The following is a 72089-nucleotide window of genomic DNA, read 5'->3' on the forward strand; positions in this document are numbered from 1 at the left end:
TATTGGTTATTTACTCAAAACTAATTTCATATAACTGACAGTTGCCGATAGTGTTTGTTACATTACTGGTGGTAAATATAATAAAGATGTATAGTGTAATTTCCATGATGGAGATGCGTACTGTAGGTGATCACAGACAGCTGGGAAATGAGACACTAGCCCATACATTCTTAGCGGTGACAATCAGTGTTGCTGATCCTCATCATCCTCATTGTACAGTATCTTGTAGCACACACCCTCCTGCATTGGAGATTTGCCTCCTGACAGGTGCACATGTGTTTGTGTACAGGTTTATGTGAATGCCCTATTTGTCATCTGCCCTTCCTATCCCTCCCCATATACGAGTTATGTACATATATGTGATGTGTGGACATGTGCTGCAATGGCTTATCTATAATGAGTGCAGGGGGGCCCACCACGCACACTCTGCACCCATATCTTCAGTACTTACCTCTCTGAAGTTCCGTGTCGGTGGCAGGAGCGCTGCGCAAATCACTGGGAAAATGGCGCGGGTCCCATATTCCCAGGGTTTTGCACATGCGCAGCAAGAAAGTAGCTGGGAAAATGGCTGCTTCACCATTTCCCCGGAGACCTGGCAAAGCACTAAAGTCTACTAATGCTCAGAGTCTAGTGTCTACTGCTCTGCCAGGTAGAGAGGAGGGGGCCCTGGACGGAGACTGCACAAAGGCTCCCCCCCCCTTAATATGCCTCTGATGTGCAGACAGACATCCAACAAAAATGTCCCTATAAAATACAACCTCCTGTAACTTAGATAATCCCATTCCTTCTTTTTACTTTTTTATTTTTCTCCTAAAATGAATTTGTCTTATATGAGTCATGTTAGTGAGGGAGCATTAGCACTGTCTTTATTTTGTGCTATTTATGTGTGTTTGAAGATTTTTATTGCATTGCTGAAATTGTGCCTAGAAGTGCACTTTTCTTCCCACAGGCAGCCAAAGGTGCAATATGTGTGTCATGAAGAATACAGGATGTGTCCCGGAGTACAACCCTCTGACAAAATCAAGGGGTTTTATTTTTTTTTGCAAAGAAATGAATCCAGAAATGAATCCACCATTAAAACTGGGAACACTCCTAAAAAAATGGGCCTTCCTCACACCACCTGCTCATTTATATTATCCAATCATGCAAAATAAAATATTATTTTTATACTCAAAACTACCTTAATCTCCACAGACATTTTTGGGCTAAATATCTATGCAAAGAATCTCTGTAAACTCAGGCACATTTGGACAAAAGAAAGTGTATGGTAATACAGAAGAACATTTATATTGTATAATTTTAACAGTTTGGGTGGTGGTAAATTAACTTTGAATTTTTTGCTGGCTATTACTTTTTGAACGGAGCTTGCATTCTGCAGATGAGCCAGCAGGGGGCAATCATTCACAATTTATATTCTAATGTAAGCATTTACCATCCTGGACTAAGCGCTTAATTATTATCTTTCAGATATTTAATACTTTTGAAAGTCTTACTTACTTCTTACTCCCCATTAGGGCACCTAACACTTGGTTGCTTATGCTCTGTTGTTTATCTAGGTGTTATGGTCGCTAATGTAGCAATGTATATTATCCGGTATGCAATCGGGACACCGACTGCCTAAATACCGGCAGCCGGCTTCCCGACTGTCATATCCCGGCAAGGGTGAAATGCCGGGCGTCTAGATGTAGACGCCCGGCATTTCCCCAACACCGGGAGACCGGCGCCCGGCATCCCGATCGTGCCGGGCGCCGCGAGCGGACAGCCGCGGGGGGGAGGGTTAGGTTTAGGGCTCCCGGGGGGGACTTAGGGTTAGGCACCCACCCGGGAGGGTTAGGGTTAGGCTAGGGGGAGGGAGGGTTAGGGTTAGGTACCCCGGGGGGGACTTAGGGTTAGGCACCCCCCCGGGGGACTAAGGTTTAGGCAGCGGGGAAGGGGGTGGTTAGGGTTAGGCACTTAGAGGGGGGATTAGGGTTAGGCACTTGGGGGGGAGGTTAGGGTTAGGCACCCCTAAGGAGGGTTAGGGTGGTTAGGTTAGACAATACTTACCTATCCACGATCAGGATTTCCAGCGCTGTCGGGCTTCCGCTGCCGGGATCTCAGCTGATGTCGGGCTGCCGCTGCCGGGAATCAAACTGCCGGCCATGCAGCCGCCGGTATTTCATACCAATTCCTATTATCCATGTCCTGTATTGTATTGTACTGTAAGTCACTGTTCAACTTATTTGTTTATGTACTTTGTAAGGCGCTGCGTAACACTTGTGGCACCATATAAATAAATGATAATAATAATAATAATAATAATAATAATAATAAAAATCTTTCTAGTCTTGACTGTGTAAATACAAGTGGATGTATTTAAATTGTGCCCATACATATTTTTGTGGGTGTGAGTTTGAAAAAATAAATTAAACTTAAAGGTGATGAGATGTATTAATGACTGCATTTATAATACGATCATTAATGTACATAGCTGCTCCAAAATACTTTGTCCAAAACTTGTTGTCCCAGTGTTGTCATCACTTCTGGATTTATGACTCAGGAGACATAATGCACATGCATGGCCATAGGGCTGAGCATGTGTTAGTGGCCACTATCAGAGACTAATCCTTTAGTTCCCTCTGTGGAGTACCTTCCTCTAAAGATGGAGATAGTTATCAGGGCCAAGTTGTGGAAAGCTGAACATTCTAGAGGTTGGTGCATTCAGCCACATTGCAGCCCTATAGAAACCTTTGGGGACTGCTCTGACACTGGACCCTGATCATACAATAGGGGCAGCCTAAAATGATGCAGAAAACCTCAGAAAAACTACATTTTTGGGAGGTTTTACAGCAAATTTAGTTTATACATCTCTCCCAAAAATCACTGCGTATGACACTTGCATACTGAAGATTAACCAGTAGAGGGCCATCATTCATCATTTATAGTATAATAATCTAAACATTCACCATTCTGGACTGTTTGCTTTATTACTAACTTTAACATATTTAATTGTTTTGCAAAATTCAAGTCCTATGATTAAGTTTCTTCAGAGGATTGGTATCTATATTGAATAAAGGTACATTTTTGAACTGTGTAGAGGACAGTCTTTTAGTTCTTTATGTAGTTAGCTATTTAGTTAATCAATACATAACTTTATTTTCAAACAATGGCTTGCTAATTTTACAGAACAAGCAATTGTGACTTTTATTCTCCTTTATATTATAAGCTTTTGCAAGCAAATTCCTCTTAACGTCTGTTAACTAAACATGCATGTTTAAAAGCATCTCCCTGATTGTACAGCTTTGCATATACTTAGAGGCTAATAATAAGACTGTTATAGGATGCTGTGAGTTAGGAAGAAAGCAGTGAGAACTGTTTATTAGCATCTTGAAGGTTATACAGTGCCAGGGGAAGAGTAGTAATAAGATGTCTAAAGATGGGTACACACCTAGCAGATATATTGTATCTGCAGATCAAGTGATCTGCAGATATAACTGTAGATGATGGTCGTTCATATACACTGACCATCGTCTTCCTGGGAGCTGCAGGTCCTACTGGCCGGGGGCGGGTCGGAGGCGGGTCCGCCCTCCTCCCCGTGTAGGACATGTGTACAGGCGTGTGTACAGGCGTGTGTACAGGTGATCGGCTGATCGCTCGTACACACTTGCCGATGGACAGATATGTCTGCAGATATGTCTGCCATTGGCTGTGCAACACAGCCGACATGACATGTCTGTGAACGACGTTGTTCACACACATATTGCTGGTACACACTTGCTGAGGGGCACCAGATATATTGGGCGATTAATTGATTGGCCAATATATCTGTCAGTGTGTACCCAGCTTAACTTGTTGATACAAAAATGTTTATGGGAGAGATAATATTTATCCTTTAAACCCTGGTAGAAGAAAAGCTGGCCTACTAGATAAAAAACATCTGTGATTACCATTACTCCTTAACCAGAGGCAAACACAGGTTAGTGTGTGTGTGTAAATATATGTATGTGTGGTCCAATCTAATTGTTGTACAATATGCCCAGGTGCCCTCCTAATGATGCACAATATCCAATGTAGTCACCCACTTGAATGACTGAGGCGGCACTCCAGGACATAGAAAGGATCATTTACTTGTAGAACACCAACTTTTCAGAGCCCTCCGGCACCTTCACATAAGAGCCGGTGGGCTCTGAAACGTTGGTGTTCTACAAGGAAATTATTTAGATATACACACATATTGTACATATACAGTATATACACACACACATACATATGTCACACATACATTACACGTACACTTACCTGTTCATAGTCATTCTGATGAGGAAGGGACCTGGCAGGCTGGCACCATGTAATTAGGCCCCTCCCCCTAATGCCACGATTCGTGAGTCATTCTGGAGGGGGCGAAGCCAAATTATGTGATTCTAATGGAATCACATCATATTGGCTCCACCACCTCCCTTTTGCAAAGGCGGAGCCGTGAATCGCTGTATTTTGCCACAAGAGGGGGGCAGGGCCTGCGCTACTGTTAACCTCTCCAATCTAAAAATGTGGCATTATCTAAACTAGGTTGAGAAATGGGGTCATCTCAAAGCGGTAAATATTTGGAGCTGGAAGGGTTTCTATTAAATTTAGCATTAATGGCCAACTGGGAGAAATATGTATCTCTAAATAGTAAATGAATCCATGGGTGTGAAGGAACTGTGTTTAGGAGAAATGGAGGGTTTCCTCCAATTGAATATTAGTATAAGTTTCTTGGCGTAACAACCAGTCAGAAATATAATGAATAAACACAGCGGGACAAATTTAATAGGGGGAGAGTTCAGCAGTAATCTCTCACCTTGGTCGAGTTTTATCTTCAATATGAGAGTTTTTTGAGTCTGAAAAACATGCGAGTTTGCAAGTTCTCAGACTCTATTGCATTGGGCAAGTTTAAAATGTGTGAGAGTTTACTGGTAGACTTTCACATTTTATAAACTCTCACCCTATTACATTTGGCCCAGCGTGTGTGAATGTGAGTAAATTTGGTACACAAAGACGGAATCAGTATGATTTACCACTGGACCCATGCCCGGCGGTTGGAATCCCGACAGCGGCATCCCGGGAGAGGAGGAAATCCCGATCGTCCAAGGTAAGTATATACTAACCTATTTCTACCCCCTAACCCTAACCCTCCCTTTGGGGTGCCTAACCCTAACTTTCCCCCCCAGTGCCTAACCATAATCCCCCCTCTAAGTGCCTAAACCTAACCCCCCTTCCCCGCCGCCTAACCCTAAGTCCCACGGGGGAAAGCCTAACCCTGTCCCCCCCAGGGGTGCCTAACGCTAACCCTCCCTTCCCATAGCTTAAACCTAACCTCCCGGGGGGGTGCCCAACCCTAAGTCCCCCCCGGGAACCATAAACCTAACCCTCCCTCCCATGGCTATCCGCGCTCGGCGCCCGGCGTCCCTTCGATGCCGGGCGTCAGGCTTCCGGCATATGTCTAATGACAGGCATCGGGATTTCAACGCCTGTCATTAGACACTTGCCGGCTGTTGGGATTAGGTCCGTCGGCATCACGACTGCATACCACAAAGACCCCATCATGTTTGCAAATATTTAATTTAACAGAAGGCATTCTAGGCTTTTTTCCATATATCTGGAGCTGATTGGTTGGTACTTTATCCCAGTCCACTATACAGTGTCGGACTGGGGCATGTAGGGCCCACCAGGGGAATACAGTGATAGGGGAACATACTTAGGGGTGTGGCCAGCTTACGGAGGGACTGTGGCCATCCTCCACCGAGGATTGGCTAACCATTAGAGAGTGTATGTTCTGGGCCCCTTTAAAAAAAAAATATAATAATAATACTAGTGCATGAATGATAATGTACCATATTAATAACACCAATGCATTATAGAAAATACACCATAGTCCTGTGCAGTACAATGTAACATATGCATAATCTATAATTTAAGTGCACAGTCTGGAGCCTGATCCCTAGAAAAGGGGGAGTGCCCTTAGGCAGTGGGGCCCACCAGAGGTTTCCCCTGTAGGCTAGTCCAACCCTGCCACTGTATCACTCTCCAAGGCTTGATACATCTCCCCCTACTGGTGGCATTTTGGATGCGATGCATCCCACCAAACATTGCAAGCATACTGGCATTTAGTAACGTTGTAGGCATGATGATTTAAGCAAAGGACAGCTCTCCCGATAAGAGCTGTCCTTAGTGGAGTGGGGACTTCTGGGTTTATGACCCGGGAGTCCCACTGCACATGCACGGCCATCGGTCAGTACATGCGTGAGCCACAGGGGACCCTGGAAGGAATCCTGTTGGCCAGAAATATGCAAAAAAACATAAATTCACCTGTGCACAAGCGCAGTATGCTAAAACCTGCTATTTGGAGATCTGCCCAACTCAGAGTCTGGGCCAGCGACCTGAGAAATGATTAGCTCAGACTTGGGAATACCAATATACTGATTTTCCCATCAGCATGTTTAGACAAACCTCAGCCAATTTTATTTTCCACACAGGATGGAAAATATATATATATATATATATATATATATATATATATATTGTACAGCACTGCAGGGCTTTTGTGGCATCATATAAAAAAATTATAAAAATAATACAGATACTTGCACAGTGAACAAGTTTCTGCACTAGACTTATGCGACCTTACCACAAATCCCAGCCTGGCTGAATCTGCCCAAGATTTTAATTGGTCCATCTCGAAAGTTGGACAAAATCGACCAACCTTTGTATGATGAGTTGGATTATTATAGAAGATGAAATTAAATCCATACTTAAGCATGTTTGATCTGATCAGGGGTGCAAGTATTAGACTTTGTTGGGGTTAGAGGGGTCAGATTGCAAATACATACTTCTCAACAGTCCACATTTGTCCCGATTTGCAGTGTGGTTGGGAGGTATTACATTGCTGCACATAATGGAAGGGAGTGTCTACACACTGAACGGCATCTAAAAAAATTTATTTTTAAAACAATGCCCAATGCAGGTGTAATTATACCCTCAGTGTGCCACAGCAAATGCAGATGTTGTGGTAGAATGTAAAGTATCACAATCCACTTTCACTATTTATTAGTTTGTGTTCAGTTTATGAAATCCATTTCAAAATCAAACCTCAAATCTCCATTACAATCAATGCGAAATTGAATGCAAAATTAAATTCAACTTCCTCATTACTTCCTATTGGGTCAAATGTATCACATGCAAACTAAATAACAGGGTAAAAATTGGAAACACTTGTTCACACCCTAGAAAAGTGAAAGTGATTTATAATTTCTTCATATATATAATATACTCATCTTAAATATATATATATATATATATATATATATACCTATACATATGTTTATACACACATACATATATATATATATATATATATATATATATATATTGGTTGCTAATGCTGTCCTTTGTGGGTGGCTGGGTGAGAGAGTCTACCGAAGGTGCATAAAATGGTGGTTGATCCACCTGGCCATCCTTTTAACTCTGCCCGAGGCTCTCTCCTCCAGCCACTAGCCTAATTTGTTGACAGCTTCTTGCAGGAGGTTGTATCTTCTATCCTGAGCTATTTGAAGGACATGGAAGACTTTCTGAATTAAATTAGGGACATATCTGATTTACCGGATGAAGCCCTCTTGGTATCCCTAGATGTGTCATCACTTTATACCATTATCCCACATGAGCAGGGGATGATGGCCATCAAAAAGTTATTACAGTTAAAAGCAGTCCAGGGTCCCCCCAATAGAATTTATTTTGGGCCTGCTAGGTTTGGTTCTTAAACATAATCACTTTATGTATGATGAGGATTACTTCCTACAAATTTCCGGGACCGAGATGGGCAAAAACCTTGCACCGGCTTACACCAACATATTTATGCATGACTATGAGGAGAGTAATATTATGTTGGTGTTTGGAAGTAACATCCTTTACTATAAAAGATATTTTGATGACATATTCATGATTTGGACCAATACAGCTGAGAGTCTATGGTCAACTATCTGAATAGGCTTGACAATCCAGTTTGTTTTACTGGTAAGGCTGATGTGAACTCTTTGGACTTCCATGACATTACGATTTTCAAAAGAGGACCTTCTTTGGGGACTACCCTTTTTTGCAAAAACACGGATCGTAATACATTACTTTTTGCGACAAGTAACCACCTGCCTGAATTAAAGAACAGTCTACTAACATCTCCATTTCTCTGTGTTCTTCAGAACTATACCTATACAGGTACTGCTGAAATACAAATCAAAGAGATGAAGGCGCTGTTTAAACAAACGGGCTACTCTAGCACCATTATTGAAAGCTGCTTGACCAGATCAAGGAAAAAGCTAACCAACAAGACAAAAATTGAAGGCAAGAATTGGATGTCCTTTGTAAGCCAATTTGATTATTTGTCCACCGATATGAGGAGATCAGTGAAGAAAAACTGGCACGCGGTGGCCTCAGATCCAGTTTTTAAGGGCAAAATTAATGATCCACCATTGATGGCATTTCCCCGTGGACGGAACCTGAAAGAGTTGCTGATGTTACCTACTAGTTGCCCAAATAGATCTAATAAGATCTGGCTGCACTCTGCTAAACCTGGATGTTTTAGATGCATAAATTGTGTGACCTACAGGTCTCTACTGATTGGCCCTACATTTCCACACCCTCACTGTGGGAAACCAGTAAAAATCAAGTATAAACTTCACTGCTTATTGGACCATGTCATTTACCTACTTACCTGCCCATGTGGGCTTGACAACCCGGGTTTTTCGGGAAAGGATGGCAAACCATCACCGTTCCATCAGACAAGCCTTAACATTGGGCACATCTGACAAGCCAGTGGCAGTAAATTTTTTAGAAGCAGGTCACCAGGTGGCATCGCTAAAATGTCGCATTATTGACTGGGTCCCCAAATCCCCAAGAGGAGGGGATCATGAATTCAGCCTTAATAAATTGGAGACTAAATTGATTTTTGCTCTAGACACAGTAGCCCCAAAGGGCCTAAATGAATATAATCCTTTAAATGCTTTTTTGAGATGAGTTGCCTGCCTTGGTTACATAACACTTTAATTTGTTTCTTGTTTTTGGGTATATAGTTGTGGTATAATTATTTTTGGGATGTGTGTGTTCCTATACTTCTTAAATAATTCCCTCAAATATATTTTAAAAATTGTAAAAAAAAAATCATCAAAATTATATAAAAAATGTAAAAGATTTAAAAACATATATAAAAACATTCTAGTTATTTTCATATATATATACTGTACATATGGTATTTTCTAAAATAATTATAGTTAATAGTTCAGTATAATAGGGTACGCTGAATAGCCCAAAAAGCCTAGAGTGACTGAGCCTCACTGGATAGCCCACATTCCCTGTTATTTGAATGAGATGTAATATAGTCACTGTATATATAGCTCTTAATCCTGGTGTTATTTGTCTATTTTGCATGTACAATCAAGTTATGCACATTAGAGCCACAGACACAGAGTGATGACGTCAGCGCTTAGTCGCACGACTTTACCTTAGTATGGTTGATTGGCATCTGGTCTGGTTATTTTGGTATATATATATATATATATATATATATATATATATATATATATACATTTTTATGGATATACTTTATACATGTGACATATAATTTATTTTTAAAACATTTTTTTTGTTTGCATGGCTTTGTCGGCTGAACCCCACCATGGGGGGCGGGGCCTGTATGCACTTTTGGCTATGGGTCCCCAAAGAGCTAGTTACACCCCTGATACAGCAGGTAGGTGCACAGCATAGCATAGCCTTGAGCAGCCATTATTCATACAGCCAGACTGCCCCACATACTTTTGGGAACTTTTAAAAGCATCACAATCAATTTCCAGCCAGCAGAATGGAGTTTAGGAGCTCAAATCGACTGTCTCTCCTTATTCTATTTATTTGGGGATATGAAGTTTGATTTTGAGTTCAATTTATGTTCGATTTGCAAATCGATTGTTAGTAAATGAAGGGATCCTATATTTGACTATGGAAAAACATCGATGTTTTGCCTATATTCGATTTTGAGTGAAATTCAGTTTTCTGTTCAATTTGACATTCGATTTTGGCTTTAGTAAATCTCCAAAATCAAAATTGAATGGAAATCGAACCAAAATCGAATGGCAAATCGATTGATCTTTAGTAAATATACCCCCTGGTGGTTTTTTGTGCTATTTAAGTGCTTCTTGGGTGGGGATGGAGGGACAGGTTGAGAAGTATTCAGAGCTGGGGGCAGGACGGAGCAGGTGATGGGCAGACTTAGGTGACGCATATCCAGACTTGCAAAAGTATAAAAATTGTTTTAAAGTGAAACAATTTCAAAGCATATATTCCAAACATGCGTGACAGATTTTGTAGGAGAGAACATATGTACAAAGACGCCAAGGTTACTTAACAGACATGATCATCAACACAAATCTCTCCACCCTAAGCAATGGCCTGACAGCCGTTTCAGAGCTCACTCACACACTTTTGTCATCCTCTACTTGTGTGCTTGAAATTGTCTAGTTATGACAGAATATTTAACTACAGCATAATACTGTTCCTTTTAATCTGTATAGATGATGCAATTTTGCCTACCTATTTTTATATCAAGAATCATTATGTGAATTTTATTACTCTATTTTTTTTTAAAAACAGGAATACCCTGGAAATATACAGTAAGGTATTTTTGTTAATCATAAAACACTGCATAGGCTGTAAGCAAAATGGCTGTATTTAATATCCCCCCATTTTAGCTCTCCCTTTAGTCTGTTATTAATGCTTAATCATGTTGTAGATTGTCATGGGTTGGCAACCTCATTCATATACTTTCCCCAGCCCAATAAATATAAATATATTCACTATCAGAACAGTGGGATTAATAATGTTATGAAATATATGCTCTTTATGAAATGCTTAATAAAGGGCTAATTAATTATATGAAGACAAAAGCTTTCCTGGACCTGAATTCTGAGCCTGACAGTGTATTTAATACAGTGTGTCTAGCATGTTCAAGTATTTGAATTTGTAGTCATCTTTTTTCTTTCTGATATAGCTTAGGCCACATCTGCATGTGGGCCATTACATTACAAAGGTGATATTGCAGTTAATAAAACTATTAAGTCTAGGCTTAGAAGTGACAGGTCCTGCAAAGGTCTTTGCTTCTATTTTGGCAAACTTGCACACTTCTTAGTTTCCACATGGAAAAGTTATTCTGAATGATTCATGGATTACTTTTTTAACAACTTGGACAAAAATTGATTTCAAGGATTTAGGGGCATATGTATTAATCATGGCAGTGCTGCGATTATTTACAGTCTGTCTCGCAGTGGACTCCAATGTGTATTAACTGTAACTCGCTGGGACAGTGGAAGAGTCTTTCAAACTTTTAAAAGTTTCCTCCTGAGAAGCTGACAGAGGCTACAAGAAAGTGATCCCACTCCTGCGATTATGCTTCCATAGGCATGAAGCGATTTTTCACCAGCTAAGGATGGCATAAACCAATGATGCCAATCTCAGAAAAAGCATAGCTTATCGGAGTTGGTACATACTGTAGGTATCAGATCATTGTCCCCATTGATAACAATGGAGACTGCAGTGTGCAGTGCTAATGAGCCTTCTGCAGGAGTATTTCTATAAAATCTCCTGTATTAGGCTGTTAGTATATAGTGGGTTTCTGGCGTTTCTACATATTTTTGTGAAAAAACAGACTTGAAGCTAGGTGCTCGATTCAGACCCGCTCGCTAGATGCGTTCACACGCAGCAAAAGTATGCAAATCTGTGTTCGCATGGCAAAGCATTAGCACGCCCACTATATCTTGGAGTGCGATCGCGATGTGTATGCAGATGCCCACCAGCCTGTCTTATGACGCCCACTTATGTACGTCATCTCCAGGATGTGTCTGCAACCATCGGTAACATCGAGTACCATCGGAAGCAAACGCAGCACTTGTGGTTGACCATACCCTACGGCAAGCACTGCGAGTGCTTCAGTGTGAATTTCAACCATGTGTACTATGACGCTGCACCTTTATTATGCACGCTTCTGAAATGGCGTTGAGGTGCTCAGGCACGCCTGCGTTTGCATCACCACTCCCTCATTTCCACTGACCATCCCATCACCACCCACAAATGGCTTCACCTGCCACTCATTCTAGCGAGGTGGCTATGCGCAGTGAGCAAACTCTTCCCGATTGCATGGACTAGTTCGCGCACGTGCACTGCGATGCGTATGCATGCGCAGATTGCAAACATCGGCAGGCTGCGTGCGAACGCAGCCTAGTGAGCGGGTCTGAATTGGGCCCTAGGCCCCTTAGCTTTTTTGTATACGATGTTTGCTCTATGTGTTTATTTATGTAATTGTGTAATTTCAGTGATCATTTAATATATAAGAGTAATCTAGAAAGTAATTCCTGCTGCACCGGTTATTCACCCTCTCCAATTCATGGTTGGGCAGTCCCCCTAACGGTTTTGTAAGTGCTCTGTGAGTGGCGTGCTGTTATGTTGTTATTGGAGATGTTATGTATTGTTAAAATGAACCCTACAATACAAAACCCTCTGCCTGTGAAGTGTGGAGTATTATTCGATTTTTGAATGCTCAGAAAGTGAGAAAGTTTCCACTAGAGGGAACTGTAATATTTCTAAGAAATGAAGCTGCAACACTGTAACTTACCAAGTAGTGAACTTAAGCTAAATTCCATCCCTATTTTATTAGTTCATGTTGCTCACTGTAAAATCTATATTGGTGCAGCTGATGACCAACAAATCATATGTGCAGAGGCACCAAGAGAAGGGTGGGATGGGTAATACAACCTTAGATTTTCCATAGTCCCACTTCAAAATTCCCACTTCGACCACTGTGTGTGTGTATATATATATATATATATATATATATATACAGTATATACACATATACATATACAGTATACATTTATGTGGGATACATTAAAGAGACTATTTACTAAGCAGTGTTAGGAGTAGGGGTGTGCACCGGCCACTTTTCGTGTTTTGTGTTTTGGTTTTGGATCTGGATCTTTCTTCGTGTTTTGGATCTGGATTGGTTTTGCCAAAACCACCCTTCCGTGTTTTGGGTTCTGGGTTTTGTGTTTTGGATCTGTATTTTTTTTTAAAAAAAGCATAAAAACAGCTAAAATCACAGAATTTGTAGGTTTTTCTGCTCCTATGCTATTATTAACCTCAATAACCTTAATTTCCACTCATTTCCAGTCTATTCTGAACACCTCACACCTCACAATAGTGTTTTTATGTCCAAAAGGTTGCACCGAGGTAGCTGGATGACTATGCTAAGCGACACGAGTGGGCGGCACAAACACGTGACCCATCTAGGCGTGATACTGCAGTGGCAGACAGGTTGGCAGTTTGAAAAACTAGGCCCCAAACTGTACATAATGCAAAGAAAAAAAAGAGGTGCAAGATGGAATTGTCCTTGGGCCCTCCCACCCACCCTTATGTTGTATAAACAGGACATGCACACTTTAACAAACCAATCATTTCAGCGCCAGGGTCTACCACACAACTGTGGCTGAAATGATTGGTTCGTTTGGGCCCCCACAAAACAAGCTGGCAATTAATGTGTCCCTGCACAAACTGGCTTTACGGAGGCAAGATGTCATCCTCATCCTCCTCATCCACCGATTCCTCACCCTCTTCAGTGTGTACATCCTCATCCTCACAGAGTATTAACTCGTCCCCACTGGAATCCACCACCACAGGTCCCTCTGTACGTTCTGGAGGCTGGTCTCCCTGGAAGAGCTGATAATTCATTTTGATGAACATCATCTTCTCCACGTTCTGTGGAAGCAACCTCCTATGCCCTTCGCTGACAAGGTTCCCGGCTGCACTAAACACTCTTTCGGAGTACACACTGGAGGGGGGGCAACTCAGATAAAATAGAGCCAGTTTGTACAGGGACCTCCAAATTGCTTCTTTTTCCTGCCAGTACAGGTACGGACTGTCTGACATGCCTACTTGGATGCTGTCACCGATGTAATCCTTTAACAGACAGACGCACGCTTGTCGCTGCTGCTTTAAGGATGCAGGTGCGGCTACAGCCCACACATTTCACAAAGTCAGAAAAAAAAATAAGATTTTTTTTATTGTTTGTGGAGCGCACTTTGAGGGTTACACCACCCTTTAACAGACAGACGCACGCTTGTCACTGCTGCTTTGAGGACAGTATCATATGCAGTGACAGTAGACTTGTCAGAAATTGTTGGTACGTCCTTCAGTCCGGACCAGATGTCCAAACCGGCCCTTGACTTATGACACAGGCGCACGCTTGGCACTACTTTGTTGATGCATGTGCGGCTACTGCGCACACAATTCACAAACATAGAAAATATTTTTTTATTTGGTTTGGACTGGAGTGTACTTTGGGGGTTACAGCACCCTTTAATGGTCAAGCCAGCCGGCCCTTTACTTATGACACAGGCGCACGCTTGGCACTACTTTATTGATTCACGTGCGGCTACTGCGCACACAATTCACAAACACAGAAAATATTTTGTTATTTGGTTTGGAGTGTACTTTGGGGGTTACAGCACCCTTTAACGGTCAAGCCAGCCGGCCCTTTACTTATGACACAGGCGCACGCTTGGCACTACTTTGTTGATGCACGTGCGGCTACTGCGCACACAATTCACAAACACAGAAAATATTTTGTTATTTGGTTTGGAGTGTACTTTGGGGGTTACAGCACCCTTTAACGGTCAAGCCAGCCGGCCCTTTACTTATGACACAGGCGCACGCTTGGCACTACTTTGTTGATGCACGTGCGGCTACTGCGCACACAATTCACAAACACAGAAATTTTTTTTTTTTTTTTAGCACTTGGGGGGAGCACCCCTGACGGACAGAGCACCCCCTGGACAACACTACAGCACCCCTTTAGGACTGGGACACTGCACAGGACTTTGGAGTGGACACAGCCCCTATGGACAACTGACTGCACAACACAGTCCAGCCAGCCCCTATGGACTTTGAAGTAGTGGACACAGCCCCTATTAACAACAGCAGCACAGCACAACACAGCCAGCCCTTATGGACTTTGAAGTAGTGGACACAGCCCCTATGGACAACAGCAGCACAGCGCAGCACAGCACAGCACAGCACAACACTACTCTGCACTACACTACACTACACTACACAGCCCAGCCAGCCCTAACTCCCACCCTCCCTCTTCACTGTCCACAGCCGAGTGAGAAAATGGCGCCGACGCGGGTACCTTATATAGGATCCAAAACCCGCGAGACTCGGAAGGTGGGATGATGACATTTTGCCTCGATTTCAGAATCCGAGTCAGGTGGGAAAAGTCGAGCCTGACTCGGATCTGCCTCGGATCGGGGGGGCTCGGGGGGGTTCGGATTTCAGAAATCCGAACCCGCTCACCCCTAGTTAGGAGACATAGTGAATAGTGATAAGTCTGTGATAAGGTGTCAGCCAATCAGCTCCCAACTGTCATTTTTCAAACACAGCCTGTGAGATGACAGTTGGGAGCTGATTGGCTGGCACCTTATTACAGACTTATGACTTTTCACTCTGGGCCTGATTCAGACCCGCTCGCAAGCGCTATGGGCTTGCAAGCGGGTCGATGGTGGCCCAGTGCGCATGCGCACTACGGAGCCGGCTCCATCGTGTGCATGCGCGAGACCAGGATAGTGACGGGCAAACCGTCGCTCCGGGTCTCGTACCAAAGGGGCATGCTGTCGATGTTGAGTGACAGCACGCCCCCTTTGGTGGGCGGGCAAGTGATGTCAGTGGCAGTGCTTTCGGCTCTGTTAGAGCCGAAAGCTCTCTGGGGATTGCGGCAACGAGACCCTACCACAAGGGTCTCGTCGCAAGCCCGATGGTCGCGATGGTCTTAACCATCGCGACCATCTTCCTGGCCACTCGCTATAGCTGTGGGTGGTCACCCACAGCTATGCGAGTGGCCAGGAGGCCGCTCTAAAAAAACAGAAGGCCGGACCTGATTCAGAGCGAATGCTCTGTCAGAGCGTCCGTCTCTGAATCAGGCCCTCTGTCTCCTAACACTGCTTAGTAAATAGACCCCTGAGTATCCCAAGACAGGGGATTACCGGTGCAGGAAACCTGACAGCTGTCAGAATCCCGGCGCAGGCATCCCAAAGGTATGTAGCGGGGCAGGAGGGAAGGATAGGGTTAGGCACTAGGGGGTAGGGTTAAATTCAGGGTGCGGGGAAGGGGAGATTATGTTTAGGCACTAGGGGGAAAGGCTAGGTTCATGCACTGGGGAGGTAGGGTTAGGGGGAGAGGGAGAATTAGGCTACAACTGACAGGTGTCGGTATCCTAACCCTGTCAAGAAGCTGGCATCAGAACTTTGACCAACAGGATCCCGACCGCTGGCATCCTGTACCCATCTCATTTATATATAGATATATATATATATATATATATATATACTGTATATACAGTATATAAAATTTCTACACTTTTCCCTCTTCCATTAGTTATTTTTGTTAAATTACTGTAAGTGAGGGTCACATGAGTGTTAAGTAAGGCCACAGAAAACCTAAAGTAAATACAATAAAATGAAGAGATGTACAGTATTTACCCCTGAAGCTGTAAATTCCAGAGGTTAATCCCAAAATTAGAATAATGGGTTAATAAAGGTTTATTTTTCATTTTCACAAAAATCCATTTTCATTCCCTAAGTGACAGCTATATAGTTTTCTTAAGTGCAACTATGTATCATATATCCTGTGCAATAATTCTAAGTTATGTCTAATTGTTGAACAGACGACACCTCAAGTATACAAAAACCTACCCTAAGGGCCTGACTTTGAGTCGGGCGATGTTGGACACAGTGAAGCAGGGCTGGATTAAGGGCCACATGGGTCTGGGACTGAAAATGTTCATGGGCCTATTGTGAGAAGCAGAGGAGGTGTGACCAGTGCTGTGTGGGTGTGGCCAATGCCATGTGGGCGTATACACCCCTACACCATCAGCTCCAATGTCTCCCTAAGTATGTAATAGTATAAAAATTAGGGGTGTGCACCGGACACTTTTCGTGTTTTGTGTTTTAGTTTTGGATCTGGATTGGTTTTGCCAAAACCACCCTTCCGTGTTTTGGGTTCTGGGTTTTGTGTTTTGGATCTGGTTTTTTTTTTAAAAAAGCATAAAAACAGCTAAAATCACAGAATTTGTGGGTTTTTCTGCTCCTATGCTATTATTAACCTCAATAACCTTAATTTCTACTCATTTGCAGTCTATTCTGAACACCTCACACCTCACAATAGTGTTTTTATGTCCAAAAGGTTGCACCGAGGTAGCTGGATGACTATGCTAAGTGACACGAGTGGGTGGCACAAACACCTGGCCCAGGGGCAGAAGTATGGGAGACAATGGAGGCGCCTGCCACCGGGCGCCAGCACTGTAAGGGGCAGCTCTTCCATCACCCACAATATATTCACCCCACTTAGGGCTGTAAATATGGGGGTAAGGGGCACTAAATGATAACTTGCCTCCGGGCATCTGGGATGAATTTACGCCACTGACGTGGCCCATCTAGGAGTGACACTGCAGTGGCAGACAGGATGGCAGTTTGAAAAACTAGGCCCCAAACAGTACATAATGCAAAGAAAAAAAAGAGGTGAAAGATGGAATTGTCCTTGGGCCCTCCCACCCACCCTTATGTTGTATAAACAGGACATGCACACTTTAACAAACCAATCATTTCAGCACCAGGGTCTGCCACACAACTGTGGCTGAAATGATTGGTTCGTTTGGGCCCCCACAAAACAAGCTGGCAATTAATGTGTCCCTGCACAAACTGGCTCTACGGAGGCAAGATGTCATCCTCATCCTCCTCATCCACCGATTCCTCACCCTCTTCAGTGTTGTGTATATCCTCATCCTCACAGAGTATTAATTCGTCCCCACTGGAATCCACCACCACAGGTCCCTCTGTATGTTCTGGAGGCTGGTCTCCCTGGAAGAGTTGATAATTCATTTTGATGAACATCATCTTCTCCACATTTTGTGGAAGCAACCCCCTACGCCTTTCACTGACAAGGTTCCCGGCTGCACTAAACACTCTTTCGGAGTACACACTGGAGGGGGGGCAACTCAGGTAAAATAGAGCAAGTTTGTACAGGGGCCTTCAAATTGCCTCTTTTTCCTGCCAGTACAGGTACGGACTGCCTGACATGCCTACTTGGATGCTGTCACCGATGTAATCCTCCACCATTCTGTCAATGGTGACAGTATCATATGCAGTGACAGTAGACATGTCAGAAATTGTTGCCAGGTCCTTCAATCCGGACCAGATGTCCAAACTTGGTCCTGCCTGCTCTGCATCACTGCCAGCGGGTTGCTTAGGATACCTAAGTGTTTTCCTGGCAGCCCCAGTTGCGGGAGAAAATGAAGAAGGAGCTGTTGACGTGTCACATTCCACTTCAGCTGACAGTGTTTTCACCAGCAGGTCTTTGCACCTCTGCAGGCTTGTGTCGGCCGGAAAGAGAGACCCCCCATAGGCTTTAAACCTAGGATCGAGCACGGTGGTCAAAATGGTCTGATTTCAACAGATTGACCACCCTGGAATCCTGGCAAAGTGAATGAAGGGCTTCATCCACAAGTCCCACATGCCGAGTGGAATCGCTCAGTCTTAGCTCCTCCTTCACTTTCTCCAGCTGCTTCTGCAAAATCCTGATGAGGGGAATGACCTGACTCAAGCTGGCAGTGTTTGAACTGACTTCATGTGTGGCAAGTTCGAAGGGCTGGAGAACCTTGTGTCGAAACCGGATAATTGGGTAAGACAGAATCTGTTTGCAATCAGGAAAACCTGCACGACGCTATCTTGTGAATGGCAGCAAGACTCCATTTTAGAAAAGAAAGCTTACACAAGCGCCATTTTGTCAAAAATACATAGTACACAAACCACAGTGCAAAGTTGCTAAAAGTAGCACGAACAGCTTTTTAACAATCTTCCCCAAACACTTACCGACAGTGTTCAGAATACATAAAATAACTTTCCAACACATTAAAATCACCACAGACTTATATTTGAGCAACAGCAAGGCAGTGGTGTTTTCCCCGCATACATACATTTAAAACAATGGTCCCGTAACGCAAAAAGGATAATTATTACTTGGTTTAAATGCAATGTCAGTATATAAAGAAATGAATGTTTTCTGTAACTATGGCTTAGTAAATGACAATTGGACTGTGTGTGGAACCGTACTGATCTACTCTGTTTCCACAGCGTTCCGGTGACATCAATATGAAGATCAGAACATGCGGCTATGAAATATGAATGTTAGAGAGAATAACAATTTGAAATGTTGTAAATAGCAGCTTAGATTTGCATGTGGGGGATGCAAAGGGAGGTTGGAGACCTTTTGTATCCATTTGAAATTGTCCAATAAATGCCCTGTAACAGATTTCTAACCCTTACCAAAGAACAATGACATTGTGTAGGCTTGTTTACATTTTTGTCCAAAGGACTGGTTATTCCAGTCTAATCAATAGAGATAGCTAACTGGGACTAGAACCTAATTAACAGTAGTTTCAAGAAACCAAAAGGATACTCCCTTTCTGATGACCTCACAGGTAAAAGGGGGCGGGAACATAGCATGTACAATCTGAGAACACACAAGCCAGCAGACACACTTGCAGATTTTGGAAAAGAGAGGTTCCCTCCCTCACAAGACAACGGAAAATGGGTCTTAGTTCCCCTGGGTTATAGCTAAGTATAAATTGTGCAATATTTAGCCTATTTGGGTGTCTGTAGCTATTTTTGGTGTTAATCTGTTATTAGCTTAGCATGGTTTGTGGTTTGTAGCTTTCTAAGGATATTCATGAGTCTGTGTTAGCATACAGTGGATGATATGTTATCTAATCTGTACTTTTCATCTACACTGTAGGGTACAATAGTCTGTTATCAGCATGCAGGAAAGGGATTGATTATGGAGTTTTTGTAATATTTGTAAATGATTGATGCTGGTTGATTGAGATCCTCTGGTGAGCTGTGTTAGGGCCTTCCCATGTGCTCTGTGTTAGGGCCTTCCCATGTGCTCTGTGTTAGGGCCTTCCCATGTGCTCTGTGTTAGGGCCTTCCCATGTGCTCTGTGTTAGGGCCTTCCCATGTGCTTGAACAATATCTCTGCTTGGGAGAGATAGGCTTGGTATGTGTTGTATAGGGTGGTATCAGTTATATATTATGGAAGTTGAATTAATAACAGCTTTGAATGGTCATAAGTAATTGCAGTGTGGGTCAGATAGGTATATTGTCTGCAGTTTATTAGAGATGGCTACTTCCATGTGGGGTGAACAAAGGAAATTATAATTCTACCCAGTTATGGTGTTGTATGGGTCAGATAGGTATATTGTCTTTATTATAATTGTGATCATTGATGGATGTATGATTTACAGAGTTACAACTTAATGTGAGTTTTCAAATTGGAGTTTGCCTAGGGATCATGAGGCTTGCAAACAAAGGAAGAGCATGTGCCTCAGCCCTTCCCCCTCCCCACGGTCTAGTGGGTACTGGATGAGGTCTGTTGTAGGATGGTATTGTTGTATATTGGAATCAGCTTGTGTTGTACATGTTGGAATATTAAATGGTGCAGTGTTTGCCTGATGTGTTGGCATATGATATCAAGCTTGCATATTTAATTAACTATGGCATTATGGGAGATTTCAATGAGGTAGCTTCATAATGGAGTTGTTTGTAGACCATGCGGTTTGGACAATAGGGCAGGAAGCATTCCCAACCCCCCCCTCACACACAAACACACACACACACCATCACCAGCCATATTGAACATGTGCTCTCAGCAGACATTGATATCTCATTGTATTTTGATGTGTCTCTCTTTCTCTCTCTCTCTGTCTCTCTGTCTCATATTGCTCATTATATTTTGATCTTTAATAACCGTTTCATGTATATTAACTGTACCTTATGACCTAATGTTTGTACAATTTATTTGCGCTCATTATTAGATCATAGCGTTGTAACATCTGTACTTTTACCTGAATAATAATCTTTAGCGCGTTGGACCGCTATTCAACTGTCTCAGTATTTCATTAATGGTATAATCAAACACAGCGCTAATTAGCGACATCTTGTGGTTTTAGAAGGTATAGGCAGGTTTTTGTCTTAGAGGTTCTAGGCAGGTGAATCTTAGAGGTTTATAGGCAGGAATGTATTAAAAGCTTTATTTACAAATTCAACACTTGCACAGCACGGAAATCATTCTCCACTGCGCTTGAGTCAGGTGCATACCCCCTCCTTTGCCTATGTCATAGGTGGATGTATAGACATGAATGGCCTTTTGCTGCTCCTCCATCCTCTGAAGCATATAGAGGGTTGAATTCCACTGCGTCACAACCTCTTGCTTCAGGTGATGGCGGGGCAGGTTCAAGAGCATTTGCTGGTGCTCCAGTCTTCGGCACGCAGTCTCTGAATGGCGAAAGTGGCCAGAAATTTTTCGGGCCACCCCAAGCGTCTCCTGCACACCCCTGTTGCTTTTCAGAAATTTCTGCACAACCAAATTTATTGTGTGAGCAAAACATGGGACATGCTGGAATTTGCCCAGATATAATTCCCGCACAATATTGGTGGCGTTGTCAGATATCACAAATCCCCTGGAGAGTCTAAGTGGGGTAAGCCACTGGGCGATGATTTCTCTCAGTTTCTCTAAGATGTTGTCGGCGGTGTGCCTCTTACTGAAACCGGTGATACACAGCATAGCCTGCCTTGGAACGAGCTGGTGTTTCTGAGATGCTGCTACTGGTACTTCAACAGTGACATCTTCAATTTCCATATCAGCAAGTGGACTGTGGGTGCTCCTTTTTAGCACTTGCAGAAGGCGTGCAAATGGTGGAAAGAGCCACCTCTTCCCGTCCAGTGTTGGGAAAGTCAGGCATTGCAACCACCACCACACTTGGACTCTCCTTGGGGATTTGTGATATCTTCTTAGAACGCACAGTTCTTTGCTGTGCTTTTGCCAGCTTAACTCGTTTGATTTTTTTTAGCGGGATGAGGGCTTCCATCGTCATGTGAAGCTGAACCACTAGTCATAAACATATGGAAAGACCTTAGCCGTTCCTTGCCACTCCATGTTGTAAATGGCATATTGGCAAGTTTACGTTTCTCCTCAGATGATTTAAATGTTTTTTTTAAGGTAATTTTCCTGAACTTTGGGATTGTATATGCCCTCTACTATGACATTGGGCATCGGCTTTGGCAGACGACGTTGATGGCATGTTATCGTCATGACTAGTGGCAGCAGCTTCAGCACTAGGAGGAAGTGGTTCTTGATCTTTCCCTATTTTATTTTTATCGGAGAAAATTTGGTCCTCCATTTATGTTATATTGATATATACGTGCGGCTAAGGCGCACACAAACACAGAAAATAATTTTTTATTTTTGTTGGAGACTAGTGCACTTTGTGGGTTACACCACCCTTTAAGAAATGAGCCAGCTGGCTCTTTACTTATGGGACACAGGCGCACGCTTGGTGCTGCTCCTTTGTTGATGCACGTGCAGCTACAGTGCACACAAATCACAAAAACAGAAAAAAAATAAGAATTTTTAATTTTTTGTGGAGCGCACTTTGAGGGTTACACCACCCTTTAACAGATAGACGCACGCTTGGCGCTGCTGCTTTGAGGATGCACGTACAGTGCACACAATTCACAAACACAGAAGAAAATGTTTTTTTTTTTTGTTGGAGTGCATTTTGGAGGTTACACCACCCTTTAACAGACAGACGCACGCTTGTCGCTGTTGCTTTGAGGATGCAGGTGCGGCTACAGTCCACACAAATCACAAAGACAGAAAAAAAATGTATTTTTATTTTTTGTGGAGCGCACTTTGGGGGTTACACCACCCTTTAACAGACAGACGCACGCTTGGCGCTGCTGCTTTGAGGATGCAGGTGCGGCTACTGCACATACATTTCACACACAAACAGAAGAAAAGAAGATTATTTTATTTTTGTTGGAGCGCTCTTTGGGGATTACACCACCCTTTAACAGACAGACGCACGCTTGTCGCTGCTGCTTTGAGGATGCAGGTGCATCTACTGCGCATACATTTCACACACAAACAGAAAAAAAAAATATTTTATTTTTGTTGGAGCGCACTTTGGGGGTTACACCACCCTTTAACAGACAGACGCACGCTTGTCGCTGCTGCTTTGAGGATGCAGGTGCGGCTACTGCGCATACATTTCACACACAAACACAGAAAAAAGAAGATTATTTTATTTTTGTTGGAGCGCACTTTGGGGGTTACCCCACCCTTTAACAGACAGATGCACGCTTGGCACTGCTGCTTTGAGGATGCAAGAACAGTGCACACAATTCACAAACACAGAAGAAAATGTTTTTTTTTGTTGGAGTGCACTTTGGGGGCTTACACCACCCTTTAAGAGATGAGCCAGCTGGCCCTTTATTTATGGGACACAGGCGCATGCTTGGCGCTGCTCCTTTGTTGATGCACGTGCAGCCACAGTGCACACAATTCACAAACACAGAAAATAATTTTTTATTTTGTTTGGAGTGCACTTTGGGGGTTACACCATCCTTTAACGGTCAAGCTTATGACACAGGCGCACGCTTGGCGCTACTTTGTTGATGCACGTGCGGCCATACTGCACACAATTCACAAACACAGAAAATAACTTTTTATTTTGTTTGGCGTGCACTTTGGGGGTTACAGCACCCTTTAACGGTCAAGCCAGTTGGCCCTTTACTTATGACACAGGCGCACGCTTGACGCTACTTTGTTGATGCACGTGCGGTTACTGTGCACACAATTCACAAAAAAATATTTTTTTTTATTTTTTTTGGAGTGCACTTTGGGGATTACATCACCCTTTAACGGACAAGCCAGCTGGCCCTTTACTTATGGGACACAGGCGCATGCTTGGCGCTGCTCCTTTGTTGATGCACGTACAGCCACAGTGCACACAATTCACAAACACAGAAAATAATTTTTTATTTTGTTTGGAGTGCACTTTGGGGGTTACAGCATCCGTAAATGGTCAAGCCAGTCGGCCCTTTACTTATATCACAGGCGCACGCTTGATGCTGCTTTGTTGATGCACGTGCGACTACTGTGCACACAATTCACAAAAAACTATATATATATATTTTTTTTTTGGAGTGCACTTTGGGGGTTACAGCACCCTTTAATGGACAGGCGCACGCTTGGCGCTGATCCTTTGTTGATGCACATACAGCCACAGTGCACACAATTCACAAACACAGAAAATAATTTTTTATTTTGTTTGGAGTGCACTTTGGGGGTTACAGTACCCTTTAACGGTCAAGCCAGCCGGCCCTTTACTTATGACACAGGTGCACGCTTTGCGTTACTTGATGCATGTGCGGCTACTGCCCACACAATTCACAAACACAAAAAAAAAAAATAATTTTTTTGGAGTGCACAGATCACCTCCTGGACAACACTACAAGACCATCGCGACCATCAACCTGCACGCTCGTATAGGCTGTGGGTGGTGACCCACAGCTATACAAGCGTCCAGGAGGACGCTCCATAATTATGGAGGTGGGCCCTCATTCAGAGCGAGCGCTCTAGTCAGAGCATCCGGCTCTGAATCAGGGCCTAAGTGTTTTTGTCAATAAATCTCTATTATAAAGATCAGGCATGTTGTTGCTCAATTCAGCTGAAGGTTACAGTATTGTGTGGGCTAGTAATACAATATGGTGTTAAACATGGACTGGAAGCTGAAAATTTAATGGTAGCCTAATTATCTGATATGGTTATCCGGTACTGTAACTGATATTGCTTTAATTTGGGAGGGCAAGACAACATACAGTGTTTCTTTACAACTCAGCTTTCTGGACCGTATACCATAGCCAAAGTCCTATCATTCTAGGATGCAGCCTAGCAGAAATAGAGATGAAAGGCCTGATTCAGAGGTGAACACATTTAAAACATTGGGTGCAAGTGACCGATGTTTTAAATATGCACATGCCTCTGATTGATTATTTTGCTGGGGAATGCAGATTGGACCGGCATGGAGCGAGAAGTGAGTGAGGGGTGGGTTTTGTCAGCTGGCATGTTGCTGGGACTGCATCAGAAGACACAGTTCCACTGACACTGGCAGCCATTTACCATCTGACATTCTCAGAAACCATAGGGTTGGTCTAACGTCCGATGGTGAAGCCAATGTCTGCTCTTTGGTGCGACTATTTGCGCGTTGCAGCAGATTACAGCCACAGCTTAGTAGACTGCCGATTGGCTGCTGCATTAGCATAAATTCTAAGTTGCATCCACTACTTCATTATTGTCCACCTCCGAATCAGGCTCTAAGTGCCTGATTTTGAGTTGCATAAAAAAGTGAACGCAGCAGCATCTTTTGGTGTTTGACCATCTGCGGCTGTCGATGTTGATTGACAGCTCGCCCCGTATGGTAGGCGGGTCCAGGGGGGGGGTGGCTGGCCAAACGGAGGTGTTCTCGAAGGAGCGCCTGCCATTTGGGGGCGGCCCTACTGACGTCACCAGTGATGTCAATAGTGAGCTTTTGGCTCTATTAGAGCCGGAAGCTCACTGGGGCTTGCGGCAGACAAAACCCTACCACAAGGGTCTCGTCGCAAGCCCGATGGTCGCGACCATTGTGACTATCACCTGGCTGCTCGCAAAAGCTGTGGGTGGTCACCCACAGCTTAGCAAGCGGCCAGGAGCACGGCACCAAAAAAAAAAAAAAGCCGCCCTGATTCAGAGCGAGCGCTCTGAGTGAGTGTCCGGCTCTGAATCAGGGCCTCTGTGTAATACCTGTGCCATAGGAGATTTCAGAATTTTTCACACATTTGCAGTTGCAAATAATCACTCTATTATGTGAACAGAAGTGTCCTCTTGCATCTTTGCTGCGTATGCGTCAAATTGTGCCACACATTGTGCAAGGTGTGTGCCCATGAGTGGATACACGCACTGCTTTCGCACCCGCGACTCCTTAGGGTTACATGGTGCGATTGTAGGGCATGCCATAGTGTACCGTAGCATATGTCGCTGTGGGTAATCGCATGGTGTGATGCGTGCGCACTCGTAGCGTGATTGGCAAGGATGTAAGAGGACACATCTGTAGATTGCATGTAGCTCTGAATCAGGCCCTGTATCAGGCAGGTTGCTACAGCTGCAGGGCACTCTCAATTTAAGAATGAATAAACGACTCTTTTTTCTCAATTTGTGAGATACGTATGTACCAATAAGTGAACAGTAATCAAAACCAAATGTTGCATTGAATGGGTGTTTTAATGGAGGGGTAAGGGGGCTGGTAGTGTCCCAGTGCTTATAAAGCAGTGATAATGCCCACTGGGAATATGGCATGACCCCACTGTGGTGAGGCCAAAACCCTTCTCAAATGCACTCACTGACACTATCATTCATTCAAAATTTGATGCCACCACGCCAGGCAAATGGTTAAAGAATGCACTTTGAAAGTAGATGCATAGCACAAGGTTTTCTCTAAGCTTATAAAATGAAGATCTAATTCATTCCATGTTGGCATTAGTATCACAAGCTTAAAGAAATTAGTTATCCAGCCGTCCTCATGTGGTGTTGAGGGATAGTCTACCAGATTGCTGTGGTGATGTGACCATGTAACTGACTGCATACAGTATGCACTGTGATCTGTGCTAGCAACATTACAGGGGGTGCTGTAAGTATATTAGCCTAGGGCATCCAGAATCCTTGATCAGGCCCTGCTTGTAAAACATGCTGAATTGAGAAATTGTGTTTGTTGGTTGCTCACAAGGTCATGACAGACATCTGGTTTAGCAAAAATATAACATGCAGTAGTACATACAGTTACATAAACCACACATCTTGCTAGCAAAGGTTTATTGAACAGAATATGCTAAGTAAAGAAAAAGCCTGAGTGAAGGGAGGACAGAAGCTGCTCTTTGAGGAAGACGATTTCTCATCATTTCCGGTATGTCTGCTGTCCTTTATTTTAATATTTCTCTTCAATTTCCTTAACCTGCTGTCCAACAACTTTTCCATCCACCACATCCTCATAGATGGTCTTCACTCTTCTGACTTTGGTTGAGTCTAAGAAGAACAAGAAGGAGTGTATCAGTTTATTAAGTGAATAAAAGTTTTAGTTGTATTTTTCTGTTGCCAGGTACAATGTAGAGTGTAGAGTACCTTTCTTCTGGCAAATTCACTGACATTTATATATTTATTACATTTATTTATATGACATATTCTTTTTCACCCATTACTAACATCAGCCTAGTTGCTGTCAATCTAACATACATTACTTTGTAGTCCGTACACATAAAATCACATAATGCCAATTTTCTGGATGCAAGAATCTAAAATAGTGATATGTATCATATTTAGCAGTATTACAACATTTGTTATTTAAAAAAAAAAAGAAAATACATTTACAGATCATTGCAATATATATCTAATAACTGATAATAAATGTGGAGAGATGGAGCACCGCACTGTGATGCATATATATGGTTGCCAGTAGCTGTATTATTGTCTCAGTTCAGGTCACATTGGTGTCCTTGTTTTTCTATCTCATTAAGCTGAAACATTATCCCATTCCTTAAGTTTATTTTGGAAATTAAAGGAAAAGAATCAACTGCTACCTTTATTAGCTATAGTTTGTTGTGTCTAAGGCCAAATCAGCTTGGTTGCACATTTGTACTTTATTTTGTGTGAAGAATGGTGGAATGTATGCTGCTATTTGCTCTCTGCAGTCAAGTGGATCTTTGACCTGGTCTTGCTGGGCCATAAAGACTGTGTTAAGACTCATTTTTGTTGGCATATGGAGTGCCCTACATCCATGATACTCCATTACATGAAGGATCTGTCCTTTACCAAGATGGCTGCTGTTAAGAGATCTTTGCATGCATGGTGCCATCTTGGCATTGTGTTTGATCGCCACAATACTACACAGATTTGTAGTACTCAGCTCTGTGGGGGATCCTGCTATATACTGCAATACTGCCTACATACATGACTGGATTGTCCCTTGTATGCTCTGCTCCATCTCCTCTACTTGTATGTATGATTGTGAGTATGACTGTACCAAATCTGTTCACTGCTATAAACCCAAACTCCTTTATTAAGTCTATGTGACTGATGTGTCTACAACAGTACTTTTCACTGGTGTCTACTATTTCCTAACTGTGTATACCACAAAATAGTACACACATGTTAACAATTTTGCTTATGGAAAGAAGTGCCAAGTGATAGGAGCCTATCTATATTGAGAGTTACTTTCCTGCTGACCCTCTTGTGCAAAATGCTTGTGTGGCTTTCACCGTACCTACACAAAAGATGGCATTTTATGATGAGGTTTGACTTGTAGCTGATAATAGAATAAATAAATGTTTGGCCCATTTGCAAATGGTTCTTGTGGTATATTTTACCTTTAGAAGAATCCACTGAAACAGCTGGGGATCTTGAAGATGAAGAAGTGACTCCCTGTGATGATGACCTTTAATACAGAGATAACATGTTAGTCCTACAGTCATTGTGTCAATCACTCTTTATACGGGGATAGTTGGGGTTCTTACCCTAATTCTCCATCCAGCAACTGACGATATTTTTCAATTTCTTGCTCCAGCCGGGTCTTGATATCCAGTAGCTGTTTGTACTCATCACTCTGACGTTCCATATCAAACCTCAGCTGGCTCAGTTGTTCTTCCACACTACTGATAATGTTTTGTATCTGCCCAATCTGAGCACAATATCGACCTTCTGTTTCTGCCAGTGTTGATTCAAGGGATTTTTTCTGGGAAAAATGAAGACAGTTTTTCTTTTATATCACCTCATGTATGACTTTGATAACCTTTGAGCTTTGTACAGGACATTGTAATATTGAAAAACAGACCTAGGTAGTTGCCTATTTAACTTTACTGTGGTAAACATTGTTTCTTGACCTCACAACTTGCAACTGGATTAATTCCCTGATAAATTAGCTCCATAATGTAGTACTGATTTTTCCTAATGCACTTGGCTAAGTGAGCAGATACAAACCGGTTTAATTGGTTTTTGATTTTAGTAGGTAAAATAAAAAGTAAAAATAACAAGAACAGATGTCAGCATAGCTAGCTAATACTTCCAAATGTGTTAAATAAAGATAGTTCCAGTCACAGTTAATATAAGTTAGAACCGTACTTATGTCTGTATGTACACTTCCGGCTGCCTGGAGAAATGCTCATCTTCCTGCTCATGGTCTATTGATTGCAGTGCATGTGACTTCATGACATTGCGTGCACTGGGGGTAAGGGGCCTGCCCCTATATACTGTATTCTTTGGGTGCAAATGCATCCAACTGTAAATGAGCCCGATTACGGCCATATTTCTACATGCTGTCAGCCGCTAGTTCATGCTCAATGTTTGGATTTCTTATCTGTATATATTTAAAATTTGTACTTCTATGATGTCCTTCATCAATGAATTGTTGAATTACCATTCTTTTTATACTGTCACAATTGAATTTAAAGAATCATTCTATTGGCCCCAAGTCTATATGGGCCCATATTGTATAATGAATACAAAAAGAACATGGAAAAATATTAATTGCTGTGTGAAATCACAAATGTGTTAACTATTTGAGTACATATTGTACATTATAGCATATATATATAGTATGAAATAGGTATTTAAAACTTTTTTTTACATTATATTAAACTCTATGTTGGGCCCTTGCATTTGCAATTATGGCTTTTTCCAACACCATATTCATACCACTGCCAACTGGGACTGAAGCTCTATCTCCAAGCCTTGAAGTGTTCTTTTCAGGTCAGTGATCTCTGTGCTACTGGACTGCACCTCAGCTACCCCAGCTGTAATTTCCTTCTTCAGATCCTTGCTCTGAAACAGTAAAGTGACACATGGAAAACCAACTTCACATAGCAGATAAAACTGCAACAAGCATGACTAATTTCCCTTTTGTTTTCTAAATTGTTTGGTTCTTTTATGCTACGTCATCCATTTATTGCTATTAACCAACTACATATCATGATAACCTCTGTCTAATGGGTCCCACGTGTCACCGACGGATTGTCACAATTCCCCAATCCCCAGACGCCAGGGTTGGGGCATTGGTGAAATCCAATATGTTGGATTTCCCTGATTTGCCAATCCAGACCAAAATATGATCGGGATCGACAAATCGGGGACTTTTAATATAAAGAATTTCCTTGATTCCCAGACAGATTGGCGATCATCAATGACTGCTGTGGTGGACTGGTGGGTTCGGTCGGATCGGGGAATCAGGGAAATGGCCGCCTGATGTATGGGGACCTTAAGTTAAGCTACTTTATTGTTAGCTAACCAAGTTAGTGAGAAGTCCTCACCAAGCTGTCATGAAGTAACTTACTGCTATAATGTAACAAATAAGGAAAATCCTCTGTTTAGGAGGTTAATACGGGAATCCTTTAAACATGAGGCAAACATCAGTCACCCAATCTGCAAAATACAGCTTGCTGGTGCTTCCCCCCAAATGCCCATGTTTCAAATGTTGAGGAAAAGTGCAGGGAGTTCCTGGGCAGTGACTGAGAAGTGGCTAGCAGTGCACGCAATGGTCTGTTCAGTGGGCGTATTATGGGAGCCGGCGTGTAAATGAAAGCGGATGCATACACAGACAGCCACATGCATAGGAAGCTTTAGTCAGATAGAGAAACTGCACCTGCCATTGGGCTAATGCAAGTCTCGACGAAGCAACAAATGGTGGCATCTAAGAATACACCAATTGGTATTACTGCATCTACGGACAATGAAAGTGGGCATCTCTGTCCTTGCACATTTGACAGCACAGATATACACAAGGGAAAGAGTTTGTAGAAGTATTTGCATAAAGTGGCAGATGGGCGACAACCAATAGACGCTGCTGCGCACCCGTCTGCATAGGACTCAGAATCAGGCACGTTATTTCTCTTTACCTGTTCATTAAATCGAGCCTCAGCCTCTCTTCTGTTCTTGTCAGCCATTTGCTCGTACTGTTCTCTCATGTCATTCAGGAGTTTGGTCAAATCTGTGCCTGGAGCTGCATTCATTTCAACGGTTAATTGGCCAGCTTCTCCGCCTTGGAGAGATCCCATCTCCTACATGGAAACATTAGCAATATTAAGCATCCTAGTATTTACATGTATTTCTGACACCTATATATTTAAATGTAATAGTATTTCTTATATCTCTGACCATGCATTGCATCTACCTGTACATTAAATGTAATCGTATTTCTTACCTCTTTGAAACTTGATAAAAAGATGGACATAATCTAATACCAAACTTATTCCCACCCTGAAGGATTCAATACAAAATGTTTTCCTATGACAAAATATTCTTTGCTAAATGTTATATTTACAATCAGAATTGCAATATCTAATGCCAGTATTACACCTGCTGCAGTGTTTTCTCCATCCTTCTAAAATGTTTAAAAATCAGAATCATTTTATTTTTATTGATTTATAAAATGTTTTACCAGGGAGAAATACATTGAGATTGCTCTCATTTTGAAGTATGTCCTGGCTACTGAAAGGTAAACATACATGTGATTCAGACCTATCAATTATTTATTAACACAACAAGGTCTAGACACTATTTATCTATGCTGCTGTAGTTAACGCCTACAGTATATTTATCCTGGAAAATAAACTACTGTTTGTTATGTACTAACAATAATGCAAATGTGGAGACACAATGACCATCTCATCAGACATTTCTTTCCGTTGTCTAACTAACTTGAACAAACACAGCTGATTGCTTATTGCTGAGAGAAAGACAGCCCTGATATGCTCTTGCTTCTTCGCTCTCACAGTTTGATCAATAAGTGGGTTTCCTGCTTGTTATACAGTGCCTTATGAAATTCTAGATTAAAGACTCATGACACATGTTCAGATCTGCCAAGGTCATGACCCGATCTTCCAGATAGTGCAGAAGATCTACCCAAACACACCCATATTTTGTGCTGTCTATACATTCATCATTAGGCTCCGACCACTGCTGAAATTGGGACTGTTGCGTGGAAATGGGAATGTTGGGGGTATGTTCCCTTTTCTACTTCTACAATTTGCTCACTGCAGCTGTCTCCTGTACTCTCTTATACTGGAGATCTTTCCAAGTGCTCTAGAAAAACCTCAGGGAGTAGGAGAGAACTCATGTACCAGACGTATTAACAGCCAGTTAGTTCTGTCTAGTGCTGTTGTCATCCAGTTAGCCATTATCGGTTCTTATAGTCAAAGTATTGTATGCCTCCTCTTTCTCAATAAGTAAATACTAGAGACCGCAAAAGAAAGCACAAAAACATACAAGGAAGAAAAGGCTAAAGAATCTTGCATTTGCAGATCTACAGGTATGGAACTCTCTAACTACAAGTTATAAGCACAACATCATATCTGGGAAACAACAGAACAGAGAATGTAAATTACATAGCAGCAAGGATCACAGTTTGAAAGAATTCCTTAATAGATTTTTCAAGAATAGACAGGTTTTATTTAACTGCTCAGTTGCTAGAGGGAACATATTGGGTATCATACTCTCTGATATTTTTATTTCAGCTGCTTGAATACAATTTAAAGAATTAGCTAAAAGATAATCATAGACTCTGAAAGCTTACATCATTTACTTTACTATCTGGGCACACATAAAACAGCATTGCATTAAGTGCAAGGTATCCAGTCACCTGATGCAGCGTGTGACTGAGTTGTTAGAATTCATTTCATTACAGTTCCTAGGACTGCTGACCAGGCAATGTATAAGGATAACTGATCTCTGAAAAATGTGGGTAAGCTATAGGGGTGATTCACAAAACAAAACGTAAGATCCTCAAATATTGAGTTTTTTTCTATTCATAAATGACACCTATTTATTCTTGGAAACGAAATATCTTTTTTTAACATACCTAAATTATTTGTTAACGTTTTTCCATTGTGTAAGTGCTAAATTAATAGTATGGCTATATCAAATAAATACACATATTATTAAGGTCAGATTTATCCATAGCAATATATTAATTAGCCATGATTCAAGGAATTAGTATGAAACTAAATAAACCTTAACCCTCATTTCTGGGCAAATATTTCATACTATTCTAAACTCAATAGACACAAAAAACACCAAAACTTGATCCAAAACCTTTCCTAAGTACCCTTATACCAAACACTAATTTTTAGTGAGTTTATTTTTAAATGTACATTTTATTTTAAAATTACAAGTAGGCATCCATGACTCCTAGCAGTATGGATGGTTGTGACAGGGAGGACAAGTAGAATTAGAAGTACTAAGGGTACTTAGGGCTCTTTTTATAGTGTAACAAGAATGTATTGTGAATCCAGCAGTGGTAGAGCAAACTGATTGCATAGGAGGTGCAGCAGAGGAGTGGCAAGCCAGGTTCACAAAGGTCCGCCTCGCAGTATTTCCAGGAATCCTTCATGTGCTAACCACTTCACCATGTACTTCTTCTAATTCTAGTTGTGGGGATGTAACAAATCTCCTAAATGATCACTGTGCCATGTATGACACACATGCAAAACTCTCTCAATGTATCTATTAGTGTTTGACAACCATATTTCACATCCTCCATATTTCATGTCCGGTACATAATATATATTGCTATAGTTACATTTACATATACAGTAAGACAGAGACTGTAGCTGGCTCTTACCTCCTGGTGATTCTTCTTGAGATGCACCAGTTCTTCTGTCAGGCCCTCAATCTGCATTTCCAGGTCAGACCTAGCCATGGTCAGCTCATCCAGGACTCTACGCAGACCGTTAATATCAGCGTCCACACTCTGACGGAGAGCCAACTCATTCTCATACCTGTAGAGATGTCATTATCATCTCACCTCTCTCCAGCTTGTAGGTTAAAGTCCACCACAAACAACAATTAAGACATGCCAGTAATTGTATAACTTACTTCAGTCTGAAGTCATCAGCTGCCAACCTGGCATTGTCAATTTGCAAAATGGCCTTGGCATTGTCAATAGTGGCAGCAAGGATCTAAAATAGGAATCAAATTAGAATAAAGAGCTTTTTTTGTCATTTCTTTTTATATTATATGAATATAGTAATTTGAGTGATACATTAGTTATCTTTAAAACACGCAAAACCTTATTTCAAAATCATTATACACAACGGTGCTATAACTCATATAAAGCAATTATATACTGGTCTTATTCAAATTAAAATAAAGATTAGGCAATGAAAACAAATTTCTCATTAATTGCTAGGGATGTATGGATAGTCTTACACAGCAAGACCCTCATTCACTTTATACTGTCTGATAAAGAGTAAGTGGATAGGAATGCTGTATGCAGTACTCATGGGTAGTGCATTGTGGTGTCTTGCAGTGGAAAAGGGCGAGGGTATATGCCCATAGGGATCCATGGTACTATGGACCCTAAGGCAAAATGGAGGATTGAGCATTTCCATCATAATGAACCTCATGGTTCCATTTTGCTATGTTTTAAATTATATATTTTGCAGATTATCTCACACTTTCATAAAATCACCTAGAAATCATATTACAGTAACTACAGTTTTTTTTTATTTCGGTCATATATAGTATCTGAAAATACTCTATGTAGTTCCCAAATCAATAAAAAATAGTTCTTTAAATGAAAATACTTAGTGAATGAGACATTTCCTGCATATTGTTGCATAAATGTCTATTACTCATAGATGAATGGGCTTTTAAATAAATTTCTAACCTTATTTCTGAGATCCTCAATAATTGTGTAGTATTTGCTATAGTCCACTCCTCCTGCACTAGTAGAGGACACAGAAGTTCTCTTTTCGTACCACTCTCGAATTTTGCGCTCAAGGTCAGCATTATCCTCTTCTAATTCCTTGACCTTGTTTAGGTAAGTAGCTAAGCGGTCATTGAGGTTCTGCATGGTTTGTTTTTCATTGGTTGCAAGTATGCCTTCATAACCTCCTCCTCCAAATCCCCCTCCAGCGCCTCCACCAAATCCCCCTCCAGCGCCTCCACCAAATCCCCCTCCAGCACCTCCACCAGCTCCCCCACCAAAACCTCCACCAGTTCCACCACCAAATCCTCCTCCATACCCTCCACCAGCTCCCCCACCAATTCCTCCTGCATAACCTCCACCAGCTCCCCCACCAAGTCCTCCTGCATAACCTCCCCCACCAAGTCCTCCTGCATAACCTCCACCAGCTCCCCCACCAAGTCCTCCTGCATAACCTCCACCAGCTCCCCCACTAAAACCTCCTCCATACCCTCCACCACCTCTTGCTGCAAAACCATCATTAAATTCACCACCTCCAAACCCCTCATTAAAGCCATGTCCTCCTCCAGATGTACTTCCAACACTTTGATAGGAAGACATTGATTTCCGAAAACTAGTCGACATGATGATGGTGGAGTAATTTGCAAGGTGATCTGTGACTGTAGTATCCAGCAGATGCCGGCACTGATAGATACTTGTCCTTTTATATAAAATGATGGTGGGTGTATCGTCTAAGATCTGCAATTTGGTGCCCAGTTCAATAATTTATTCAGTTTCAGTATGTTCCTATCTGCACAAATATTTTAGCTCAAGGCTATATTTATTAAATCAAAAGGAGAGCATGGGTGGAGTGAAATTATATTGTCTTAAAGCTGCTGAAGCCTATCTAAACCTGCCTAAACAAATTAATTATGCATTATACTTTAACATTTGTGCTGAAAGCAACTAGAACTTTGCCAGATGATAAGACTTCTACCTTTTTTTCTAGTTTGCAGTTCATCTTATTCAATCTTAAGGTAAATAGGGATTTGGTTACTAATGACATATGAAGCATATAGTTTACAAACAATGGTATGTGATATGTGGTGCACATTATATCTGCATTAAGAGCTTCAGCTGCTGTAGAATTTTGTGAATGATATGTCATCATCCCTTAATGCATGACTTTAAATGGATACATGTCTGAAGAGCTTACATAAACTACAAAAAATAACAATATTATTACTAAGTTAACTATATTAATAGTTAAAGTGCATGGACTCAAAATGAAGGGGTATGTAGTCAGTTGAGATGTGCGCTGATCCCCCGTGTTTTGGTTTTTAATCTGGATTCATCTTCATGTTTTGGTTTTTGTTTTGCAAAACCACCCTCATATGCTTTGATTATGGTTTTAATCTGTATGTTTTTTATTATTGAAATAAGCAGATAAAATCATGTAATTTGGACCTGCTTTTGTTCCTATAGCATTACTAACATCAATAACATTAATTTCCAGTCATTCCAGTAATGTTTGATCACCTCACAGTTTACAATTTTGTACATCAATATTGTCAAAAGGCTGCAGTGAGCAGGCTGGCTAAACTAAGTAATACCCCTTTTACACCAGAGCTAAAACCCGGGTTATTGCAGGGTTAACCCGGGTAGCTCCTTGGTGTAAAAGGGGACTGGTTTGGATTTCCTGGGTCGGGTGACCCGGCAATCCATCCCAGGTAACGTGCAGTGTTTAACACGGGAATAACCAGTGAAACCCTGCAGTGTAAATGGCGCGATCTGGTTCAGGGTGACCTGGATCATGCTGCTTGCCTGCCGATTGGCCAGCTACAGTGTTGCTTGGAGATGACGGTATCTCCAAACATCCACTTCAATGATGGAAAAGCCGAGTCTCTGCAGACCCGGCTCCGGTGTAAATGGTGCCGACTTGGGAATATCCTGAGTTGGAACCGAGGAAATTCCAGGTCTGATCCGGATTGGAACTCTGTTCCAACCTCCGGGTCAGACCCGGAATTTCAGTTTAAAAGAGGTATAACAGAGCAGCGGCGCAAACACACGGCAGTTTCAGAGAATATAGCATATCTATGAAACATTGCCACACAGCAGTGGTAGACAGGATAGCAGTTTAATAATCTATACATTCTCAAAGAAACCAAGAATATTTTCATTAATCAAGAACTAGATCTGAGACTGAGGATTGATTGATTGATTAATTAATTGAATTGATTAATTTAATTTAGATAATTTATTAAAATGTAAAATAGAAAAGGCCATTAAAGAATACAATATTAATTGTCAAATATTTCTCACAAGGTTTGAAAGAGAAGTCAAGAAAATTAATAGTTGCACTGAAGATCTGCAAACTGCAAATCAGCCTATCTTACACTAACAAAAATAAGGAGGCTGACCTGGCCATTTCAAACTTTTCATTAATCAAATAGTACTAGATAAGAGGCCCAAGGACAGTACAGGTAAAAGGAAGCAGAAAAGAGAAGCTATTATAATTATAAAGAAAAACAGACATGGGCCATGCAAACCAGGAGACCATCAACAATGCACCAGTAAAGTACAGCCCAGTAAAGCACAATGAAAAGAAAAGTGGTGCTTGGTGGAATTGTCATTGGACCCTCCAACCTACAGTTATGTTGTATATTAAAAAGAACATGTACAGTTTAACAAATCAAGCACTTCAGCGACAGGGACTGCCACTTTTGTGGCAGAAGTGCTTTGTTTGAGTGGGCCTCCACTTAACAAGCTACCAATGGGCTTAAGGCAGATAGCAGTGTTGTTAATTCTCTCTATAGTTGGAAGAGGTTATTCTCCTCAACCAATTCCTCACCCTCATCAGTGTTCATATCATCATAACACTATATTAGCTCATCCCCACTGGAATCCATGATTAAAGTCTCTGTAAGTTGATGTAGTTGGCAGGAAAGGTCTTCTTCATGGAATTTGTGGCTAATTTTTAGGAACATTGGCTGTTCCACATTTTTATGAGTTTAGCCTCCTACTGCATTTGCTCACAAGGTTCCTGGATATGCTAAACACTCTTTCCGAGTACACACTGGAGGGTGGTCAGCTTAAGTAAAGCAAAGCTCCAAATTGCTTTTTCCTCCCAGTACCCAAAATGACTGTTTGACATGCCAACTTGTACATTGTCATTAACATATTTCTCCACCATTTTATTGATGGTTACTGTATAAGATTGAGTCTCATTAGAGGTGTCAATAATTTTGTGAAATTCTTTTAGGCTTTGGCTTCACCAGCTGTCATAATGTTGTTTCACTCTGGTGCACTGAGTGAACTCATTCTCATTACTAGTGAGTCTCTGGGATAAGGTCAGTTTTTTCCTCGCAGAAGCTCTTGCAGGATAAACTTTGCCATGTTATATACCACTTGAGCTGCCAACTTGCTCAAAATGAACTCTTTAAATCTCTTAACATTTGTGTCAGTTGGAAATAAAACTTAGAATCAAGCATGGTTGTCAAAATTTAGTAATTCAGTTGCAAGATCTTGATAAGCATTTGGTCCTGGTGAAGCGAATACAGAACTTATCTATAAGTCCAACATTCTTAGCGGAATTGCTTTATATCATCCCCTTCTTCAGTTTATCTAGGTGCTTTTCCAATAGCTTAATTATGGGAATCACCTGACTCAGGCTGACATTTTTTGAACTCACTTTATTGGTTGCTACTTCAAATGGTTTCAGTACCTTGCATATAATGTAAAGTACAGAACTCTCCACTGTGTGGGACTAAGGTAATATTCCCCCTCCTCTTTCCATGTTATGGCTTGTTGTGTAGGTTTGGATGGCTTGTTGCTGTTCCTCCATTTGCTGAAGCATATTATGGGTGGAATTCTACTTGGTCACTACCTCTTGCTTCAGTTGATGGCATTGCAAATTGAACTGTTCTAGCAACTGCTGCAATCTTCTACATGCAGCTGCTAAATGCCAAAAACGTCCAGAAATTTTTCTGGCCACAGACAGCATCCCCTTCACGCCCCATCCATTTTGAAAAAAAAAATTAAAGCACAAAGTTTATTGTGTAGGCAAAACATGGGGTATGTTCAAATTCACCCAGTTGAAATGCTCTCACAATGTTACATGCATTATTGGAAATTACAAATCCTGAGGAGAGTCCTAGTGGGGTAAGCCATTTTGCTATGACATCTCTGAGTTTTGACTAGGTTGACACTGGTGAAGCCAGTGATACAGACAGTAGCCTGTCTGTAGATGAGCTGGCTTTGTGTGTTGGATGCTGCTGCTGCTGAAGGGGATACACCCACCCAGTGGACTGTCACAGTCATGTAATCTTTTGTTTGACCAATACCGCTTGTCCACATATCTGTGGTTAAGTGGATAGTGGGTACAATGAAATTTTCTAGGCCCAGAACTAGTCTTCTTTTAAGGTCCCCATACAGGCTAGGAATTGCTATTCTTGCATTTGGTAGCGGGATACAGGACCTTAAATAACTGTATAAAACCACAAGCATTGATGGCTAAAGGTTACATAGTGGTTCCTACCATTGAAGTCAATGGTGGAAAACGCTTATTGGCTGAGAGAGGCAGAAGCTCACCTCTTTCAGCCAATGAGCACTCAGCCATGCATTTCTTTGTGAAATGCCAGGGCTGAGTGATCATCCTTAGAGGATGGTACTGAAGTCTATGGCTAGGGTCTTAGCATTTTATTGTTTTGTGAGATGTGGATGGAGAAGAGGATGTGAATGGCTTCAGATTTTGTAGTTGAGTATGTGTGAGTGTAATAAAGTTGTACTTTCACAGTGTGTCTTGCTTTTTTGTTTATGCTTCTTTTACAGGTGGACTAGAGGTACCAGCGGGCCCTTAAAGCCCCATGTGCTGGTACTTGTGGTTCTCCAAGTACTAGCATGTGGGGGTGGCTTGCTGGGACCTCTAGTTCTACTGTAAAAGACTATATTAATTAATCTAATTTTTTACACAATTAAAACCCAGCACTCACTTCCCCGTGGTGCTGGGGATAGTCCCGGGTTGTCAGCCCAGGCCTGGGGTACCCTGTATAGGGCCCTTTATTGGTTCCGGTGAAAGGGTACCCCAGCTGCAGCATTACACCCCCTCTAGAAAGAGTCTGGTGCTAGTTTTTGAAAATATGGGGGAGCCCTATTAATTTTGTCCCCTGTATTTCCAAAACCAGGACCTGATCATTGAGCCTTATGTTGGTTGTTGAAAATATGGGGGACCTCTGTCTTTCCCCCCCGTATTTTCACAACCTGGACCGTGTCAGAAAAGCCTGGAGCTGGTTGTGCATTTAGGGGGCACCGTACGTCATTTTTTTAAGACATTTGTAGCTTTTTATACACAGAAGAATGCACAGATCTCACTCATCTGGGCATGCATCCGTGTAACTTGCTCCTGCTCATGCTAAAATCACCAGCATGAAGCAGGTCTATTATTTTGGGGATGTTATGTTCGGTCTTGTGTTTGTGTTTTTGATTGTGATTTTAAGTTCGATTTTGAATATCTCATTCAAAACTGATCAAGAAATCACTAGTCAAAATTGATAAAAATCTAAATTGGGCAGCACAGACGGTGTAATGGTTAGCGTTACTGCCTCACAGCACTGAGGTCATGGGTTCGATTCCCACCACGGCCCTACCTGTGCGGAGTTTGTATATTCTCCCTGTGCTTGCGTGGGTTTCCTCCGGGTACTCCAGTTTCCTCCTACACTCCAAAAATATACTGGTAGGTTAATTGGCTCCCAACACAAAATTAACCGTAGTGTGTATGTGTGTGAGCATGTGTTAGGGAATATAGATTGTAAGCTCCACTGGGGCAGGGACTGATGTGAATGGACAAATATTCCCTGTAAAGCGCTGCGGAATATGTGTGCGCTATATAAAATAACTGGTAATAATAATAATAAATAAATAATTTGATTTAAAATTCAAACTCAAAATTTAATTTTAGTAAATGTGGGATTTGGACTGTACAATTAAATTTTGATTTGATTTGATTTAATTCAATTTTATATGACTTAAATTTTAATTTATCTATGAAGTACACTTCCAAAGCCAAATAGACTCTCCACTGGTCTCAAAAGTTTAAAATTCTCCTTAAAAACCCGCTGCTTTCCAAAGTTTATCAGTCTCCCACCTAATTCCTTCTGACTGGTTCATCCTGTCTATACCCACCTTCACACTCCATGTCTCACTTCTGCTTGTGTTTCAGCCTCCTTCCTACACAGTATATAAGATTTCACATGTGGTACCCTTTCTCATCCCAACTTCTTGTTCACTTCAACCTCTTCCTACTGTGCATCCTTTTAATATGCTCCTTTCATATTCTGTACTACACTTGCTATGTACTTATTACATGTTACAATGTAATATAATACTATTCTTGGATTTAGACTTCTTGAATGTATCTTATTTTGCTTTGCTTGTTTTATATTTTGCCTGTTGTTCCACTTTATCTTTGTACTATGCTCTATTTCCTCACTGTACAGTGATGCAGAATTTTGTGGTGTTATATAAATAAACAATAATAAAAATCATGGAATGATTAGCAAATACTACATGCCTATGTTTAACATTCTGCCAGCTCCTTTGCTCTGCAGCCAGCTGGGATACGCTGTGTGTGATCCTGGTGGCTTGTTGCTTCTGTTTCTGGCAAGCGGCTCCCATAGGGCTGTGTGAGCCACTCAGACACACTCTTATAGGACCAGATGCACCAGGGGATGGCATCACATGGCTGCCAAAACTCTAACCTCCTCCTATATAAGGAGGTTCCTGAGGACACTCTGGTGCCAGAATATAGGCTCCCAACCTTACTTCAGCCTTCCTCTATCCGTGATTGTTCCTGCCCGTTCCTGACCGTGGCTTGTTGGTGACCCAATTCCGTCTTCTCCCTGGTACTGTGATTGGTATACCGATTCTGACCTTGGCTTCATACCTGACCTTGATATTGTCTGATTCCTGGTACCATCTTGTCTGTCTAGTTCTATAACTCCACTTGTCGACTATGTTTATATGCCTCCTTTGTGCACCAGCACCTGTATTAGGGACCCAAGTCTGAGGGCCGCGACCTGCAAGTCAGATGCAGCTAAATCCATACCTCCTTGCTGGGGTCCCTAGTAAATACTGCCAGCCATGCCTCAGTACGAGGTCTCACCATTCCTGAAATACAGGCTAGCATAGTTGTGACACTCATTTTGCAAATGGATCCTCTAATCACATTGTGATCACTGTGCATGCGCAGTGCGACTTATACGCATGCACACTGGCAAACAATCGCTCAATCTGCGTCAAATTGCTGTCATCTCTGAATCAGGCTCACAGTTGGAAACCTCAGATTTAGTGTCACTTTTTCAAAATCTGCCCATATCTTCCAAAGATCCGTGCATCTGCACATGGAAGCCTATCCCGCTAACTGGTTTTTCGTCCGCTTCCGCAACCATCATCATTAGAATCTGGAATCTCATCCACCCCAAGCTGGGTGCAATAGGTCCATGTGAAACAGGCATCCAATTTCTAACCACATGCTATGATTGAGCATGGACGCCAGCTTACTTTCCCACGACACTCCCATGAGAAGATCACTGCCCAGACAAAAGCAGTACGTCACCAGATGAATCAGTACGTATGCACTAACGATCTCTGGTCCTGATTCAGAGGCGCTCTCTATTTGCGAGCATTTGCTCCGAATCAGGGCGGATTAAAAAAAAATGCCTCCAGGCAGCTAGCATAGCTGTAGGTGACCACCCACAGCTTGTGTGGGCGGCCTGGCGATGGTCACGATTATTGCGACCATCAGGCTTGCAACGAGACCCTTGTGATATGGTCTCGTCCACCGCAATAGAGCAGGAAGTTCATTACTGACATCATGTGTGATGTCAGTAAGGCCGCCCTCAAACGGCGGGCGTTCCTTCGGGAACGCCTCCATTTTGCAGCCCCCCCAACCCACCTACAAAACGGGGTGAGCTATCGATCAACATCGACAGCCGCCCCCATCTTGTAGCGAGCCCCTGAGCGAGTGATTTCTTACTCGCTTCGGGCCTCGCACATGCGCAGTGCGCACCCAGAGCGTGCGCACTGCCCGACCATCGACCCACTTGTCAGCGATATGCACTCGCGAGCGGGTCTGAATCAGCCCCTCTGTCCTTGTGCGTATGCATGCAGAGACGATGATTTCTTTCAATCAGCATTTCCACTTGTGCCTGTCTCATCCTGGACACAGATTTTGCCTGAACATGTTCCTCAGTTCTTCTGAAGGAAATAACTATTTGTGCGCCTCCCAAGTGTTAGAGATGAGGCTCCACCATATGGGAAAGAAACAATGAGAAGTGCATTTGTTATATGATTACTTCCTGAATTCTCTAACAAGAGACATTTTTATTGTGCCTGTGAGTGTGTGAGGTCAGTGTGGTCTGTCAGGAACTTTTACAATAAACAATGGTCTTACATTCAGCATATCATGATTTAAAAAGTTTGTCCCTGGAAATATCTTTATTTAGTGTGCACTAATAGACTCTTTGTGGAAATGGTACGGAAATGGCGCGGCTTGTCTACTACACATGAGCAAAATGTCACTGCACCATTTTCCCGGTGATTTGTGTAGCACTGGAGCTGCTGACGCATGACGCAGTATTGAAGAAATGGGTGCAGGGTATGTGGTGTGGGCCCCCCTAGACACAGGGGTCCGTGTGCACACCACTGATATGGGTGGTACTTCATTTCTTTTTACCACAAATAGAAGCGATAAATTATAATTGTTGTATCAAAAAGCTGATAATTAATTAACAGGCCCCATTGGGAGGCTCATTGTACAAACTTACCTAAAGATCTACATAGCACAATCCTTAAATGGCAGGCTATTCCTCAGACCACTGGCAGGTTGATTGACAGATCTCAATTGCTTGACTGATTTAGAGGCTGATTGCAGACTTAGGCCCTGATTCAGAGCCGGATGCTCTGACTGAGTGCTCGCTTTGAATCAGGGCCGGACTATTTTTTGTTTAGAATGGCCTCCTGGCCGCTCGCCTAGCTGTGGGTGACCACCCACAGCTACAACGAGCGGCAAGGAAGATGGTCGCGATGGTCAAGACCATCGCGACCATCGGGCTTGCGACGAGACCCTTGTGGTAGGGTCTCATTGCCGCAAGTCCCAGAGAGATTTTGGCTCTAACAGAGCTGAAATCTCTCTAATTGACATCACTCATGGTGTCAGTGGGGCTGCCCCCAAACATAGGCGTTCACATGGTAATGCCTCCATTTGGGCAGCCACTCCCCCGGCTCACTCAACATCGACAGCTCGCCCCCTTTGTTGCGAGACCCGGAGCGCCCATCGCTATCCGGGTCTCGCGCATGCGCACGATGGAGCCGGCTCCATCGTGCGCATGCGCACTAGCCCACCGTCGACCCGGTTGCGAGCGCACAGCGCTTGCGACCGGGTCTGAATCAGGCCCTTAAGCCGCATACATACTAGACTATAGGTTGGACGTTAACACATCATTAACAATGTGCGATACCACGGATCATTAACAATGTGATTTCATCGCCCGTATTTGCAGAGCAACCTGACGATATCGTCAGGTTGGACAGCAGATTTTTGCTATGTACGACGTCGTCAACGACCAGCGGGAGCGCGCATTGCTGGTTGTTTATGGCATATCCACTTGCCGATATAATGAATGATTGAACAATAGTGATATTGTTACCGTTCAGTCATTCAAAATATTGGCTAGTGGATACGTGGCTTAAGTCTTTGGGTAACTCCACTCAAAAAGGATTTCTTAGCCCATTAGTGCTAATAAGCAAACAGCGTTGTTTTCTATACTATATTTCTCCTGGTCCTTTTATAAAATCCTTTGCTGGAGCAAAATTAAAAGTACAGAATAAGGCACAAAATTCAAATACCTTTGCAAAGTGGAAATAGACATGCACCCATCCACACGGCAAGGAATTTCCCTAAAATACACCACTGCTGTCCCTTTTTTTTTCATTTTAATAATTATGCTATAAAAAATTAAATCTAGTTTTTCCGCTGGTCTGCACCAACATTGCAAATGTCTGCTCCACTGCAAAAACCACCTACTGAGGTACAAATCACAACTTCTGCAAATCATTGTGCCCAGCTATTTTGTGCTTTTTTATTATGTTTTAATTGCAATATTTTTATTCATAAGTTTTAGCAAAATATAGTATGGAAAGAGGGAAAGACATTTGTCAAAGAGGGATAAGGAGAAGTGGTACAAGAAGGATCCAAAAAGAAGTTGACCAAATATGCCATTCGGTAGTACAACAATATAGTGCTTGACATGAATGAAGATACTTATGCACAAAAGAGACCGTGTGGAGCTAAAGGAAGTCGCTTATTATATATTATACTATAGATATGCTCCATCTGGTAGGTAAACCAACATGCTTTTAGAATGGAAATGAGGGAAGGTGGTACAGTATTTGCATTTCCAGTAGAGCTCTATCCAACATTTTACTGCATGAAGCATGTGCCAAATAAGCTTTTGTATGTGTTTTGAGATTGCAGGTATGGGTCTAGTCAGTAGGGAGTAGGTTGATGAGGCAGTAATGGTGATCTTGGTGACCTGGATGATGAGATGGTGTAAACTTTTTCACATAGAGGTCAGTTTCAAATAGGACAAAAACATATGGTACAGAGTACCCTTCAGACTGCAGACTTAGAGAAGGTAGGGTACATTGTATGTAATCGCTGCAGGGTCATATACCAATGAAGGCATAGTTTCAGAGCATTTTCTCTATTGTGGACCAAAAAGGTAAACATTATTACGTTAACATGTATCTATTTCCAAGTGACTACTCCAAGGATCTCCCCTGTGTCTTGCTCCCATGCTAGTTCATGAGTCTCTAGGGAGGGCACTCCCTGCAAAAGTCTATAGATAGTGGATTAGAGACCTCTGACTGAGGTGCATACGTAACAGAGAGACTTCAAAGTGGTATATGATTTGGGAATACAGGGATTTGTAGCAGAATTATAAAAGCTTGGTAATTGAAAATACTGATAAATACAGTGAGGGGGTAGAAGGAATCTGTCCCTAGAATCAGGGAAGGAAGGCAGGGGTCAGAGTGGGGCAATATCAGCTAGGACAAGCAAACCATGTATAATCCAAAAGAAAAATGTTGCATGATCACATCCAGGTGGAAAACAGTGAAGAAAGTAACTTGTAATAAATAAAGTAACAAAGAAGTATTTCGCCATTGCCGATAGGGGCAGTGAGTGGAACAGCAGGAGGGACAAAGTAAAGACTGCCAGGTAGTCCCACCAAGACACAGGAATGAACTAAGCCCGGGCTAGACTGGAACGCGCCACTGAGTTATGAAAGAACAAGTCAATTCTAGAATGAAGATTATGTGGGGAGAAAAGTACGTGTATGTATGCTCGAGTGGGTAAAACACAATCCAAGCATCAACAAAAATCCAGACAGTGGTGTTTAGACTTTTCGATTCTTGAAGAGAAGAGGGGCTGGCTATTATGTTTTGGGAGTTTTCGTATAATGGATCTGGAGCTGCATTACAGTCCCCACCTATGATGAAGTGGCCACAGGCCAATTTTTCTAGGCAGGTTAAAAAAAAATCAAGGATGAGAGCACTGTGACCAGCATTTGGGGAGTAGAGGGATGCTGTCAACTATGTGGATCACCATATGTCTTTTCAGTCTTGCAGTCTAGGTAATTTTGAATGAGAATCACTGTATCTCTGTGTTTTTTGTGGGAAGTGGAGTAGTGGAGGGAAGGCTATGGAGGAAAGGGATGGTTAAGTGTGCGCAAAGTGGATTTCTTGTAGTAATAAAATGTCTGCTTGCTGTCTTTTAAAATACTGTAATGCCATGGTTTTCCTGTGCAGAGAATTGAGACCATTAGCAGTCAATATATTTAGAGTCATGGTGGCTGAAACTGTAGGCTAATTTGTGCTTATAGTACCCCTTTCAGATATACAACCCGGGAAATTTCCTGCTCAGACCCGGGAATTTCTCCTGTGCAAATTCCCGGGTATTTGGTCGAGACCCCCCTTTCACACTACAGTGTCTACCCGGGAAATTCCCAGGTAGACCCCTTTCAGACAAGAGCAGGGTTTTTCTGCTTACCTGCCTCTTCTCTGCCGTCTGCTCCTCCTAGCCTATCCCCTGTCTGGCTGATGATGATGATGTCATCATTCAGCTGCCGGAAGCCGGACAATCATAAAGAAAGATTTTTTATTATTTTTTATTATTATTATTATCATTTTTTTATTTATTTTAATTCCCTGGTGGCCCAGCGGGAGTGTGCGGGTGGCCCGCTATGGCTGGGACTAGTCGGCGGTCTCCAGCGCGGGTGTCCTTGGCATCCAGCTGGGGTCCTGTTTTGCTGACACAGCGACCAGCGTGGTGGGTGGCCCGCTGTGGCAGAGACCCGCCGGCGGGTGTCCCCACCATCCGGCTGGGGTTCTCTTTACACAACCGGCCGGTGCTGGGGGTCCTATAGGACGCTCTGCACTGTCAACTCCATGTAAAAGCTGCTTGGTGCTGCCCGGGAGTAGTAAATTCTTGGGTAGCATCATTCAGACAGAAGCAGGGTAATTTCCCGGGACTTAAGTCCCGGGAAAAACCCTGGTCGATTGAAGGGGCGGCTACCTGGGAACGTGTTCCCGGGTAGGTACCTTTCAGACAGACGCGGCTAACCGGGAATTTGGCTGAGGCAGGCCAAATTCCCGGGAATCTCGAGATGTCTGAAAGGGGTATTACTGCAGCTGCAGTCTACCAACATGTGCAGTGACACCACAGCACCATGCAAGGGTTTGCAGAGATTCATATCTTTCAACTGAGCCACCAAAGAGATAGCAATCCTCTGTGATAGGCTGAAAAGTTGGACTCTATTGGAGATGCATGTGAGAGATGTGAGTTCCAGCATCCCTCCTTCTGCACGTAAGTGGGGACTGCTGGTGAAGCAAGCTGGTGTGCATGCGCAATGGCTACACGGAAGTGGACAGCTGACAAAGGGGGTCATTCAGACCCACTCGCAAGCGGCAGTACGCTCGCAAGTGGGTCGATGTTCCCCACTGCGCATGCGCACGACGGAGGGAGATCCGTCGCGCGCATGCGCGAGACCCAGGGGAGCGACAGGCTTCCCATCGCTCCGGGTCACGCATCAAAGGGGGCGTGCTGTCGATGTTGATTGACAGCACGCCCCCTTTGGTGGGCGTGCCTGCCAGACGGAGGTGTTCCCATGGGAACGCCTACCGTCTGAAGCCGGCCCCACTGACAACACTGTCAGTGATGTCAGTGGGAGTGATTTTGGCTCTGATAGAGCCAAAATCACTCCAGGGCTTATGGCAGGGAGACCCTACCGCAGGGTCTCCGTCGCAAGTCCGATGGTCGCGATGGTCAAGACCATCGCGACCATCATCATGGCCGCTCGCATATGCTGTGGGTGGTCACCCACAGCTATGCGAGCGGCCAGGAGGCCGCTCCATTTTCATGGAGGAGGGCCCTGATTCAGAGCGAGCGCTCTGGTCAGAGCGTCCGGCTCTGAATCAGGCCCAAAGTGAATTGATGGAGGTGGAGTTGAGACATGGGAAAGGAGATGGTCTGACATAATACAGAGGCAATGTGGACTGGAGGCAAATTTATGTCTGCTTTACTTAAGTTTTCTCATGTTCTGATTAGAGTATGTGGTGTGAATGGGAGTGGTATGTCCTGTCCACATTATGTTTTGTGTACACAACAGACTGCTGCCACTTTCCCTTATCATATAGTTATTATTTAACTGGTGCATCAAAAGTACAAAGTTTAAAACTACATTACAAGCAAGTTCAATAAACATGTCAATATTTGAGTTGTAACGCATAAGGTGGCCTAGACAGACCCACATGAGATATGTACATACACATTTATACCAGAGTCACTTGGTTCAATAAAATGGCCGGTAGCCCAAATCTATAACTGCAGATCCTTGTCTTTCAATATTTATGAGATTAGGATTTATATTATTGTGGTATGCCTGAGGGGCTAATACTTAGTGGCGTTTTTTCATTAATTGCTCTAAAATTACTTGTTTGAGGTGTTGTTTTTATTTTTTCAATGTAAGTGAGTTATCTATAACCTGAGGTATGGGAGTTTACTTTAGTCACTGGGAACATGATCAGACAGCAGCAAAGCATCTGCCAAATATCATAGTAAATATAAAGTGAGATTGTAATGAAAAAGAGATGTGCAGAGTGTGACTGCAGTAAGAGGGACTTTCTGTTATAGATAAGTAACTTACCGCTGAACTGCTGACAAATGTATAATACAGCGTATTTCATCTTCAAAGAAAATAACTCAGGGCTGATGTAGATTTAGACACAATTTAGATTTAGATGTAGACACAATTTATGCAAAGGACAGGTGTAAATTGCATCCAAAATAATAAGCATTGTACAATATATAGCATGCAGTACTGCAGGGACAGTATCTAAAGATATCTGCAAGCCTGCATACCACTTCATATACTTGTAAGTTGAATATCATGATACGCTTCAAGTTTAAGTTGATGAAGATGACTAAATGTTGTTGTTTTTTTGGTAAATAAATTATTTAAATAAAATACTGTGTATCCCCTCCACTGCTAAGAAAGAAACTGCCACAAGCACCGCTGCTGATAGCCTTGAATGGCCTAGTCAAAATTCCTGCGAAATGCTACGTTACAGTGTCAGTAAAAAGTCGCATGAAATGACTCTGTACTACCGAATCATGCCACGGAATGACGTGAATAGAGGGGCTGTTTAATGCACAAGGAGGCTAGATGTATGTGGACACATCTTTACAGATGGCTCTGAATAGGGGAAGTTTAATTATGACTTCCCTGTATATACAGATGTGTCCTCCTTCATCTATCCTCAATACGCCACGCACCGCAACATGCCTGGTGTAAGTGAGCTGCCAGGTCCCAGGTAACTGGGCATCTATTTTTGCTGAAAAATGCCCCTGAGACTGTGCTGATTGATCTGATATGTGACACTTGTATACAGTGGCGTAACTAGGGTATTTGGAGCCCAGGGCAAATTTGAAAAGGGAGCCCCCCCCCAACCCCAACATTCTGAGCTGTGCGCGCGCGGAAAAAAGTGGGCTTGGTTACTTAAAAATGGGGCGTGTCAACATAACACACCCCTTTATTTTCATGCTGAACATTCCTATCCATATGCACCTTAACCCCAGTAGTACCCCTTATACAGTACCCCCAGTATGCAGTTGTGGTCCCTCTTATACAGGCCCATAGTAGTGCCCCTTATACAGTATCCCCAGTAGTGGTCCCCCTTATACAGCCCCCAATTAGTTCCCCTTACTCAGTACCCCCAGTAGTGGCCCCCCCAAATGCAGTGCCCCACGTAGTGTTCCACCTTATGCAGTGCCCCCAGTAGCAGTCCCCACAATGCAGTGCGCCCAGTAGCGGTATCCCCTTATGCAGTGCCCTTTATATGGTGCCCCCAGGAGTAGTCCCCCCCCCTATGCAGTGCCCTTTATATAGTGCCCCCAGCAGTAGTCCCCCCAATGCAGTTTTCCCAGTAGTGGTCCCCTTATGCAGGCACCCTGTAGTGATCCCCCCTATCCAGTGCCCCCTGTAGTTGCCCTTCCTATTATTGCCCCCAGTAGTGGTCCCCCGAGTGCAGTGCCTCTTGTAGTAGGCCCCTTTTATAATGCCCCCAGTGGTAGTTCCCCCCCAAGTAGTAGTCCCCAGTACAGTAGGTCCTCCCAATGGTGCCCCCAGTAGTAGCCACCCCTCCCCCAGTAGAGGTCCCCCCAGTAGCAGCCACCCCTCCCCCAGTAGAGGTCCCCCCAGTAGTAGCCACCCCTCCCCCAGTAGAGGTCCCCCCAGTAGTAGCCACCCCTCCCCCAGTAGAGGTCCCCTCAGTAGTAGCCACCCCTCCCCCAGTAGAGGTCCCCCCAGTAGTAGCCACCCCCCTCCCCCGTTGTGCAGATAGGTTTAAAAAAAAAAAATATATATATATAAAAATATTCTCACCTGAATTTCTGCTCCTGGTCGCGACGCCGCTCCCGCCCGGGCTGGCGCGCTCATGACGTCATGACGTCAGTCCCATTACCCACTGCAGGAGCCAGACGGAAGTCCGGCTCTTGCAGTGGGTGCTGCAGCAGTCAATGAGAGTCTATCTGACTCTCATTGGCTGCTGTTTATGTGTTATGCACAGCCTGAGTCCGCCTCCTGGCGCTATTGGGCAAGCGCTCAGGGGGAGGGAACGGGCTCAGGCGTGCAGCACAGGACCGGCGCAGGAAGCCTAGCGCCGGTCCTGTGTAAATGTGTAGCGCTGACCGCACTCATTGCGGTCGGCGCTACACTGGCTAACTAGGGCGGGCGGGCCGGTACCGTGGCAGGCGGCGCCCCCCCGCGCCGCCGGTCCAACAGCGCCGAGGGCATGTACCCCGCTCGCCCTGCCCTAGTTACGCCACTGCTTGTATATCTGTGTGCGACTAAGTCTGTAAACAAGCTGTGGCCGCTGTATCGTAGCATTTGGTATGCTGATTGAGAGACTCGGTCACACACAAATATACAAGTGTTGTATATAAAACTAATCAGCACGTCTCTCGGTGCATTACATAGTGACTTAGAAACATTTTCAGAAAAAAATATGTAAAAAGAAGCCAGACTCTAGCAGAGTCTCACTGGACGTGGCGTGCCGAGAGGAGCTGTTTGGTGCAACTGTGGGAAAGATGTGCGAGGACAGATCTGTATGTGCCAAACTATGCAATTGCTTTAGGGCTCAATTACAGCTGATGTAAGTACATTTTATGACATGCCTCTTTTTATCCAATTTAACGCTGCGCACATAGGTGTTGATTTCACAATCTATCTGAAATGCTTTTTCTAAAGTAGGCAAGTATGGTTTATTCTATGACAGCCAACACACAGATCAATATTTTAATGCTAAAATTACTTCAAAGCATAGTTTTGCTCTCACAGGAACTATAAAATAACTTTGTCACCTAAGGGGAAAGTGTGTATTTTCCAAGAGTTCTGTCATGAGTCATGTCCTATCCTGGAAGTACTGCTTCACACGTAACTAGACACTGAGGCACCATCCCAGAGGGAGAGCTTCACAACATCCCCACACTAATGCTGGGTACACACTGGCCGATACATTGGCCGATCAATTGATCGGCCAATATATCGTGCTCCCGTCAGCCAGTATGTACAGACTATATGTCTGTGAACAACATTGTTCACAGACATATCGCATTGGCTGGGCTGCACAGCTGATGAACTGATATATCTGCAGACATATCTGTCCATCGCCAAGTGTGCACGGGCGATCAGCCGATTGCATTTACACAAAGGCGCCGAAAGGGGGGGAACCGCGATCGGCTACTAATTTCTCGGATCCAGCACACACTGCTGTCTGCTGGGCTGCACTGGGAGACTGTCCGAGGCTGCTAAAGCCATAGCCGGAGAGTCTCCTATGCCAAAGGCGGGGAGCGATCACGCTGATCGTACCCCCCATTGGCTGTGCACCGGGGACATAGTGCCCCCCTCCCCAGCACGCAGCGCGGCAAATGGGTTTTTCTTGAAGTGGGCGTGGCCACTAGTGTGCAATTAGGCCACACCCCCAGGCTTGCCCGACCTGCTGCAACATGCAGATTATGGTTGTTCAGTGTGTATGAACAATGATCATCTGCAGATATATCCGCAGATCACTCGATCTGCAGATATATCGCTATAGTCTGTACAAACCTTAAGGAAACACATGGGGCCAAATGTAATAGGGTATGAGATTTAGTTAAAATCCAACTTGCACCTTCGTGCGATTTGGTGCCGGGACTCGCAAATGTAATAGCCTGCAAACTTTTGAGCTCAAGGCTATACACTATGCGAATCTGTGTGAGAATTTCCCTATGTAAACTCACACCTTTTAATGCGACTAGCATTAAAAGGTGTGAGTTATATAGAAGCCTTCACAGATCAGTGAGATCTGTGAAGGCTTCTGTCTGTGTGTTTAAACAAAAAAATTACGTGCACTCCCTCCCCAGAAGCTTAACCAGTCCTGGACTCTGTGCAGCCTGTGCTGGTTTTTAAAATACAGGGGAAAAAAATGTGTAGGGAGGCCCTGTACTTTAAGAATCAGCATCGGGCTATTTAAAGCTTGTCTTGGTTCTAAAAATACAGGGGCCAAAATGCGTAGGGGGCCCCTGTATTTTAAATACAAGCACAGGGCTTTTCTGATCCGGTCCTGGTTGTGGAAATTCAGGGGACAAAACAAGTAGGGGTCCCCTGTAATTTCCATAACCAGCACTGGACTCTTTCTAGTGGGGGGTAATACCACAGCCATGGAAACCCTTTCACCAGGTTCCCCAGCCAAATCATTATCCCTGACCACTAGCCAGCCCTGGCTGGGGATCCCTGGGGAGGTGGGGACCCCCCCAATAAAGGGACTCATCTCTCCAGGGCACCCCAGGGGAGTGCAAGTGTGATACCACTATTTCTGACAGGAGCCAATGGATGGTGCATTATAGGAGGCTGCAACCAGGTAGAGCTGCTATATGCCAAAAGAGTCAGCAAAAGGACAGTGCAGAGCAGTTGATACCAGGAGATGCAGAGGAGTGGAGTGCAGAGCAGGTCTGCTGTGTATCAAACACAGCCTGTAAAATGACAATTGAAAGCTGATTGGTTAGTTGTTTATCTCTCTCCACTTTATCTCTCTCCAAGCTCTGATACATCTCCCCTTGGGCTAAAGTGGTGAGGTGACAGATGTCACTGAATACCAACTGATGGTGTGCTCACTGACAACTATAGAAGCATCAGCTGAGTCTGAGAGCAGGAGACAGTGTGTCAGCACTGGGAGCCACAGTTGAGATCTGTGGATGCTATGAGTGAGCAAAAGAGCTGTAAAATGGAGACATGCCTACTGAGCTACAGTACTACAGAGTTTTATTTAGGAGCTACTGGGAACTGTTGCAGAGCAATTATAAGAGGGTATAAGAGTTACTCAAAATTATCAACAGATACTGACAATTGCTGAGAGATACTGAGATCTGCTATATTTCAAGAACTGTGTAGTCCTCACTTGTGCAAGACACTGAGTTTGAATAAACTGCATGATATTCTTCTTGTTTGAGTTACTAGAGAAACAGTGCCTGAATTGGTTAAATAAAAAGAGCAGCAGCAATTTTGTGTATATACTGAGCTATGTTAAAAAGCACTTTGGGACTGAATTATTGCTACTGTACTGTAAAGTGTTGAAGATAATCGGGAGATATTGCAAGTGGATCATGGAAAGTCAAAGCTATTGCTCTCTCTGGAATCAGGAAAGAACCAGATTAGATACAAATACATACATGTTATATGTCAGTGATCTTCCAGCAACAGAGTACTCTAATAACAGAACTTTGTATGCACTTAAAGTAAAATACTGAAAATTTTAAAGTGTAAGATAAAACTGCTAAGTAATAATCTGTGTTGCTATTACTGTATGTCCGTGTTTTGCGAAGGTTAATGTGTGTTTAAAGTATAGGACAGTATAATGAGACAATGGAGGAATTTAAATTTTTCTAGTAATAGCCAAAGAGGTGCTACATCAGCAAAAATAAAGAAGCCTGATTTACAATTGTAAAGAGTTATTGCCTTTGCCTATACACTACTATTGTTAACTACTGTGTTGATATAGCTGTATTCTTTTATGTGCTGCAATCTCCTTTTATGTATGGTGATCATTATTTTCATAGAGTGACCTGCCCTTTGTCTGCATCCTCCCACCACTCCTCTTCTTTAATGAATCTACTTGATTTATTTACCAAGGCTGTCATGTTATGTAATTTTGTTGTGTGTATGAGGCAAGCCTCTGCTACAGCCTGAGGTAGATAAAGCTCATCACATCATTGCCAAAAGAGAAGATACTGCAGGCACATTATTAGGTCTGTTCTGAGTGCACAGGCCCAGATTCACTGCACAGCCTGTAACCAATATAGATACACCACAGGTGGCATGCCCCACTGTGGAGCACCCTGTTTCGAGAAAGCTACATTTCCATTTGAATATTTTAGAAGGTGTATATGAAGCACTCACAGACTTCTCTTGTTACAGCTGATATATGGGAGAGGCATGCAGTATAAGAAACACCCCCCAATGAGAGGAAGGACAAGGCTGATAGGTCTGACAGGAGGCATGCAGTTTGCAATAGGGATCATCAGCACTGTTAGACCCTGTTAGACTTATCAGCCCTCCTCTTAACTAGTACTAATGGGTGCAAGTTGGAGGCAGGCCCCATAGCAACGACACTCCCGGAACCCATGGTGCTTTGGCCTGGAGCTTGTGCTCTGCCATTTGTCCACTCCCACTGTCTGTCCCATTCTATGCACCAGGTCCTACTGCAAATTTCCCTCTGTTCACCCCTGGTCTACCTGCTATTATCTACTTCTGATGATTGTTGGGGTCCCGCGATGCCCTCCATCTTGCAGTGTATGCCAGAATGAATGGGAGGCCTTTCTCCCTAAGAGCCAGTGATGAGGGGGGGTCTGCTTCTGCTCTCAATATGGAACTGCTAGATGGACACTTAAGCCAGTTATGCAATAGATGCCTTTTTTTATCAGCGGTGCCTGTTCATGTTTTTTTCTCATTTCCGTGTTATTTGTGCATAATCTTTACTCAGCATTGAGATTTGTTACTCTATCTTAGTTGATTCAACCAAGCCTTTTGAGAAGCTTTGATAGTACTACTTTTGGAAGTTTTATATGATTGTGGTGATAACATCAAACTATTAAGAGTTGTCACAGACAGTGGCAATGTGTTTATGGCGGCCATGCCGCCCATATGGCCAGTCATTGCCAGTGGCTTACCTTTTGATATGATTCTTGGCAGTTCACCATCTTAGCCTGCCAGTGTTGGCCGAACTTTTATCTCCTTTGGATCTGGCCCACAACTGAACTGTTTATGGAGTGCCAACAGTGGACGCCAATTGTTTCATTACTATTTATGGAAGCCCTGACCTTTAATTCATTGCTTGGTTATCATATCTATACCTGATGTTTGTGTTACTGGATTCATTGTATCCTTTATACTCCATGTACTGACTCCTTGCTTCCTGCTTTGACCATGCTATTGCCCTTTTACTATACTGCTATCCTTGCAATATAGTTCTCCTGGATTTCTGTTCCTTGTTTTCCCAGCTATTTTCCTGTATTAATATACAATACTTGTATTCATCCAATTCCTGTTCAGCCCAGACTGTACTCCTGTATGAGAAACCTGGCTTCTCTGACTACTCTTTTTGCATCTTGTGCTCCTAGCAAAGCTGTTTGTGAAACATCTGCAGCTATTCTTGAACCCCCAGTATCCACCAACTGTAAGTCCACAGTGGGTTGAAAGGTTTAAATACCATGAGTATGACAATAGTTTAAAGTTTGTTTTGCACCTTTCTCTCATGAGCGCATATCAGTAAGGTATATAATATATTGTATACAGTAACTACAATCAATATAGACACAGGTTCTCAAAGTCGGTCCTCAGGATCCCAAACAGTGCATATTTTGCAGGTATCCTCACAGAATCGCAAGTGAAATAATTAGCTCCACCTGTTGATCTTTTAAAATGTGTCTGGAAAATGTGAACTGTGTGGGGCCTTGAGGAACGAGTTTGAGATCCACTGATATAGAATTTGGAGATTGCGGCCATGGTTTTCTTTGGTATACTGGGCTCAGTGAAGTTTATGGAGACTTAGGGGTAAATGTAATGGAGTGTGGGTTTCCAGCAACAATAAAGTCCCTGGAATCTACAAACATTTTTCCCCCGACTTTTCCTTTACCAGCCTAGCCACAAGCGAAACCACACTTATTTCTCTTATAATTATTAATTTAAAACTGAACTTTATAATAAGGATCAGAGCAAGATAAATGCATTAGAAGCTATCGCACTGGCCTCTGGCTCGTCTTTAATTCAGCATGTGTTTCCAGCAATTTCACAACTTTCACATTAATACATCTGGCGAGCTGTATATTTAACATTACAAATATCCGGATGGAAGGTTGTGTCGCACTGAAAACAGTGGGGTCAAGATTCTGGCAAATGCAATCTGGCCCGAAAATAGCTACTTTAACAAAATCGCACTCTATTACTCTCCTACCTTAGAACACATTATGACTTGGTTGTTCTTCATGGCTGCTAAATGAACAGATATGTGAGAAATTTGGTCACAGAAGTGGATGGCTAAAGTATATTGATCAGGTTGCCATGGTTTGCATGAAGATGCTTGAATGAAGAAACCACAAAATGGCTACTTTCCCACCAAATTAGGTCATATCCAATAATAGTAGATCATATGTTGTTTGTGTTCAATGATCCATTCATAGTCCACCCCAGGTGAAAAATTGACCACCCCAAATATTTGACTAGGTTTACTGAAAATGGCTAAATCTAGAACTAAAATAAAATGCAGAAAAGGCAAATCCTTCCACCCCAGTGTGTATACTGAAAAAGTGCTTCCCCTAAAACTTGCAATAATTCCACTGCTTGGTATTTCACAACAATTAGAACTATGACAAAATATATTTTAGAATTTCAAAACAATCACAAAAATTCTCCAAAGTTTCCGAACCTGTCTGAGACCGGCCAATTATCTATAAACATGTCCTAACATTGTAACAATTACTAGTCCATGTTTCATGTCTCTGTCTGCCACTGTCTCTCCTCATTCCAACTATATGACACCACTGGTAGCTGCACAGAGGTGCCAATCGCCAGTACTGGAGGCTAATAATGCTTCTGCTTTACAGTAGCCACAAACACTTTCCTCACCTACAGCTACAAATGTTATTCCACTAAATCAATTGTTCCCCACACATCTCATATTGGATCCCATTTATCAAAGTGTATTTGAGGTAAAATCCCCGAAAACACCCGATTTTGGGGGTTTACCTCAAATACTAAGCACCCCCCATATGTATGAAGGAGGGACCACAGCAGGTATCTCTGATACCTGCTGTGATCGCTCCCTTGCCACTGGCAGCTGCCTCCCCCGTAGGTTTCTAGGGGGGATGCGATGCTGCCAAATTTACCAATATCCGGAATGCGATGCATTCTAGATATTGGCCCCCGCAACTAACTCCATCTGAAGAGGATGTTAGCTGCTGTAACCTATGGGCTACACCGCACACTATTAGCCGGCGGAGGGATCAGCCAGAACCCTCCCCGGCTATGGCGGATGTGTATGTGCAGTCCACGGGACTGCGCATGCGCACCACCCCCTGCACTGGCAGACAGCCCTCCAGAGACACCGCAGGGATGGGCTCCTTTCGGAGCCCGTGTCCCTGGTATACATCCGGCCGATAGGATCGCTTTTTGCAATGCGATCAAGGGTGTTACTGGCATGCCCTGATCGCATTGCAAAAGCGATCATTGATAAATGAGCCCCATTGTCAGCTTATATTTACCTTCTGTGTCATGACATTGTTTGTGATTTATTTGAATTAAGACCCCCTCAATGTACAGTACTGTGCAATATTGTGGCACATATATATATATATATATATATATATATAAAAATAAAGGATGATAATAATAATAAAGCTGCCCATACGCTGTCAAAACTATTTCATTAACAGGATTGTGGGATGGCTGGATATGTGGATGGCACATGTGGCCAAACATATTGTTGTCGGGTTTGTCATGTGCTTGGTTGTTGACCATTCACACAAAGCAATTAAATCTGCTATCAGGGCCAATTAGTAATTGGTTCATCATATTTTTTATCCTGTCCAGTTGACATCAATCTGTTTGGAGTTAATTTTGATTAGCGCTCAAACAACCATACATATGATGTCAATCTAAATTTGTTTGAAATTTACCAAAATATCATACATCATGTGTGTATATGGAAACTGTAAATCTGGCCATCCACTAAACAATTATCTGTCAGATATCTGTCCAATCTGGCTGGTTTGAATGAAAACCTGGTAGTGTATGGGAGCAAATGACAATCGATCATATGGTTTTAAACACTGAAAAAAAGGACAAAAAAAATTGTTCAAATTTGTTAAATTTGTGTGTTTTAACCAATTTTTCTGAACAACCATTTTTGGCTATTTTCCAGTGTGTGTGAGCAAATGGACGATTGTCATTTGCTCCCATACATTACCAGGTTTTCAATCCAACCAGCCATATTGGACAGATTTCTGACAGAAAATTGTACAGTGGATGGCCAGCTTTAAGGCCTCTCAACACAAATGAAAACAAACAGACTCAAGGTAACTTGCTTCAGGAGTATATTGAATAACAGTTGGAGACAGAGCTGTGATCTTTTAGTATCTAGTAAAAGAAAGCAAAGCTGAAAACCATAGAAATAGTTGGCAAAAAGCGAAACAATGTATCTTCCATCTCTTCCTCATTCACCCATTTATCTTTTCTACGATCTCTTCAGTTTTTGTGTCCACTATTTTCCCATCAATGTATGTTTCAACTTTCATTATTGTTTTTCTAGTTTTGACCGACTCTAAAATAAAGATGACAAGATTTCGTTTTAAGCATATCATAAGTTTTTATACCATTGCAGATTTAAATGATCACTCTAGATGTAAATGACTACAACCATTAGACTGGCTAAAATACTCTTTTTAGCATCTAATCCAAATCTTCAATTTAGAACCCTATCCTAGGGCAGAGGAAGCAGTGCCATAACTAAGGTAGTATGGCCAGTGCGCCCGCACATAGTGCACATATCCTGTGGTCGCAGTCGTGATTGCGCACCTCCACCCACGATCACGGCCGCTACCTCTTCTAACGCCCACTACAATATATAATAGTAGCGGTGTTCCCGGCTCTTTGTCTGCCGGGCGCACTGCTACTAATACACATTACAGCGGGCCGGGCAGCACTGCAGCTGCCTGTCCCTTTGGTCCGCCCCCTCCCTGTTTCAAGTAGTGTCACTGTCTCAGGGAGGGACTGGGAGAGACGTCGTGACGTCTCTCCCAGTTCAGTCCTACAGTCCCCTGCGCAGAGGAGCCATGGCACTGCCATTCCTCTGGCTTTGGACTGCAAGCCTGCAACCGCCAGATACAATACTGTGGCTTCACCACCCCCCGGCTCCCACAGTGACCTGCTGAGAAACTATGTTATGAAGGCAACTAAGTGCTGCTTTTTGGAAAGAGACCTGGGGGGGAGGGAGGATCTGTACTATGTGACATAATGAGTACAGAGCATATCCTCCATATGCTATATATGCTACATATGATATCGATATATTTAAAATAATAGCTTCAGCTAGCAGGTACTATGTTGCCAATTCCCCTGATTCATTCATCTGTGATGATACGTTTGTTTTTTGTACTGTAACAGGACGGCTTCCATAATTGCTTAAATAAATGGATTAAGAATTTTTGCTACTTTGCTACTTTTTGATGTGCTGGTCCCTTTTGTATGAATCCTTGGTGGAGTAAATATTTAAACATTTAGCTGGATTCATAATCAATATACTTTTGCAATTAGGATGCATTTGGGTTTAAGAGTATTTTATTATTTTGTAATGGGGATCTGTTTACCATCTGAGTTTTGACCTCCAGAAACAGACTTGACTTGTCCTCCTGAACTTGATGCAGCACTGCTTTGACCACCAGATCCAGAGCCAGAAATGGCTGATGCACTAGAGCTCTGGCTACCAGAACCCACAGTTCCAGAACCAGAAGAGCCAGATGTGCTTCTAGAGGCAGAAGATGATGTTGTACTAGAGCTTTGACTACCAGAAATATGCGAGCCACTGGAAGCTCTACTTCCATGAGCAGAAGCATCTGAAGCAGCAGAGCCTGTACTTCCAGAAACTGTACTTCCTGATCTCGAACTTTGAGAAGTTGGAGTTGCAGACCTTGAGCTTTGAGTGATAGAAGCCTTGGAAGACTGATTGGTGGAGCTTTGGCTTTGTGTTGCTGTCTGTCCAGTTTGGGAAGCTTGATTAGAACTTCCAACTTGCCCAGTCTCAAAATCTCTGGTAAACATAAGTAATAATTAAATCACAATAAATGATAATCAATTTTACCTGTTTTTTTTAACATAGCTCAATTTTGAGCAAAGATACACAATTGTTCTATATTTCTCATTTGTTTTTTAGAATTTTTTCTTCAAGCTAATATTAAAAATGTACAGTATTGAGATTTCTAGGCCAACCACAGTCACATGACATTCTGTATGATGCAGTGAGCAGAGATGCTTTGGAATGCTCCTTTTCTCAGCATGCTCTATTACAGCTCTCTCTCTCACTGATTGGAGAGGAGGTTCTAAATGACGGGCACTGACTCAGAGAACAGGATACACTCTCCTTGGGATCAAGAGCTGAAAATTTAATGTGTTACAGCTGTGTGGCTCTGCGGCTCATTCTGATTCAAAGCATTGGCATCCATGTCTGCATCTTTTGCCGGTAGCATGTCTGGTACTTTATGCGAAAACCGATACAAGCTCTTCCCTGGTGTACAGATGCGCCCAGTTATACTGTGGCTGCTCACAACACAAACGTGCGCACGCATCGTGCCATGCAATTCCCCACGCCTGTATATGCTACGGTACGCTATGGCGATCGCACCATGCATTCCTATGGAAGCGCAGTCGCGTATGAAGTGCACGTATCCGCTCGCGGGTATGCGTCTTGCACTATGCCACAAGGATATAGCTGGGAATATCTGTACATCTGTGCAAGTAAATGTGCAAGGACTGAGATGCCCACTTTGAGCATCAGTAGATGCTGCAACCATGCGTGGTGCTTCTTTAGATGCCACCATCTGTCGCACCTTCGAAACCTGCACCAGCCCTATGCTATGTGCCGATTCTCCATCTAAATATGGCCTCTAATGTGAACAATTAAGCTTCGATGTATGCAGCTACTTCAATGACACACCTGCGATACACCCATAAATGCCCATAAGAGACTACGGGCAGGATGCAGCAATCTGAGAAATGCAGTCAAACCTCCAAAATGCAGCTTTGATTGCATTTCTTATATGCACCAAGCCTCGGAATGTGGTGCACTCCATGGCTTGGTTGCGGTGGGTAAAGCCATCTTTCTGATGGCGTTACCCATAGAAGCCTATGGGATTTTATCGGGAGAGTGCTGACAGAGGGATCCAATTGGATACCTCCCAGCACTCTTTGTGATGCGTGCGTCCTTCTGCGCATGCCCAGAAGGATGCCAGAGGGGCTTCTGGGTCATAGTCCCTCCATTGCAAAGGAATGCTCTTACCGAGAGAGTAGTTCTTTGCGGTGCTCGTCATGCATACCAGCGTTACCAACGCTAACATGCATGTGCAGGGCCTTACCAACGCCTGCGATGTGTCATGTGTCCCGCCCTACATCTCCATGTGTTTGAATAACCACCTCCCATTAAACAACCAGTCAACTCCCAGGAAAACCTAATACATTCAGATGCCTGTGCATCTGAAAGCGCTGCCTCGAGTCTGTACGAACACAATTGGGAAGCCTGCTCGGTGCACTTTAGATGCATGCACAGTAAAATACAATTACTCAACTACGTCTGAGGTAGCGTCCAACTCACAATCAGCGCATCTACTGCATCTTGCATTGGCAGTCATATTCATTTCCATCAATATTGCAAAGTGCATACTCGGTTATAGGAGGACACTTACAAATATAGAAAAGTTACAGATTAAGAGAAAAAGTCTACGTGGAATTGCAGGTTTCCTAATTCTGTTTCACAAATATCATCTTACACATTACCCTCCTTCCAGAAGCTTCTGATATGTCTCAATCTCCTTTTCTAGCCGGTCTTTGACATCCAGAAGAGTGTCATACTCAGACTTCTGACATTCCACATCACTTTTTAACTGTCCCAGCTGCTCCTCCAGGCTGCTGATCGCCTGCTGGATCTGTGATATTTGTAAGCAGTAGCCATTTTCTGTGTCTGTCAGCGACTTCTCCAAAGATTGTTTCTAATATGAAAAATGTTGGGACATAAATGTTATTTACCACTTTCTACACACTTCTGCTGTAATTTGGCTGAATGCTTTTATTACCACAGCTGGTCCAGGATGTTGTTATGTGGTGCATTGTACCTGAATGATAGTCTTTTTGGAAATAAACAAAGTGTGTAAGTAATGAAGCAAGCGGAGGCAGTTACATCAGGAAACAAGGTTTGGGGTTGTAAAATGACAGGAATCCGTGAGAAAATGCCAGTTTTCATGATGGAAAAGTGTAAGGAGTGTTGTTACTAAAATGTTTACAGTAAATAGGAAAGTGGAAATTTTGCCCATACAAAACAATTAAACTCCATACTGTATATAGGGCCTGATTAAGACCCACTCGCGAGCGGCTGTCCGCTCACAAGTGGGTCGATGGTCTGCACTGCGCATGCGCACGACAGAGGGAGCTCCGTCGTACGCATGCGCGAGACGCGATGAGCGAAGGACTTTTCTTCGCTCGTTGTGTCTGATCAAAGGGGGCGTGCTGTCGATGTTGATTGACAGCACGCCCCCTTTGGTGGGCGTGCTGGGGGCGTGCCTCCCAGACGGAGGCGTTCCCAAGGGAACGCCTACCATCAGAAGCCGGCCCCACTGACATCACTAGTGATGTCAGTGGGAGTGATTTTGGCTCTGATAGAGCCAAAATCACTCCGGGCTTTGCGGTTGAGAAACTCAACCGCAGGCTTCGGCTCGCAGTGGCGATGGTCGCGATGGTCAAGACCATCGCGACCATCATTCTGCACGCTCGTATATGCTGTGGGCGGTGACCCACAGCTATACGAGCGTCCAGGAGGACGCTCCATAATTATGGAGGTGGGCCCTGATTCAGAGCGAGCGCTCTGGTCAGAGCGTCCGGCTCTGAATGAGGGCCATAATTTTCTATATTGTACTAGATAAATAAGCGTTATAATCTGTTTACCTGCTATGGGCAATGACCTCACTTTTCCTTTTTAGAAATGTAAGTAAATCTACAAATAAATTAATTATATTTACTTTGTAGGGATATCTAATAATGGTTAATTATTACAGTATTTGTATCTTAATGTGCAGTACAGTTGTTTCAGCTATCATGTGTTAGGGATGGGAAGGAAGTGTTTTCAGTGGCTGCAACAGGTGTGGTTCAGAGTTTCTCACTACAAAAAGTTTGACTTCCAGCTAGCAATATGCACTCTCAGGGCTTCATTCAGAGGCGGCCGTACGGTCTACGACCGCACGGCCGCCTCAATGTTTGTCCAGTGCGCATGCGCACGAGGGAGCCGGCTCCTTCGTGCGCATGCGTGAGACCCGCTACGACCGACAGCGCCGGTTGTAGCGGGTCTCTTTCCAAAGGGGGCGAGCTGTCAATGTTGATTGACAGCTCGCCCCGTTTGGAAGGCTGGCCGGGGGGGTGGCAGCCCAAACAGAGGCGTTCCCATGGGAACGCCTGCCGTTTGGGGGAGGCCCCACTGACATCACTAGTGATGTCAGTGGAGAGCTTCCGGCTCTGACAGAGGCAGAAGCTCTCTGGGGCTTACGATAAGTGAGACCCTACCCTAGGGTCTCGTCGTAAGCCCCGATGGTGGTCGTTAGAGCTGTGGGTGTAAACCCACAGCCTAACGACTGAAACAGAGGCGGCCGGTCAGGATGCAAGCGGCCGCCCATTTCTGAGTGACCGCTTGCATCCTCCGACCGCCTCTGAATCAGGCCCTCAGTCCTCATGCAGATCTAAGAAAAAAGGCAGTTTGTTGTTTTCGTTCCGGCCCTGAAGTCTCTGGGGTAAATGTTTAGTAAGCCTTGGAGAGAGATGAAGTTGAGAGAAAGTACCAACCAATCAGCTCCTAACTGTCACTTTACAGACTGTGTTTGAAAAATGGCAGTTAGGAGCTGATTGGTTGGTACTTTATCTCTTTCCACTTCATCACTCTCCAGAGCTTAGTACAGCTCCCCCTCTGTGTTGTGAGAAAGACTGGGGTTGAGACTACACTATGGGGCATATTCAATAGGCTGCGAGAATAGCAAAAAACCCGCACCTGCAAGGTTTTACCGGCAGGTGCGGGTTTTTTGCTATTCTATTAGGTGCGTGTTTTGTTTTAAAACATGCACCGCAAGGTTTTTTATTACGCACCTCCCGAGCAAGCGTGATTTTTCTTAAAACCGTTGATTTTAGGAGAAATCACCGGGACTTGCTCTGACACCCCGGCGGCACCCCCCTGAGGACTAATTAAGCAATTGGAAGTATCCAATTAGCTTAATTAGTCCTTAATTATATACCTCCAGCAGCGCTGTCTTCTGCATCTTCTTCTTCATCCAGCATCAGAAGCCGGGTCTTCTGCAGCAGCGGTGAGTATGTCAGTGTGTGTGCTGTATGTAAGTGTGTATATGTGTGTGTGTGTATGAGTGTATGAGTGTTGTGTGCATGTGTCCCGGTGTCAGTATGCACCCCCCAGTCTCACTGTGGTCCCCCTGGAATGGCTGCTGGGAGAACTACATCTCCCAGCAGCCCTTGCCCCTCCCACCACATCCCGGGACCCCCAGCAGCCCCCTCTCCAGTAAGAAGAGAGAGGAGAAGCCACCGGGAGCCGTGGAGAACCTTGCGCAGGTAAGTTTTTTGTTATTATTAATTAATTAATTTTACGCAGCGCGAGGTTTCCAATTATGAAAACCCCGCATCCACTATTTTTAAAATTGAATCCCAAGGGAGCGCGCATACCGGCGGGATTATGAAATTGGGCACGAGGATTTAGCCTTGCTACACCTTGCGCCAAATTGAATATGCCCATTTGTAATCATAAGAGACAGCAGTCAGTAACAAACCTATCTGTAGGAAAAGCTGAATGATCGCAGACTTAAATTAAGTTATAATTCTGTTTTTAGTGACGTTTCATTCAACTAATACTCAATTTGTAAAAACTGTTCAGTAAAGAATTTAAAAACATCATAAAACATCTAATGCTGGTGAGGTACACCCTGAGATCCTAAGTATACCCTGATATCTTTACAAAAAGACCCTGGTTTGTAATCCGGAATGACTGGATATACCTCATCATTCTTTTGAAGCTATACATTGACGCATTATGAAGGATCAAAAACTGGGAAGCCATCTAGCAATCACCCAATAATTTCTTAATTAATAAATTAAAAAAGTAAAGACTACAATTGGTTCCTAAACTCAATTTCAAGTTGCCGTAGTTAACCAGTACCTACTGTAGTCATCAGCTAGCTTCCATAATTCTTACCATTGCATACTGAGCTTGTAATTCCATTTCCAGTGATTGTAGACTGCGCTTCAGATCTGTAATCTCGGTCTTGTGTGACTGCTCTTGCTGCAGCCCTGCCGAAATCTCTTGCTTCACTTCTCCACTCTAGGACCAAAAAAAAAAAAGTAGCAATTGTTCCTATAGGAGTTTTTAATTCTCACAGCAATAATATTTACCCTTTGGTTGAACACATTTTCAGCATCTTTGCGATTTTTCTCTGCCATAGATTCGTATTCTGCTCTCATGTCATTGAGTATCTTGGTCAGATCATTCCCTGGAGCTGCATTCATTTCTACATTAACTTGTCCAACTGTGGTGCCCTGGGAAGACTGCGTTTCCTATGAAAGAAGAAATAGAGCCATTACTCTTTTATCTGAACAGTTTACATAATAAAATAAACATCCCTCTATGGAAATGTTTCCTGTAAAATAATGTAAAAAAATATCTCCAACGCAGCTTTTGTCCACCTAAGATACTTCTATGCACAGTCAAGAAATAAGAGAATTAAATGTTATTTTTTTCAAATGATTTATTTGTTTATTGGATTGTTTGTATCCTCATCCAAATTTGATTAAATACATTTGCCCCACCCATGGCTTTGTTCATTTAGTTATGTGATTATAGCATCAGCAAAGTTGTTTATTTTTATTGCTATTTCCATGCATATATTTTTAGCCAAAAAACAACTCTGACTTATTTAAAAGAACAGTAGAAAAAGTTTTATGTCTGATAATCTAAATACTGACTAAATAAAACTACAGGCCTCACCTCCATTGTATATCGCTTCAAGGACAACGCTATTTACACCTTGGACACTTGACATTTGGTCACTGGGACAGCAGTCATCATACTTACGGGAAACAGCTACAAGTGGGTCCTATCCAGTCTACACCCTGCATTTCCACCACTAAAATTGGATACAGGACCATCATCTGGACTGATCAATCAGGACTATCCACTTGGTAAATATATGCTGGACCATATATTTGGATTCCCATTAGTCCCATCAACGGTGTTCCATCAACTGGACAAGCAGTCCCCATATAGCGAATACATTGGCTCATATTTTATGCTCCCACGAATATAGGGATCTCCTATATATACTCATTTTTATATATGTTATTTTTATTAGTATGTCAACCATTGTGATGAATTAAATGTGATTTAAAATTGCACACATATCTGTGTTTTAAATATAAACAAACAACTAATATAGCGCCGGTATATATCAACTATATATTCTATACTGTGTTGGGACTGACAACCCCTACTGGCTGCTTAAATAACAGCGCATTGGATACATATTTCATTTCTCTAGGAAAGAAAAAACAATGGACCTAATTTGAATAGCATGCTTTGGTTTTGCACTTATGCACCTCAATGGTCTGTCCAGAATATTCAAGGTCAGAAATTTACTAAAGGCAAGCTGACATTGAAATCTCATGTCAATCATGACTTTAGACGACAATAGACTTCATTAGACCATCGGACCAAACATTGTATGGTTTACATAGACAAGAATAGAAATCACAGATTTACAAAGAATCTTGTTATGAAATACAATTAAAATCACATCAAAGAGACCTGTCTATGAGTGGTGGGTTTGTTTAAAGCACTGCACATATCACTATGATCTGTGCAGGTTTTTGTGTGCTACTGTGTAAATACAGTATTAATATTTAAAAAAATAATTGTGTTCCCCCGCCTCCCCTCCCCCCAAAGCATAACCAACCCCGGACCTCTGAGCCCAGTCTGCTACTGGAAAATTGGGGGGGAAACAGGCATGGGGTCCCCCCATTTTTTCAGTAACCTGCACCGAGCTGAACCAGCAGGAAGACACACATAGCGTGTCATCCCCCTGCCATAATGTAAAACCAACCCAAACTGGTCAGTCCAGGGCTGGAAATCTTCAGAAAATCAGGACCCCAAAAATAAAAAGTTGTTCCCCCCTCCTGAGGATCAACAAGCCCTGGGCTGAAAGCCCAGAGCTCTTCTCCACATTCCTATGGTCATTGGATGCAGGGTTAAAAGTGTAAAATCTAGAAAATAACATTGTGCTTCTCATTGGGACTACAAGTCCCAGCAAGCCTATTCCACTGTAAAGAAAATATTAAAAAAAGACAGGACATGCATGCATGTGGATTTCCTTTATTAAAATTAAAAAAATAATCACCAAGTCATGGATCGGATTCTCTTGGGTCCATGTAGAAGTACATGGTCGTATTAAAACAAAATAAAGAAATCCCGAATCAAGGCGGACACAAACTTTACATTGTATAGTGTGTTATGCAAAATGACTGGGTCACTGATTTCATTCCCATTGAAGTCTAAGTTGAAGGGTTCATTGGCTGACAGAGCTGCTTCCACATTCTCTCAGCCACTTAGCCAGGGTAAGTAGTACCTGTGCCCTGATCTCGGCACCCCTGGTGAAGCTGTGTATTACATTGCTTAAAGTTCATAATTAATTTAATTTGTAGGCACCTTCACCCCTTGTAATAAACACAGTCTCAACAAACAGTGCATTGCATACAATAAATATAGAAAATATATGTTGAAAAAAAGGCAGCATGTTCCCATCCCATATACTCAACCAGCATAAGGGCTTCACTATAGTAGCCGGACCCTACATTCACTGTCTCCCTGTTTAGGTTGTATCACAAAAAAGAGATAGTCGTACATGGTAAGAATGCAACCAAATTTGTATCTTCTCCACCTCATAATCTCATTATAAAAATTGTCTCTTCAAAGCTCTTCTTTTTGCATTGATTTTCAAAATGAATCACACTGATGCACCTCTTCTGTAAGTCTGTGGGAATACAGTATCAGCTGCTGGGCAAATGCTGCCATTGATGCACACAGTAAGTGTAAATCTGCATAGCACCCTCCTATGCATTTAGGAAAAGCTGTATATAACCATGTACCAGCCTGTGAGGTACTGTAGAAAATCTCTACATAAATGTATTTAAAGAGGAGTCAGAAAAAACAATTAGGCTGATACTACTGTACAGCTGAAATATAAGTTGGAACATAAATTGAGTCCTGAATAGAACAGTAGTGGATGATGCAGATGCAGGTAAGGTCTATTAATGAAGAACTAACGTGTAGACAAGAAATATACTTCTACATTGCAAGTTTTGTTATAAGGTAAGGTTTAGGTGTATGTGTACCTCCTCATGGTTCTTCTTGATATAGGTTATCTCCTCTGTCAGGCTTTCAATCTGCAACTCCATGTCAGACTTGCTCATGGTCAGGTCATCCAAGACCTTTTGAAGACCATTAATATCAGCCTCAGTGGTCTGGCGCATATGAAGTTCATTCTCATACCTGGTATAATGCAAAAATGTCACTCATTCTTAACGGCAAATCATTGCAAAATCATAATAAAGTACAATTTAATATGAGGTCAGTTTATTAGGTGATTTTGACAATCCTTCACTACTTCTAGTACCGTAAATATACTTTACTTTAAATTTTAAGTAATATACTGTACTATCAATGCCCTTAAATTATCAGATTTACAGTGTCGAAAACCTACACAATACAAGAGGCAATTTGCAGTACATGTACTAAACAAAAATAGAAAATCAAGAACATAACGTTAGAAATGATTTTGCTACAGTTGCAACAAAGTCATAGAATATAAAAATCAAATAAAATCAGAAAACATTAGAGGTGTCAGGCTCCGCTGTTATACAGTACAAGAAACTATTCGCCCAAAATCACAATTATAGCATTTATTTCTGTAATCAGAAAATAATCTAGAATTTAAAGAATGTGTACCACCAACTAGAATAAACATATTCTAATTTGCTCATTCCACTTAATTCCTACTATAATATTTAAAGAGCATACAGTAGGTTGATTGTATGTATGAACTTATGTAGAGAGTGAAACATTTAATTACAATGGTAACCATAGTTACAAAAAATCACATGGTAAAGACTCAAAAAAACAGAGGAAATTCATATATGAATTAAACTAAAATCCAATAATATAAAATTATTTATAATGTGAGCAGATACAGTGTATTCTGATATGAAAGGTAATGTCACAAATACTTACTGATAAAACATGACTTTGCATGTTCTCGATAAAGTAACAATTACTGGTTCTCAGAAATAACATACAGTATGGCCCTTGACCTCTTCTGTTCCGGATATAGCAAGCTATGATGCTTTATGCTCTATGTTGAGGTTATGTTTGCCTGCGCAGGATATTATACTTTAAGATAATATTTCATTTTTGTTTCTTTACTCACTTCAATCTGAAGTCATCTGCTGCTAGCCGGGCATTGTCAATTGCCAAAATGACACTAGCATTGTCCACAGTTGCATTTTGTATCTGGTATAGGAGACAGAACATATAGCAATGCATTACTTATGATACAGGGTGTTTCTCTTGCTATTGGCCCCAAAGTTTTTCTTATAAATTTTAAAGTAATTGACATAATTTTGTGACATTTGACACAGACATACCTTGGTCTATAAGAAACATGAGGGAATTGAGATGGGATGTAGTGACAAGTTTGGCATTTAAAATGTAGACAATCAGAAAGGGGACACTGACGAGGAAGTCGGCATGCCGACATGTTGATACTACAATTTAAAACATTTTAACAGTGTCTACTTTACAACTTCAAACATGATGGGAAAGCATCATATTTGAAGTTGTAAAGTAGACACTGTTAATATTTCAGTGATGGATTAACAACAGGGCAGGCTGGGCCCCCACAAGTTAGTTGCCCTGGGGCCCCAATAAACCTTAATCCTGCCCTGTTTGAAGTTGTAAAGTCTACACTGTTAAAAATCGTTACAATCGCAGTTTTAACATTTTGGGCGTACCCTCTAATTGTCCCGGTTTCATTGTTGATATTTTAACTGTCAAACTCACATACCCAACCTGGTTGAAATAGAACCTAATTCTCTTCTACCTAGGCTCCAATATAGAAAGTTTAATATTGGGCCTAGGTCAATTGCCTTCTTGCCCCTTACTTTAAATGGCTATGCATTGTCGTGTAGGGAAATACAGGGCCATTTTAATTTGGTTTTAGAAGAAAGAAGCTTATGAAGGAAATCCAAAGGCTCAACCATTTCTCATATTTCTCATCTATATAAATTAACACATGGTATAGTTTGCTAATTGGTTCAGAATATAAATTAAGCAACCATAAGATTTCTCTAAAATAATTATACATGATATTGAAGCATAAAAAGAAGCTCATGAATATATACCTATTTTTTTTAATATTTAGAATGGTTTGCAGTCTGTCTAGTATAGTTTTAATAGGTGTTCCGCCAATATAAAGGATTGCAGGATATATAATGAATACTTCTATATAATATTCATCAATGTATTATTAAGCATTCAACTAGGATGTCAGTATTTATGGGTTGCTAAATGGCAGATTATATACAGTAAGTATTAATTACAATGTATCAGTTCATATAACTTTTCCTAGTCCTTTGAACAAATGTTGTTTTTTTATTACATTTTTATAATGGTTATTTAAATTGTAGTTTTATTTAAATAATTCCTATTTTTTGTGAACACAGACAAAATGCAAAATATTGTTTCATATTTGATTCACTCATTTCTATCCATGACTAATTAAAGAATAATATACCATATTAAGTGTATTCTTTTTTTACCTGAGTTTGAAGATCCTGAATAGTTTTAAAATATTTGCTGTAGTCATTAGTGTTTGAGCTGCTGGAACCAGGTTTATTCTTTTCATACCAATCCTTGATTTTAGCCTCAAGGTCTGAATTTGCATCCTCCAAAGCACGGACCTTTTCCAAATATGAGGCTAGGCGGTTGTTTAGATTTTGCATAGTTTGTTTTTCACTTCCAGAAAGTAATCCATCATTTCCTCCAAACTCACCACCTGCAGAATTTCCTCCAAACCCTCCCCCAAAGTTTCCACTATCATAGCCTCCCCCAAAGCTTCCACTACCATAGAGTCCACCACCATAACCTCCAGCAGTAGCACCAAAACCTCCCCCTGAGCCACCACCAAAATTACCTCCAGAGTAACTCTGAAAACCCTCTCCTGAAAAACCACCACCAAGGTTTCCTCCTGAACCACCACCAAAACCATCAGTGAAACACAACTTGCTATTGCCACCACCCACACTAAAACCAGCACCACCAGCATTGCTAATGTTTGATCCACCCTGTCCTCTGTAAGCTGCACTGCTGTAATTCACAGAACGAGAGGCATATGCATTAC

General features: G+C 42.6%; 2 protein-coding genes across 3 annotated transcripts; both read right to left on the minus strand.

Annotated features, from left to right (window-relative positions):
* Positions 1–26850: 26850 nt before the first annotated feature.
* Positions 26851–35338, minus strand: LOC148521795 (keratin, type I cytoskeletal 12-like). Of its 2 annotated transcripts, XM_088474749.1 has the most exons (9): positions 35170–35338; positions 34676–35106; positions 33883–33965; positions 33629–33785; positions 30906–31067; positions 29710–29835; positions 28533–28750; positions 28386–28453; positions 26851–27048 (listed from the first exon to the last, which is right to left on the minus strand). In XM_088474749.1, exons 1-9 carry the CDS (start codon positions 35336–35338, stop codon positions 26951–26953), a joined length of 1512 nt encoding a protein of 503 aa, XP_088330875.1. In that variant the 3' UTR covers positions 26851–26950. The 2 variants fall into 2 exon arrangements, with proteins under 2 accessions (XP_088330875.1, XP_088330874.1); XM_088474748.1 differs by having other exon boundaries at positions 34676–35338.
* A 23716-nt stretch (positions 35339–59054) lies between these two features.
* On the minus strand, positions 59055–71706 carry LOC148521796 (keratin, type I cytoskeletal 47 kDa-like). Its single transcript, XM_088474545.1, has 8 exons — positions 71509–71706; positions 70119–70201; positions 69028–69184; positions 66037–66198; positions 65840–65965; positions 62383–62594; positions 60229–60643; positions 59055–59156 (listed from the first exon to the last, which is right to left on the minus strand). Exons 1-8 carry the CDS (start codon positions 71689–71691, stop codon positions 59055–59057), a joined length of 1440 nt encoding a protein of 479 aa, XP_088330671.1. The 5' UTR covers positions 71692–71706.
* Positions 71707–72089: the final 383 nt, after the last annotated feature.

This window comes from Taudactylus pleione, unplaced genomic scaffold, assembly GCF_031769625.1.
Source record: "Taudactylus pleione unplaced genomic scaffold, aTauple2 ptg000155l, whole genome shotgun sequence".
Classification (NCBI taxonomy): domain Eukaryota; kingdom Metazoa; phylum Chordata; class Amphibia; order Anura; family Myobatrachidae; genus Taudactylus; species Taudactylus pleione.

What these genes read in the sequence shown, in the direction of transcription:
- LOC148521795 (XM_088474748.1), bottom strand. Translation starts at nt 35,338, where the DNA reads ATGTCGACTAGTTTTCGGAAATCAATGTCTTCCTATCAAAGTGTTGGA. An exon ending in GCTGATGACTTCAGACTGAA is followed by an intron (nt 33,786 to 33,882) that starts GTAAGTTATACA and finishes ACATCTCTACAG; the next exon opens with GTATGAGAATGAGTTGGCTC. An exon ending in TTGCTGGATGGAGAATTAGG is followed by an intron (nt 28,454 to 28,532) that starts GTAAGAACCCCA and finishes TCTGTATTAAAG; the next exon opens with GTCATCATCACAGGGAGTCA.
- LOC148521796 (XM_088474545.1), bottom strand. Translation starts at nt 71,691, where the DNA reads ATGCAAAATCTAAACAACCGCCTAGCCTCATATTTGGAAAAGGTCCGT. An exon ending in TCAAGAAGAACCATGAGGAG is followed by an intron (nt 66,199 to 69,027) that starts GTACACATACAC and finishes CTTCTTTCATAG; the next exon opens with GAAACGCAGTCTTCCCAGGG. An exon ending in CAGGAGGACAAGTCAAGTCT is followed by an intron (nt 59,157 to 60,228) that starts GTTTCTGGAGGT and finishes TTTATTTTAGAG; the next exon opens with TCGGTCAAAACTAGAAAAAC.